The following is a 72,089-nucleotide window of genomic DNA, read 5'->3' on the forward strand; positions in this document are numbered from 1 at the left end:
TGTGGCATGCCATTTTTTCTGATGCCAACATGGAATTCCATTGTGTATATTGAAGAAAGTCTGGATAAATGGGATTGCATCAAATGGAAGAGTTTCTGCATGGCAAAGGACATAGATAACAAGATCAATAGAAAGCCCACAAAAATGGGAGAAGGTCTTTACTAGCTATGCATCAGCCAAGGGTCTCATACCTAAAATATACTTAGAGCTCAAAAATTATATCCCCAAGAAGTAAATTCTCAAAGAAACAACAACCTAATTAATAAGTGGGCTAAAGGCTTAAAGAGAGACTTCTTCAAAGAAGTAAGAATTGTCAATAGACACATGAAGAAATGTTCAACATCTCTGGTCATAAAAGAAATGCAAATCAAAACAATATTGAGATTCCATCTCACTCCAATTAGAATGACCGATATCAAGAAACCTAACAATAACAGATGCTGGGGACTTGACCAAAAGGGAAAGCTACTACACTTGGTGGAATGTAAACTTGTCAGCTACTCTGGAAAGCAGGATGGAGGGTCCTCAAAAGACTCAACATAGAAATTCCCTATGACACAGCAGTCCCACTGCTGGGCATTTATCCAAATGACCACAAATACTGCCACACTAAAGCTACCAGCACAACTATATTCATTGCAGCATATTTACCATAGCTAAGCTATGGAATCAACCCAGATACCCCTCAGTGGACAAGACTATATGGTACATACACATATACAATGCACTCACTCTTTTTTTCCTTTTATTTTTTAATTGTGAAAATACTGTATAGAGGGGTTACAATTACATTACAAGATAATGAATACATTTCTTTTTAATACATGTTTTTTTTATTTTGAAAATACTGTACAGAGGGGTTACAATTACATAGGCAAGATAATGGGTACATTTCTTCTTCTTCTTTTTTTTTTTGGCAGTCCGGTCGTGGGGCCTGAACTCTGGCCTGGATGCTATCCCTCAGCTCTTCAGCTCAAGGCTAGCGCTCTACAACTGAGCCACCATCCCAGCCCCAATGAGTACATTTCTTATTAAGCATTGTAACCTCCTTCTTTGTTTCCCCTTCCCATCCCTTCCCATCCTCCCCCCAGCCCCCCTACCCAGTCCTCTCCCCCCCCCACCAAAGTTGTAAAGTTCGTTTTTCCACGTAACGACTTGTACATCTCATTGTTGCAATGGATCCACCTGTATCCCTGTTTAAATGATTTGTTTTTTTCCCTTCCCCTCCACAAATTATACCAACCTCAATACAATGAAAGCAGGGGTTATACCATGGGGGAGGGACATACAAAGCAACAAAGAAATAATTTTATAAATGTGTTAGAAACAATCACCTGAAAGAAAAAAAAAACATTTGAATACATATCTTAGGGTTCATTTCTCTAACATCAGCTTATCTGACCTTTTCTGAAAATGCACTCACTCTTAAGGCCAGCTCTGCACCAAAAGGTGCTAAGAGGAAAGTGCATCTCTAATGCTGGATCCTAGAGGAGACAGTTGACTAATCACAGTTTGCACATCCCAGTTCAAGTTGTGCTTGAGTATTTTGCTTATCAGTACAATAAAGAAATAGGTGCTATAATCCTTCCTAGTTAGCATCTTAGGTCCAAATTAATGCTTAGGAGAACAGCAAGCAGAAAATGAAAGACATAATTTACTTAAATGAGTTTGTTTGAGAGCTAAGTGAAGACCAAATATCCTTTTTGTTGTTGCTTAACAGGAAAATAGCTTTTATTTCTCTATTTCTTTTTCGTTTGTTCTGGTCTGTGGCTTGAACTCAGGGCCTGAGTACTCAAATGTAGTGCTCAACCACTTGAGCCACAGCTTCATTTCCAGCTTTTTGGTGGTTAATTAGGAGATAAGAGTGTCATGGACTTTCTTGTCCAGGCTGGCTTAGAATCAAATCCTCAGTCTCAGCCTCCTGAGTAGCTAGGATTACAGGTGTGAGCCACCAGCGCTCAGATTCCACAAGGTATTTTTTCATACATAAAGTGTTTTATTTCTAACCTTATCTCCTTTTACTTATTTTTTAATGTAAAGTTGATGTAGAGAAGGGTTACAGTTACATAAGTCAGATATTGAGTACATTTCTTTTTGAACAATGCCATCTCTTCCTTCATTTTCTCTCAGTTTCCCTTACTCCAAATTGTATAGTTCATTTTCCACACATCATCTGGTGAGTTAATATTAATCTATTAAAACAGTTATTCCAATTTACAAATTGTGAAGGATTCATTCTTGTTTCATCTGGTTTGTTTAAAACTTGGGAATCCATTAAACTAAATAATCCATTCTACAGGGTTAGATTTTCCTTTTCCAATTATTCAAACCTTATTTAAATGTTCATCTATTGATTTGATATTATTTCTATTATAAACAAAATTTTAACACAGTTAGATATATTTTCCCTTTGTTTATTTTATCTTTAAGTAGCTGTGCAAAGGAGTTGCCATTTCACAAAGCAGTTTATGGAATACTGTACAAATACATCTTGATCAATGTCACTCCTTTTAACACTTTCACCCATTCTTCACAACCCACCCCTTCCCTTGCTTTTCTTAATTTTGTAGGCTATACACTGAATTCTTTTTCAAATTTAATTTTATCATCAAGGTGAAGTACAGAGGGGTTACAGTTACATATGTAAGGTAGTGAGTACATTTCTTGTCAAATATTATTACCCCTCCCACATTTTCTCCCACTTTCCCTTCTCCCCAATGCTCCCCCACTCAAGTTGTAAAGTTAATTTCCAACATGTCTTGTGAGTATTGCTGTTGAATTGGTTCGCCCTTTGCTTTTTGTCTCACTATTTTGTTGTTCCCTTCCCTTCTCTATTTGTCTGCATTATCCCTCCTCTTCTCCTCTCATTTCATCAATCTCCCTTTCGTGGACCTCACCTCACCCTTTTCCAGTTCCCATTTCCTGGTGTTTATTTTGCTGAACTTTGACTTTGCTTCTCTACGGGATTGCATTGAACTCCCCTGACTCTATTTTATTTCAGTTGATACATCTGTATACACTTGCATACCACCCAACATATTTACTTATTTGCTTTTCTCATATCTCAACACCAAAGTAGTTTTTTTTGTAATAGCTCAATATTGATAATGAGCAAATGTTCTCCAAAAGGGAGAATAGTTAAACTGTAGTACACATATACTATGAAAAGCCATTCATCATCACAAAAGGAGCCATGCAATTGATATAATTACTTGAATGGGTTTCAAAGCAATAATATCCTAAGTTACAAAGGCCATCCCTAAAGTTTGCACATTGTAGAGTCCATTTATATAAGCCTGTTGAGTTGAGGACAAATCTGTTTCTTGATTCTGCTGTTAGTTAACAAATCTATAGAGATTAATTGCAACACACGCAGAGAGAGACACACATACTGCTAAGTAACTTTGTAACTTGGTGAAATCTGAGTATGAAATGCTATATTGTACTAAAGTTGTTAATTTGTTGGTTTGGACACCATACTAAAATTGTGTAAGACATAAATCAGGAAATTTACCATGAAAAATGGGAGGAAAGGCACATGTATACTGATTTCTTGTGAATCTATAATTATTTCCAAGGTAAAGTTTGAAAAATTCTAGAATATTTGGAGAGATTATCATCAGAGATCGTGAACAAATTAAACCATCAGTGAAATGGTAGATGAATATAATTATATACAAGGGAAAACTTTTGCATTGTTACAAAAAGAAATTCAAGTAGAAAAAATGAAAATTGGAAAATTATTTGTAACTTGCATCAACAAGTAACATTTATAATATATAAAAGACATAAAAATAGAAATAAAGTTACAATATCCCCAATGACTAGTGAACTTACAATATTGAGTTTATAAGATCATGAACATAAAACTCAAAGAAAAATTATGAATCATGATGCATATGACTCATAATCCTTTGAAAATATGCTCACATCCACTCATAGCAAGAAAGATGAAAGGTAAAATTGTAACAAGATACTAGTTCTCATTTATTAAATTGGCACCAAAAGAAATGTTTGACAACATACTCTCCTGTCAAAGTCATAGAGAAAAGCAGACATTCTTTTGTGTCCTGTTGGGAATGCAAATTAATAAGCTCATGCGTGAGTATAGATGGTAATTTCTATGAAAATTACATATCCATTTACCCTTTGACCCAACAATTTTATTTCCAGGAGTTGATGCCAAAAATACACAGGTAAAAATATAAAAAGTCTTATGCTCTAGGCATTTTTATAGGAATATTCTACATATCGGGAAAGTAGAAACAACTCTGGTTGGCATCGGTAGGAGACTGTCAGTCCCAGAAAATAATGAGGAGCGTCTCTACATCTTCATTTGATGTTTTCCAGATTATTTTATCTAAACATAAAGAGAATAAAATATATATTATGCTATAGACAGAGGAAGATTCTGATGGTGTAATTCCTTTGAATAATTATCTGACAAATTAACAAAATGAATACCAGGAAGCTGAAACATGTTTAGCTTGTAAAGAGTGAGATTTAAGGGGTGGAGGGAGAAGAGGTGTGAAGAAAGTAGTGGGAAAATATAATCATAATGCTCAATTACATGTTTGAAAATAGAATCAGGTGACTTGAGGGGACAGGTTAGCTTGGAGGGGGAGAAAGATGGGAGGGAGGACACTGATTGAGATGCGTTGTACTCATGAACTGACATGTTGAAATTAAACCACTTTGTGTAATTACGTTAGTTATCTGCTTGAAGTAGATAATTTAAAAAATTATATATAATTTTAACCATATGTCTAAGAAAAGTGAGAATACAAAATTGTATGTGTGTGCATTTGTGTGTATGTGTGTGTGTGTGTGTGTGTGCATATGTGTGTGTTTAACTGTATTTGGGGAAGAAAATAGCAATAGACACATTTTAGACATATTTAATTATGCTATATTTAATAAACTTGATCCCTGAAAAATTCAAAGGCTTTATGGAAAAAGCAAAGCCCAGGTGTTTTTCTATTTGGTGACATGTTCTGAGTACAATTAGAGTAATTTCACTCTAAAACTTTGTTTGGCTTTGTATCCACAGCAATGTGTTCCCTCAAAGGGAGCCTCTATCACTAGAAGGGTGCTTGTGTGTGTGTGTGTGTGTGTGTGTGTGTGTGTGTGTGTGTGTCTGGGTCTGGGTCTGTGTCTGTGTCTGTGTGTCTAGGCACCAGTACTGGGACTTGAACTCAGGGCCTTGTGCTCTTGCTTAGCTTTTTCACTCAAGGTTGGCACTCTACCACTTGAGCTGCATCTCTACTTTTAGCTTTTTTTGCTGGGACTTGAACTCAGGGCCTTGCTCTCTTGCTTGGCTTTTTCACTCTACCACTTGAGACACACCTCTACTTTTAGCTTTTTTTCCCCTGGTTAATTGGAGATAAGAGTCTCACAGATTTGTCTGATGGGCTGACTTCAAGCCACAATCCTCAGATCTCAGCCTCTTTGGTAGTAAGGATTACAGGCATGATATACCAGCACCACTGATGAAGTGATTTCTGAGTGTACATCTGTGCCTTGTTTTAATCAGGATGATAACACTTGAGAAAATCAAGAAAGAAATAAGGAACTCCTCTAGTAGCATGTCTTTATTTGGACTTGAGCACAGCACGTGGAGCAGGATGGAATCGTCCCAGCCCCTCCTGTCATTCATTGCCTTCCTATCTCGGAGCCATCAGGTGGAGCAAGCAGTCCCTTTCCTCACGGGCCCCTGTTGCCCAGATCAGGGGCATTACCCTCATGGAGCCATTGTCTGTAATGAGAAATGAGCCATAGAAATATTTGGGGAAATGGGGGACATTGAACTGCCAAATTAACTCATGCTCTGGAGAAGGAGAAGCTTGGGCTTTGGGTGTTTTTTGTTATTTTGTTGGCTTCATTAGCTTTGCAGCACGGCCTAAATCCTGATGCAGAAAATCCACACACAGAGCTGGGACTCAGCAATTTTCTCTACTGTGTCAGCTTGTAACAAATGTGATGATATACCTAAAGCAGGCTACTTTAGAAAGAAAAAGAGGTTTGTTTTGACTCTCCCCCCTTTTTGCACATTTCTAACTTGATCTCATCAATAGTACTTATAATATCCTTAAATTACATATGTACCTATCAGTAGGAAGGGAGTCTCAGAAATATGTTGTTTGGCACCTTTACAAATGTGTTGTTGTACAAAAATGGTGTGTTTTAAAACAAATTTAAGAAGGCTACCTTTTTACTAGGAAATGGAGCCTATGTGACCCTTGTCATGAAGGCAGTGTACTTTAAAAAATAATTTTATTGTTATTAGTAAGGTATTATATGGAGGGCTACCATTTTATAAGTCAGATGAGTGCATTTTTTTTGGACAATGTCACCCCTTCCTTTACTTTCCTCATTTTCCCTTTCAATCCCTGCCCACAAGTTATATAGGTCATTTTCTACTTAGCATATACTGTGTAGCATGATTATATTTGTTCATCCTTCTTCCCTCCCTGTCTGCACACCCCTTTTGCCATCACCAAAGAAAAGAGCAAGAAAAAAAGTGAAAACAAATAACCATCATCACCACCACCACCACGCAACAACAACAAAAACTCCATGTTTCCATTTTTTAAAAAAAGTATTTCATTCTTTGATTTTGGAGGCTGAAGTTCTTCTAAGCAGCATTATCTCTGTCTCTTCATCATTTATTTATTTATTGAGGGGGAGGGACTGGTATTCTACCACTTGAGCTATGCCTCTAGTCTTGCTTTGGGGTGATTACTTTGGACTCACAGTTTCCCAGATCTCAGTCTGCTGAGTGCATAGGTCTATACCAGAGCCACAGAATCTTCTCTCATGACAGAATACATCTCTCTGTGTATCCTGTCATTGTGTCGGGGGACAAGGTCCACGTGCCAAGGTACTGCTCAGTATAATAGCAATGACTTAGGCAGGCAATGAGTGACAGGAGGCGTGGGGGAGATTCCCTCCCACTCCACTCTTCTTACAGAATCAGTCACCAGACCTCAGGCATGAGGACTCTAACTTAATGACCAAATCATAATTTAATCACTTCCCAGTGGCCTCTTCTCTAAACACACTTTAATCCATTTACACCATGCTATGAGAATTAAAGTTCTGCCTGAACTTCTGGAATAACATATTCAAGTCATGGAGTGTGCCAAAGCCTGCCTAGAGAAAGAAACTTTGTTTTAGAAACTCACTCCATTTCCCCTCCAGATCTGAAAAGGTTTTCTGAGGAAAGCTGTTAGCCCAGATCATTTGTATATGATTATATAATGATAAATAAAACATATTTCCATCCATGCAATCAGTGGTTCATGCCCATAATCCTAACTACTCAGGAAGCTGAGGTCTGAGGATGGTGGTTAAATCCAGCCATAGGTAGGAATGTCCAGGAGACTCTTTATTATTATTATTATTATTATTGTGGAAATACCATACAGAGGGGTTACAATTACATGGGCAAAATAGTGAGTACATTTCTTATCAAGCATTGTTGCCTCCTCCTTTGTTTCTCCTTCCCATCCCTTCGTCTCCCCACCCCTCCCCCCACAACCCTACCACCCGTCCTTCACTCCCCAAAAGTTGTAAAGTTCATTTTTTGACATAACGTCTTGTACATCTCATTGTTGTAATGGGTCCACCTGTAGCCCTATTTAAACAGTTTGTTTTTCCCTTCCCCTCCACAAATTATCAACATCAAATACAGTGAAAGCAGGGCTTATGTCTGAGACAAAACAGAAACTGTCAGACAAGTTGATGTTAGGTGAAATGAACACCAAGACAAAGATTCAAATGCTTTTTGTCTTTCTTGCAATTGTTTCCAACATATTTATAAGATGATTTCTTTGTTGCTTTGTATGTACCAGGAGACTCTTACATCCAATTAATCACCAAGAAGCCAGAAGAGGAGTTGTGATTCAAGTGGTAGAGTGGTAGCATTGAGCAAAAAAGCTTGAGGACAGCAGTTGGACCTGAGTTCAAGGCCCAGGACCGTACTCAAAAAAAAAGAAAAAGAAAAGAAAAATATTTTCTAACTTCAAGAAACTTAATGGTTATGGAATTCATACCAGATCAGTAAAGAAAAAGTTGTAATGATTTAAGAAAAAAAATACATGTTATGTACAAACTTTAATGGATGTAGAAAATATGCTTGTTCAAATACAGGGGTCTGGGATGGTCACAGGTTCTGCATTTGTAACCAGCTCTCACAGTATTTGAATGCTGCTGCTCTGGGCAACATCCTTTGATAAACTGGGATCTGGAAACATAGAGAACTGGCTATTTATCCCATCTGGCGGTATATGAAAATTACAGTCTTCCTAACAGACCCAAGGTGTGAACTGAATCTTGATAACAAGAAGCTATTCCATGCTGGTATAGCAGGATTACATTTATACTCGCTCTGAGCAAGTCTGCATGCCCACAACCCATTACCACAGCAGTGCCCGAAGGCTGAAGTAGAGCTGTGAAGAGTGACAACAAAGAATGACAGATATGACAAGCAAGGAGGGCAGACCAGATCCGGACTGTAGAGTAGGAAGCATATTCTGCCTTCTGTGGAGCCTGAGCAATCACAGAAAAGGCACAATAACTGGAAATACCTGTACCTATGATTTTTATGTGTGTATGTGTGCTGTTCCTGGGACTTGAACTCAAGGTTGGCACTCTACCACTTGACTCACTTCTGGCCTTTTGATGGTTAATTGGAGATGAGTCTGACTGACTTTTCTACATAGGCTGGCCTTTGAACTGTGGTCCTGAGATCTTAGCCTCCTGAGCTAGGATTACATCTTAGCCTGGCTTTCTTTGCCTATGTTTTACTTCGGATAAAATGCATAATGACTGTCTCATCCAAGTAATCTATGACTGGGATAAAGGAAAAGATATCAACCAACTGATTTTACACATAATCATATGTGATTATATAATTTTCAGATTATTTTATAGTTTTCAAAATATTTTAGTGTAAATTGGGCCAGAAATAACAATAACAATTAGTCTGTGACTTAGGAGAAAGTAGAAAAATGGTGGTTATTAATTGATATAATGAGTACAGCGTATGACTCTCACCATTTCATTTCATATCATTGTTACATCTACTATTAGCATCAGTTACCTGGACAAGGGGATTACATTTTGTCATGTCCATATATGCATACAGTGTATTATGATCAGATTCAAGAGCTCTGCCATTCCCCCTCATTCTACCTCTCCCCTTTGCAAACCAATTTCAACAAGATTTATGCTCCCTTTTCACTCACGTATGTAAAGTAGTTTGTACACATTCACCATCCTTCATTTCCTCCTTTGCCCTTCTCCCAATTCCATAGAAAAGACGGGTTTTTGTGTTTTTTGTCATTTATTTTTAGTATATGTTAATTGTTCAAAGGGATGGTGATATTTTATACATGATATAGAGTATTTTAATCAGATTGACCATCAACTAACTCTTTTCCCATGCCATTATTGCTGTTATCCAATTGATTTAAGTGAATTTGATTTTGCTATCTTCATTCATCAATGACTATATTTCAGAAGTGTTTATCCTCTGATATTGTCTCCCCATGCCTAACCTCAGAATTACAAATGTGATCACAATCACGTACATGTGTGTGTTAATGTATATATTTATCTTTTAGAGTATGTTAATATTTAAGTGTATCTTTCTGCAAAAGAAAGAAAACAACGGACATTTGTCCTTCTAAAGCTGGTTTACTTCACTTGGCAGGAAGGTCTCAAGATCCACCTGTTTCCCTCCAAATGACATAGTCTCATTTTTGCCTATGACTAATACTCTTGTGTATGTGTGTGTGTGGTGTGTGTCTGTGCGTGCGCGCGCACGCGCGTGTACGAGCGTATTACATTATCATGTCCATTCATCAGTTGTAAAGCATATGGGCTATTTGTATAGCTTAGCTATTGTGAATAGTGCTGTAATAAACTTGGGTAAACGAGTGATTCATTCAGGTATGTGCTTGAGAGTAATATAACTGCATCACAGTCGGATCTCCGTATGGAATCATGCAGTGGCCGCATTAATTTACATTCCTACCAGTGATTGATATGGCTTCCTGTGTCCCTGCAGCATCATTATGATTTGTTATGTCTTGTGTTCTGATGATGGCAATTCTGACAGGGGTCAGCTTAAACCTCAATGTGCTTTTGATTTTTATTTCCTTCATGGACATGGATGTTGAGCATTTATTTCTTTATTTTTCAAATAGCATGAATATTTACTCATTTGATCTATTCTGAGATTTCATTTAAGCTTTATTTCTTATAGTTAGGCCTTAGATCCTTTCTGTGTTAATTTTTGTGTAAATTATGAGGTAAGAGTCCCTCTTCCTTTTTTGGATGTTATTCTGATCATATTGTTAGAGATTCTATTCTTATCCCTATTGTTCATCTTGAATTTCATGTCAAAATTTAATTGGCCATAGATACATCCTTGTGCTGCTAGACTAACAGGGCATTGCATTAATGAATATAGTCATCCTGTTAACATTACCACACTGTTTGAGTTACTGTAGATTTGTACTATGTTTTAAAATTGGGATGTATGACTCTTACAAATTCATAGAAATATTTTACAATTTATCTGCTTATTTTCCAAGTAAAAGTAGACATCTGTGAAACACAATGGATTTTTAAAATTCAGGTAGCTCATTCTTAGTGTTTGATCAGAACTATTTGCTTTATAGTTACTGAAAAACAATCATGATATTGTAAGCTCCTTTATTGGAAAGGAAATCTGAACCAACATGACCCATGTCTTGTGATAATATGAAATAGAAGGAAAAAGAAGAACCAGTTGGTTCTCTCATTAAAATTGTCCACTTGAAATTCATTTAAAGAGGTAGGACTTGAAAGTCAAAACAATATATTTAGCCATGGTTGAGTAAATACTAGATGTACTCCATTTCCATAAACAAGTATGAAATAAGACCCCATGTAAAAGAGCTAATTTACTGCAGAAGAGCAGGACGGTAATATTTGGGGGAGAAGAAGCAAAGGTAATCAGCTTTGTGATCACCACAGCTTTCTGAGTTACTTTCTAGAAAATGGCTCTCCAGAGGGAGAGAGGGAGTAGTCAAGCATGGAACTGTGTTCTTAGACTGAGTTAAGAACTCAGAGATCATAGTTTGCTGAAGTTAAGCAGCTAGAATTTCTAGAAGAGATAGATGGAAGATGTTGGATAGAGAAAAAGAAGTTGTTGTTTGTACTATGTGATTTCTTTTTTTCTTTTGTGTTTTTTATTTCTTTCCTTTTTCCTATGGTTTATCCCCTGTTGTCACTGTATTTGATTTTGGTACCCTGGGTATTGTATAAACTTTTAACTGAATTAGGGAAGGGAAAGGGAACAAAAAAATGGTGAGACAAAAGACAAAGGGGGAACCAATGCAACAACAGTACTCACAAGACACTGTGTTGGAAATGAACTGTACAACTTGTAGGAGGGGTTGGGAGGCTGTAAAGTGGGATAAAAATGAGGAAGGGGTAACAAATTAGACAAGAAATGTACTCACTACCTTACTATGTAACTGTAACCCTTGTATACATCCCCTTGACAATAAAATTAACTTTAAAAAATTTTATGTTTCTCTTTGAATCTGTGTAATTGCATTTGTAGAGTGATTCTCACCTATGAAGGCCAGACTAAGAATTACCTGAAATCTGTAAGCCTAATATTATCACAACTCACACAGGGATGAGAGATTTCCTATTTTTAGCCAAGGAATTGAGAACTTCCATTAACTATCCAGGACATGAGGTAATTGAGCAGTAGGGAACTTAACCAGTAGAGCTAATATATTTAAATTTAAACCTTAAAATAAAATTCCCAACCTCTTCAACAGTTTTATTGGAATGTAATCTACATACCACATAATTCATTCATTTGGATTGTGTGATTTGGTTGTTACTCAAAAAGTTGATTGTAAGGTTACTTCCTATGAATCAATTCCACACTTAGATATACACTCAAGAGAAATGAAAATAGACTTCACACCTAAATTGAAACAAATATGTTCATATAAGCATTATTTCCAAAGAAAAGAAATTAAATATCTTTTGAGTCAATGAATGAAGTAAAACGTGTGGTATAACTACATAATAGAAAATTATTTGACAATATTAGGAACAAAATTCTGGTATTTGTTATCACATGAGCAACCTATGTAATCATTATGCTGAGAGTAGAGTGTCAAGCACAATCCACATAGCGTGTGATTTCATTTGCATGAAAAGTTACTAGGAAAATATCGGGAGACAAACATAGTCTAAATATGTGAGGAGAGAAATACTTGGGAAATAGAGAGTGATGGGTGATTTTCAGTGCAGCAAGAATTTTACAGAATTCAATTGCTATTATACATGCATGATTCTGTGAATATACTAAGAAACGAGGTTTGTCCTCTAAACATTTGAATTATACTGTATATGAGTTCTTGAAACAAAGCCGTTTTTCCTATGAATTGCATTAAGTCCTTTGGTGTGTGTGTGTGTGTGTGTGTGTGTGTGTGTGTGTGTGTGTGTGTGTGTGTTGGATGCTGAGGATTGAGCCCAGGGCATCATGCATGCTTAGCTGGTTCTCTACCACCTGCTGTGCCTACAGCTCCTTTCAGAAATTTATAAAAGTTATACAGTCTGGTCCTATATTGGATGCTTATAGGCAACCAAATGAGATGTTTAAATGGTTAGGAAATTTAGCTGAGTATTATGCCAATAAAAATATTGAATACTGACATGAAAACACAGAAAAGAAAAGGGTGCTCCTTCCAAATCATAAAATAAACTTAATAGCAATACCACAAAATCCCCTATATTCACAAAGCACCTATACATTACTTTGATTAAATAAGAGACAAAAATTCTGTGTGTGTCTACACATATTTAAACATAAACAGGAGCATACAAGAATATATACTCACCTACAGTAAATTCTGAATAGTAGGAATATGGTGTTTTTTTTGGTTTTTTGGTTTTGTTGGGGTCAGGTTGTGGGGCCTGGGCTCTGTCCCTCAGCTCTTCAGCTCAAGGCTAGCACTCTACCACTTGAGCCATAGCACCACTTCCAGCTTTTTTTTCTGCTTATGTGGTGCTGAGGAATCAAACCCAGGGCCTCATGCATGTAAGGCAAGCACTCTACCACTGAGCCACCTTTCCAGGCCCAAATATGGTGTTGTTATTGACTTATTTTATCTTTCCCATGTTTTTTAATTCCTTACATTGTACATTTACTTGCTTCATACTAAAATTTTATTTTATTTACTTTTTATTTTTATTTTTTTGTCTGTCATGGTTGAACTGGGTCTGGGTGCTATCCTTGAGCTTTTGTGCTAAAGGATAAACTCTGCTCTACCACATTGAGCCACAGCTCCACTTCTGGTTTTCTGGTAGTTAGCTGGAAATAAGTCTCACGGACTTTCCTGCCCAGGCTGGCTTTGAACTGCAATCTTCATATCTCAGCATCCTGAGCAGCTGGGATTACAGCATGAGCCACCAACACCCAGCTATATATATATAATTTTCTGAACTTAAAAGGCGTCTACAAGAGGCTTACAATTTAACATGTCCATTTCAGTGTCCAGGGCTTCTTGATCAGAATAACCCACTCATCATTCTCCCCTTCATCCTACCTATCCCTTCCCCAGGCTCATTTCCCATTTATGCATGTTCAGTCTGTCATACTGAGTGTCATCCAAGAATGGTGAGCAAGTACTGACAATCTCTGTGCATCCACCATGCCATCTCCCCCAGGTCACTGCAGTCATCCTGTTTCATCTGAACCCCATCAATTGCACCCCCTTACATTCTGTGGGTTTTTTTAAAGCGAGAGAAAAATGTTATTTTTAATTCAAAGACTATTAGCAACCTGGCACTTGACTAAATTTTCATAAATGCACAGAGGAAAGCTTGATAGGGAACACATCACGCTGCCATTGAGAATGAAGGAGGAGGGCGGTGGAGTGGGTGGCTCTTTTGTGATGAAAAAGTATTCATGTATTGCTTTTTGAAGTCTTAAAAACATGGAAAATAGATAAATTTTTACAAAAGAAACATCCTTCCTTATACACTAGCGACACAGTGTTTTCCCACATTAGTAAAGATCATGTAAAGTAGTAAAGAGACACAAGTTCTGCTTCTGAGTCACTGTTTAATTGCTTGTAAGGATAAGCATGCACTCATTACAGTAATTAACTCTGCACATCTATTTTATGCCTGCCATTGTCCTCATTGCTGGAGATTGAGCAGGAGCTCATTTCCATATTAGTCAGGAAGAGGAATGGTAACTCCTGCTCTAAGATAGAATGTACTGGCTCATATAACCATGGTATCTGGTGATGGGCCTGAGCCCAGATGTGTCTTGATTCAAGTGTGAGTGCATTCTCACAATTAATTGGTCTTCTTACCACGCTGCTTCACTCTCTGTTGCCTTCTCTTTTGTTCAGACTTTCATTATGACAACCCATGGCAGCTCTGTGATTTTCGTTGCATTTAGACCAAGCATTCTGGGTAATGCCTTTGCTTCTCTAGGTCCAATGAAATCTCAGTTGAATACTCTTTTGTATAAGATCCAATCAGGGTGTATAAGGTATAGATCACAATGTCTGGCAAAATAATCATGTCCTACCAGGTTTTAATTACAGGGATGCATTCATTATATTTGCCAGGTAAATAGCTTCTTTTATTTCTCACTTTAATAATATTTGTTTATATTTTTATTTTTATCCATCATGTTTTCTGAGACCACAGTTTGAGAAATATGTCTGTGGCCCATTTACTCATAGAAGATATTCTGGGCAGATTCCAATTCATCTTTATTGGATGTTTCCCCATTGTAGCCATCAAAGATACCTCATGAGGTTACTTTGCCAGCCAGCTCATATTATTCATGCTCAGCAAAACTGAGAGAAGCTATGCTTCTGTTTTCATAGTAACCATTCAGTGGAAAAACCTCCATAATTCCCCCTTCTCGTTCACAGAATGACTTGTAGTTTTTTTTATTATCCAATGAGAAATCATAACAATATTTTTCCAAAGGCAATGTAATTGTCTCCCCAACTCTTTTTTCTCCTTGGAGTCCTTGATGTATTTCAGAAAGAGAAGAACTTAAGAGAGACAGAAGTAATTTAACATTCCTTTCATTGTCTACTCATCAACGCCATTTGATCCTCTGAACATTCAGAGTCTCATGCCTATTAAATGGAGACAGTAGTAGACTTACCCTGCAATGCAGTTAACGAGATTGTGAAAAATAAGGTTTTAAGCTTTCAACAATGCAGTGGGACAAAGGGAATAACTTGGTAAATGTAAGTCACCTTTCCTTTTCCAATGGCAGTGTTTTTAGAAGTCTTTGTCTAGGTCTCACTTCATTGCTTGTGGTCATTATTCTTCTTATCTCTCCCAGTCATTTATAATCCCTCAAGCTTGTGAATCATGCATTGTTTCTATATTTTTATTTTAGTGCCCATGGAGCTGAACTCAATTTCTTTTCATGGCAAAGAGCTTTGACAAGTGATTTGTAGCTGAACAGTATATAATAACTTCTAATGATATTCCTATCCCCAAACTGGAGATAGACATACATGGATGATACCAACATCTTATTATTATCTATAAGACTTCTTATGAGATTTCCATTTACTCTTTCACTTGATTGAACATGATGAAAATAAGGACGGTGCCTTTGTTGTGTTATCAAGGAGAAACTAGAGAGTTAAAGATGCTAGGAACTCATAACCATTCAGCTGGTGTGTGGTAAGGCTGATGTTCAAGTCCAGGTACCGTCACTGAGACCCTACAATTCAATTGGACAAGTACACATCAGTTGTCTTCAGATAACTCAGTCCCAAGAAATATGCATCTCTCTCTTGGGACTGGGAAGGTGGCTCAGTGGTAGAGTGCTTGCCTTCATGCATGAGGCCCTAGGTTTGATTCCTCATCATCACATTAGAAAAAAAAAAAGCCAGAAGTGGCACTATGGCTCGAGTGGTAGTGCACTAGCCTTGAGCTGAAGAGGTGAGGGACAGTGCCTAGGCCCAGAGTTCAGACCCATGACAGGCCAAAACAAACAAACAAACAAAAAGAAATATGCATCTCTCAATCTGGTATCATTTTGACAGGATGAAAAGTACTGAACTGTGCAATCAGGGGATTTCAAGAACTTATACTTGAGGGAGAAGGTGTATGGTGCTGTGAAACTCTGATAAATATGAGCTGGAGACAAACCAGAGCTATCTTAGAGCCAGCCATCTCCGCCCAATCCCAGTTCTTTCTTCCTTTGAGAGTCCTCTCCATGTTATAGCCTCAGTTCTAATCCAGATTCTCTAGGGGAATTTTGCTTTGAGTTTTAGGTCTGTGCTTCAAAGGACACATTCTTGTCTATTCCACTATATTCTGGTGCCTAAAGAACTCTCCTCAACTCTTCTCTGGTCATGTGGCCTTATCAAGGTCAGAGCGTTTCTGAAAATCCAGGAGGATTATTCTTGTTTAACAAAGAGGCACAATGCTTCAGTGGTGAGACCTAAGACATAATAATATTCATATTCCTACAGAATGAAATATTTAGCTCTTCTGTTAGTTTCTTATTGCCTTAACCATTCATTCTTTCTCTTCTTAAAACAGAATGGGATTATTTAAATCCAAACCCATAGACAGGTGATTAGAGTCAGAGCTAAGAGTTGTAAAAGAAGAGTGAGCCCCCCGAAGTGTATGATAGAAACAGTGGAACTTCTAGGCACAAAAAAACACTGAGTTAGGCAAAGCAGGAAAAGCACACTTAGGGATAGACATGAGGAAAATGTATGGGATAAGATGAAGCCAGAGGGCTAGGAAGGTGGCTCAGTGGTAGAGCGCTTGCCTTGCATGCATGAGGCCCTGAGTTCAATTCCTCAGCACCACATAAGCAAAAAGAAAAAAAGCTGGAAGTGGCGCTGTGGCTCAAGTGGTAGAGCACTAGCCTTGAGCTGAAGAGCTGAGGGACAGTGTTCAGGCCCAGAGTTCAGACCCCACAACCGGACCCCCCCCAAAAAAAAGATGAAGCCAGAATGTGAGTGAACAACACAGGAAGAACATTGCAAGACTGGGAGACAGTGATGAAGAAACCTTATAGATGTAGTCAGGGGGGTTAGACTAGAAAGGTTTCTCATTTGCTCATAATATGAACAATAGTGTTTGCTAACATTTTATGTGCATTATAGACTTTCTTATGCCCATTGTAAAAGCGAGAAGCTTGAGATTCAAGGTTAGGCAATTTATCCAAATTCAAGAGTGAATGAATGACAAAGGTTTATAAATAGCTTCTGATTTCTGAACTCATTAATATTCCAGACATACTCAGACATCAGTGCCTCAGTATCTTTAGAAGTCTAGGTGGTCTTCAAACCTAAGAACCTGGTGAGACAGAAAGTTATTGATATATTGTCCATCAGATTGCTTTAAAGTGGTACTGCTTAGATGCCTGAAGTTTTGAATGGGCAAAGGAGAGGAGCTGAAAACTGCAGGCATTCACACAGAATAAAAGATTGCACTAGAAATCTTGACCCAAATTTACACATTATAGTCAGGATCTCTTGGTCCTCTCAAATAGCCCTCAACCTTCTTAACCCTCATGTCCAGGTATTTTACCCACCTTGCAAGATTTCTCTCTTGCAACCTCCAAACTTGTCTACAATGATTTATGAAGATTAGTGTACTTTTCCAGGTTTCTGAGTTTGTAATTCCATAGGGCCTGCTCTCTAGTGATTCTGTTCTAGGAAAGTTCATACACTCTGAACTTCCTTGCAGCCTTGGGCAGCTACTGACACAGTTATAGAGACTTGCCTCTATCTCCTATCAACACTGGGGTCTGCTTCTCTAACTTGGAAAGACTGAGCCCAGCTTTGGAACATCATATGGCTTGTGCAGGCTTTCTGACAAAATACAGATCAAGTGAGGATCAAAGAAGTTAATACTTGACGCTTTCCCAGGACCAAGGAAGGAGTGCTTTAGGATGGACAGCTGGAGGAAGAGAAGCTAAATGGGCCTGTCAGGCTAGAAACTGTGGGCAATCATTATGGAGAATTATATGCATCATATAAGGACATCAACACAGCCAGAGCTGTTAAAAGATGAAATGGACCATTTGCAGAAGGAATGAGTCTCTTGTTAGAGAATGTGAGGTTGGAGAAATGCTTAAGGTTGTTAGGGAATAGCTTTCTCCCTGAAAGCTGGCCCTTACACAGATTGAGATTTACGTGTCAGATGCAAGTGAGGACAGCCTTGTAAGAAGTTAGAAGTATGAGTGTTTCCATATGAAGACAGCTGGACATTAGCTTAATCCATTCTGGATGATGCTGAAGGTGCGTAGAATTCTCCAGTGGCAAGAATCTGAACATTGATATTCATCTAAAGCAGGTAGAAGAGGACCAAATAAAATAGGGCATTGGGTTACAACCAAAGGATTAGGACTACCTTTATTTTCTCAGCATGGCACTAAATCAAGTCACAGGCCCAGGCAAGGAGACTTTGAGGTCCATTCAAAAGCTGAGACTCTAGGGAAGCAGAATGGTGAGCTTTAGCTGCAAATGGTACACAGGGCATAGAAGAGCTAGTGTCAGGGTTAGAAGAACTCTTGCCAGGATGTCAAGGCCTAAGGATCCTATAGAAGGCCATGGAGACAATGAACAGGGAAGGAATTGTGCATTTGAGCCAAGTGCAGCACAGTGAATTAGGAAGAGGGGGCTGTTGACACTTAAGAGCCAGAAAATGAATTTGTGGGGAAAGTCATTCCTGGATATTGTCCTTAGGAGCCACAGAAAAATCAGGGGTAGCAATAGGATGTCCTGGTATTTTGTAAAAGCTAGCTCCCTTTATTAAACTGTGATGTGATGTGATGTGATGTGATGTGTGTGTGTGTGTGTGTGTGTGTATCTGTATCTGTGTGTGCGCATCTGTGTCAGTGCGTAGGGTATGTACCTAAAGTGTTGGAGTTTGAATTCAGGGCCTCAAACTCACTGGCTTGCTTGCTAAGCAGGCATTATACTAGTTGAGCCACATTTCCAACCAGGATTTTGTGATTTAGGAAAGGTAGCACCTGTATATCTCATTCTTTTCTTCTCACAGCACAAGGAAGGGGAGAATAAAAGCAGTTGAGGGGAGATGAACCAGGATAGAGCAGTATAGCTGATGGAATTATGATGAACACAAACAGAATACTGAGCATGGTGGAACACAGCTGTCATACCATCACTCAAAAAGCTGAGGAAGAAGGGTGGTGAGTTCTAGGCAGTCTGAGTTACAGAGGAAGATGCTAATTCAGTAGAAATGGAGAGAAAGAGAGGGAGGAGGGAGGGAGGAAGAGAAGGAAGGAGGGAGAGAGAGAAAGAAGGAAGGAACAAATGAAGGGAGGGAGGGAAGGAGGGAGGAAGGAAGGGAAGAAAGAAAGAAAAAAGAAAAGAAAGAAAGAAAGAAAAGAAGGAAGAAAGGAAGAAAGAAAGGGAAAGAAGAGAAAGGGAGAGAGGGAGGGAGAGAGGAAGGAAAGAAGGGAAGAAATGAAGGAGGGAAATCTGTTTAGAATGCAGCTTGTACATGGATGTGGACGGTTGAAAAGGCTTGGAATACAGAAGAATAGAGTATGCCTTTCACCTACTTCTTATCCAGGTATGTGCTGAGCAAGAAAGCCCACTGAGGCAGGCTTTGGAAAACCTGCTGTGGATGTTGGGCAGATGACTTTGCTGCCCCGTGCTTGTTTCTGCCAGACTGAATTTATTCCAGCCACATATAGAAGTGTATCCTGAGGACTGAGTCAAATGACAGGTATGAAAAGCACTTTGGAAATTGTAAAACATTTTTCAAATGCGATGTGCTATTTTTATTACCCTTGGTTTCCCTGTATAGAATATGACCCAATAACAGAAGGATGGTAGCTGGCTGGCCCCAGAGGGACTATCACAGGAGGAGATGGAAGGTCCCCAGGTTGCACCTGCCCTGGGCTCTGCAGAGGCCTAAGGAAGACTCCAAGGGGACCAGCCATCACAGCACTGCCCTTAACGGACCTCTTGTTTAGGATGATTTGCCAGGCAAGGCTGTGCACAGCGTCAGAGGGAGGGCCTCCTTGGATGATTCAGGGGGTGGAAGGAAATAATCCTGGTCGATTCTAATGGGGGCTCAGACAGCAATGAGATTACCATCCATTCTCCTATTATTAAGCTTCACAGGGCAGCTGTCCCCTGATGCCTGCAGCTGCTCCCAGCAGGGGTAGTCCCTGTGCAGTCCCTGTTCTTGTTAATACAAGAGCATAAGATCAATTCCTCTTCACTGAGTTTTGCAAATGAAAACCTATTTAGGTCTAAGCTGGGCATAAAGCATTGTAGAAGTCACTGAACTTTTAACCAATCTCCATCTTTCCTCTCTTTATTAACCCCTTTTACTTTTATATCCCTGTATTGTTCCAAATCTCAGCTTTTCCCATCTCCTATAAAACCAGAAATCAGTCCCTGAGCCACGCAAGCTGATACATTGGCATGTAACAATTCTTGCAGGAGGTGGGGGAGAGGTGGGTGGAGTGCTCAGAACCTGCTCTGCAGGTGTTGGCCTGCACCTGCTTCTGCTCCCTGTGTGTGAGCATGCAGGTTAATTCATGTCTCCTTCTGTTGACACAATAATGATGCATTTGTCTGCATGTGTGCACTATGGCCCAGCAAGGCCTCTCCCGTGTCCTTTTACTGCCACAAAGCCTCTGCAAGGACTTGTTCCAAATGCAGCAAATCTGGACACTAGGAGCCCCCTGGGTGCTAAAGGACCATACAAACATTGGCAAAGTCATTTGCTGTGAAGGACTTTTTACCCAGACTCTTATAAAAGCAAAATAGTTCCATCCTCAATTACATAAGCAGCCATGGATCTGGCCAATATCATCTTTGTTTCCTTCCATGTAGCAATGAGCAGTCTTGCTTGACCTAATCCTGCTCCTTGGAGCTCAGCTTTCATCTTGTCTCATACTGAAGCCTTGAACCCTGTAGAAATTTCAGGGTTTATAATGATCTACTCTAGGCCGACTCTTCACTTCTTGGAAGTGCTTTGCTCTTCTACCAGGGTCAGAATTCTATTGGATTACTTAGTTATCGTCCTTCCTTCCATCCTTCCTTCCTTCCTTCCTTCCTTCGTTCTTTTCTTCCTTTCCTTCCCTTCCTTCCCTCTTTCCTTCTTCCCTTCCCTTCCCTTCCTTCCTTCCTTCCTTCCTTCCTTCCTTCCTTTCTTTCTTTCTTTCTTTCTTTCTTTCTTTCTTTCTTTCTTTCTTTCTTTCTTTCTTTTCCTTCCCTCTTTCCTTCTTCCCTTCCCTTCCCTTCCTTCCTTCCTTCCTTCTTTCTTTCTTTCTTTCTTTCCCTCCCTCCCTCCCTTCTTTCCTTCCTTCCTTCCTTGCTTTCTCTTTCTTTCTCTTCTTCCTTCCTTCCATCCTTCCTTTATGTTTTTTGTATGTGTGTGTGAGTCAGTTCTGGAGCTTGAATTCAGGGCCCGTGTGCTGTCCTTTAGCTATTTGCTCAAAAATAGTGCTCTACCACTCGAGTCACAGCTTCACTTCTGGCTTTTTTGGTGGTTATTGGAGATAAGAGTTTCACAGGCCTTTCTGCCCAATCTGGCTTCAAAATATGCTCTGCAGATCTCAGCTTCTTGAAAAGCTAGGATTACAAGTGTGAGTCATTGTCAACTGGTTATTGTTACTTTTTCCCAGAGTTCATTTCCTTTCCATGGGAGGAAGATACTATCCAATCTAGGCTCGACTATTCCTGCAATAGCCACGCTCCTTGACCCAGTCTCCTTACACAACTGACATTTACAACAGTTTAATAAATTTTTGATTACTGATTTTTGGGATTGCAGTGTAAATTGGATACACCTGACTAGTCCAAAGAAGAGAGATGTAAACAAATAAACACATACACACAATTTTACTAGAGTAAATACTAGCCAAGCACTGGAAGTTCACACCTGTAATCCTAGCAACTTGGAAGCTGAGATCTAAGGATCATAGTTTGAATCCAGGCTAGGCTATACAGTCTGTAAGACTCTTATCTCCAATCAACCAGTAGAAAGCTAGAAATGGAGTTGTGGCTTAAGTGGTAGAACTGTAGCCTTCAGCAAAAGAGCTAAGGGACAGTGTTCAGGGCCTGAATTCAAGTCCCAGGACCAGCACAAATAAGACAATAAAGTAAAGATTACAGTATATTACTTTAAGCAACCTCCATATTTTAGAATGTTTGCATCTAATCCTATCCATCCATCTTTGGAGAAGCCAGGGAAGAACCGACCATTGGATACATAACTCTTGGAGCCTCAGATTATTAATGATATGATAGTAAATCACAATCTTTATCATGATCTTACAGTGCCCATAGGTGTTAACAAGTGAGGAGATTGAGGTACAAAGCAACAAATTGCTTTGCTCAAGGCTATACATTTAGAAGATGGCAGAGCTATTAATCAGATCTTTGTCTATCTGACTCCAAGAGTCTCATTCATTATTACCCTGCTCCAGTCCACCTCTCTCTGATGCCTTCCCCCTTTGGATTGGGTTTGCTGCCAGCAGGCAAAAGGGCAGAGAGCAACCCTTTTTAACTCATCACATGCAAAGCATTTCAATTTCTGAAATCAGGCCAGCATCAGATGTGTGACATGACAAGGGAACATTTCCCCATTCAGAGGGTCGTTAAAGGAAATGAAAGCCGACAGATCATCGTTATGCACGAGAAAACAACATAAATGGGAAAATCTATGAACATCACCTTCGTAACTCTCCGGGAAATTTGCAGTGGAAACAAATGGGCCAAAGTGTGAATGGGAAATGCTTCACCAATGGGAACCTGGGAACCAGGAGGCTAATCTCATGGGAAAAACAATCCGTTGTGCTGAGCACGAAAGGAAGGCTCTGGGAAAACAGAAGAAGGCAGATTTAACCACCTCCTCCTCACCTATATGATCTATGGAGCTGGATTTTAACTACTGGAAAGACCAATGGACATTTAAGGTAATTCCTCATGGCATATAAAGGTTCTGTTATGGATGGCAGCCCTTTGACTGTATACTTGCAAATTTGGCAGTGGTTGGAGATCAATCCCTAGTTGATTAAGGAAATCATTTGATTTCCAGAACATGTCCAACAGCATGCAGACTTTTCATTTTTCTTCTATTTGGGTATATTCATATTTCCCCCTTTCCAATCTCAGTATATGGGGAGGAGAGGAATTTTTTCTGCCTCTTCCAAGAAGAGTATCTTCTTTAAGCCCACTGCATGAATCTATTAGTGACCAACTAACAGGTCTACTTCCTTAGGATCTGGATCTATCTCTTGGGAAATATGAATGGTATGAAAAATGTACAGCTATCTGTTTTTTTTCCTGAGGCTAGCACACATCCTTCCATTGTATAACAGCACCTGTGAGTTTCCAAGAAGAATCCTTCAGAGAGATGTTTGCCTTCTTCATAGGATTCTGAGATTGTATAAGAGGCTCTGAACAGACAGTGTGAATCACAACAGTGGTATGATACCATCGCTTTCTAAAAGTATAAAGAAGAATGGGGCATCAGTGCCTCACACCTATAATCTTGGTTACCCAAGAGACTGAGATGCAGAGCATTGAGTTTCAAAGCTAGCCTGGTAAGAAAAGTCAGTTAGATTCCACTTCAACATAACAAGTAAAATGCTAGGGTTAGAGGTATGACTCAAGTGATAGATGACCAGTAAAACAAACAAGCTGAGCAAGTGGGAGGTCCTGAGCTCAAATCCCAGTATACTCATACAAAGCATACAAGACATACACACACAATCACATGTATACATATATATGTAGATATGTATATATGCACACAAGAAATGTTAACCTTAAATGTATACATGGTAAGCATGTTTCCTCTGTATTATCTCATTTAGTCCTCACATATACACCTGGAAGGAGGCACCAGTATACCCATATTGTACAGCTATCAAGAGGCCTTAAAGGGTACAGCCAGGTATTCCATTCCAGGTGTCATTGATCTCAAAGTCTTCACTCTTTTTTTTTTGCCAGTCCTGGGGCTTGAACTCGGGGCCTGCCTGGGTACTTCCACTTAAAGGTAGCGCTCTACCACTTGAGCCACACCTCTACTTCTGACTTTTTGGTGGATCACTATAGATAAGCATCTCATGGACTTTCCCGCCTGGGCTGGCTTTGAACTTCAGACTTCATAGCTCAGCCTCCCATGTAGTTAGGATGACAGGCATGAGCCACTGAAGCCTGGCTCACTGTCGGCCCTTTTGACTACTGTGTTCTTTGCTGACTCATGGTCCCCTTTTTGAGATTTACTGTGTAAATTAGAGAACCAAATGCTTCCAGAAGTACTCAGACCAGAAACCTGTTTAATGTGCTTAATCCCTTACAAAGCCCTTCCAGATAATAAGGGAACACTCAGCATTTTTACCCCATCCTTACCCACTCTGTCCGGAATAGGACACTGGAAAGGGAAAGAGTATTGGAAATGACAACCTTGATGCTGGTGATGCTGCTGCTGACATTGATTGAGAGATGATTATGTGTTTGGTACTTTCCATGTATTATTTCACCACATCTTTATGCAACAATCCTCAAAAGTGAGCACTATCATTGCCAGTATTCCCTAGAGAACACATCAGCATTGCGATATCTCTTGTCCAAAGTCACATTATTGGTAAACGGTAAGACAGAGATGTAAATCCAGACTTGCCTGTGTTCTCAGCTGCCTAGATGGTGTCTATTTGTTCTCTTAAGCATTTGAAAGAGGCTAATTTCATTCAGGGTTGGCTTCCATCACCTCCGTGCCCCCGCCCCCAAGCTGAACCCATTCTGATCACAATGATTAAAGGACCTGGTGATTTTCATTTGAAGTCTTAGCCACAGGAGAAAGAGCAGCTCCCTCTGCTCATCCCTGCCTTCTTAATATGCACAACTCCAGGAGCTTGTTTGAAGCATTACTGTTAGCCAGAAAGCTCTCCCATGAGAGTCTGGTAAGGAAGGGACGGTACCAGCCTCCTTGCATTCCTGTGGGCACTACTTCATGTAGAACCCTGTAGCCTAAGAGTAGACTATAGCTTCAAGAGAACACAAAATTCAACACTGGAGCAATAAAGCACATTTTTTCCCATCAGCTTGCAATTGCCCCTTAATTGGACCATGAATAGCAATCATACCATAAAGCCTAACAGGAATTGGTGGGTAATTAGACTATGTCTTGGGCAGTGAGTCTTAATGGAGGAATCCAGCTAATCATTGAGTGACTTTCATCCTCCACTAAGTGATAAAATCATCATGCAGTGCCTATCAATCACTTAGAGGGATTGCAAGTGTGATGTCGATTTCTGCTGGAACAGGATTAGGAAGCATGGGAAACTTCCCTCTGCCTGGAAGGCTCTGAATGTCCTGGAGGATGTGGGAGGAGAGAAGTAAAGGTGCCCTCATGACCCAGGAATTCAGTGTCTTGTCCTTAGCCATTTTGTGATCAAACCAATGTCCCTCCTCACCATGGCTTTATGTGAAGAACATCTTTATGTCTGCTGCACAAATGAAAGCTTTGAAACTCAGAATAATATACCTGAGCCCTTTATTTCTGCTCCTCTCTCCTCCACTCTCCTCTCCTCTTTTCTGCTATTCTCTTTCCTTCCTCTCTCTTCCTTCTTTTTCTTTCCATTTCCTCCCTTATACTTTCCTCTCATTTACCCACCCTTCTTTCTTCCTTCTCTCCCTCCCTCCTTCCCTTCCTCCTCTTTCCCTTCCTTCCTTCCTTCCTTCCTACCTTCCTTCATTCCTCTTTCCCTCCTTCCTTCCTTTTTTCCTTCCTTCTTTCTTTCCTTCTTTCCTTCCTTCCCCATATGTATTCATTATGATGCCAAAAAACAAACCCAAGGCTGTGAGTACATTAGGAAAACACCTATCTCTGAGATAAGCCAGAAGCCATTATCTAAATGTTTTAATTTTCGAATATATAATCCAATATTTATTGAAAGCTTATTATTGGTGAGTAGCTTTACATACGTTAATTATTTAATATTTTCAATAGCCATCTGAAGTAGTTTTTCTTTTTGAAAAATACTTTACAATGAAAGTCAAATTCAGACAGTAATAGTATTTCTTATATTAGACTGTCATCTTCATTCACTTCACTCTTTCTATCTCATACACACACACACATATACACACATACATAGCATCTCTTTGATTCAATCTATTTTCAGAAAGCTGAAGCCACATAACTGTTCTCTCAATAATAGATTCAATAGGAGAGATATTCTGAAAAACACCACTATAGTCACCTACTTAGCAAATGCAAAATCCTGGGCTCAGTCTCCCACACTGCATAAATAATAGATAGATAGATAGATAGATAGATAGATAGACAGACAGACAGACAGGTAGTACTACCAAGGGAATAGAGAAATAACACAATAGAAGTGAAACAAAAGAGTTTTTGTTTTGTTTTTGTTTTTCATAAACAAGCAACCAAACTCAAAGCCAGGGGGTCCTGAGCAACGGAGAAACTGAGGAACAGTTACCTGCAACATTGCATCCTCACTACTTTAGTTTGGACCTAGAGTGTCCACCATTGGTCTCTATGCTAACATCTTAGCCCTCAGTGCAAATCAACAAGCAATGTTAAGTAACTACATTTTGTGCCTGAAGTCTATTGTTGTATCATTTTGTGTCTTTTTGACTCAGCTAGTAAACCCTTTGCTCATTTCTGAGAAACTAAACTGATCCAACAATACCACTCTTGGGCATTTATCCAAAAAACTACAAGTTAGGGTACAGTAAAGACAATGAATAGCCATGTCCATTGCCACATTATTCACCATAGCCAAGTGATATAAAGAGACTAGATGCCCTTCAATGGACGAATGGATCAAGAAAAAAATGGATGTATCATATATGTACAAACATACATGTATATATGAAACATACACATAAGAATATAAAACACACAGATACATATACATAAAAATGTACATATGTAGACACGTGTGTTTTTGTGTGTGCTAATTTTACTCTTCCATCAGGAAGAATGAAATTAAGTCTTTTACAAAGAAGTGGAAGATCCTGGAAAAATTGATAAGTGAAGTCAGGCCCAGAGAGACACGGAACATGTTTTCCCTCATATGTGGAAGTTAGATTTATATTTATACATATATACATGTATATATGTATACACACACACACACATATATATATGTAGATATATATACAGGGTTAAAAGCATATATGCACAAATGTTCTAACTAATATATGGCATATACAGAGGGAAATACCAATGATGTAACTTTGAACAACCTTAATTATAGTCTAACAACATGAATACAGGAAGCTGTACCTGAGGTGGTGGGGAAGTAGATAAAATCAGGGAGATGGGGTAGACAAATGCAGAGAGGAAAGATGGAAGAATGCAGTCATAATAATCGCGTTATATATGTGAGAAAGGAACTAGGGAAATTAAGGGAATGAGCAGGGTTGGGAAAGATGGAGTGCCATAAAAGGGGTGACATTAATCAAGATGTATTATACTCCAACTCTCATGCTGCACTGAATCTCCTTTGTACAACTATTTAAAGATAAATAACATTACAATAATAATGAAGAAATAGTACCACATGAGTGTAATACAGTTGTTTTCCTACCTTTTATAATCAAATCCCTGTATATTGTTGCCTAAGATTTCTCTATCAAGCATCATAGGTCAGAATTACAGAGCACTGGGACCCTTCACTTACTTGACATTGCTTGGTGTCCTCATTTTCTCCTTGTTTTACTCCCTCTTGTAATAATCTGGGACACACAAAGCTGTTCTGAACCTTTTCTGAACTCCTCAGATGAGAAGCCCTGCTATTTCTATTTGAGCCAAGAGGCTCTTCCATGTAACAATAGACCATGCTCCACTTGGACTCTGAGTGACCAAAGTGGGACCATTTAAACCACAAGTTTATGGTAGAGCACTACCCCTGCTGGGCTCCTTCCCCTAGAAGAGAAATCTGCTACCATCTGTGTGTGACAAGAGCAAGTGGCTAGGGGCTGGTTTAAGTCACTGGATGAAGATTTATTCTGCCTTCCGAGATGAAAAAAAAAGATGCATTTTATGTCTTTTCCAAGTATTCCTTGTTCCTTTCTTACCTTCATTTGTCCTCGATAAAGCAGATAGTTATGAACAAGCCTCTCAAATGTCATGCAACAAGGGAACAAAATAGAGGTGTAAGAATAGTGGATAAGTACCAACCATTCCTGGCTCACACTCTCTAGTCTTTCATCTGTCTACCTAGAGCTGGGAATATTGTAGAGCCATGATAATGTAGAATAGAAAACATGGGAGATATGAGAAAGAGAACAGAGTCTCTGTTCTCAAGTTGTGTGACCCAGATAAATCCTTCTCTGTGTGTCTGATTTTATCACATTAGCAATGTCTGACTCAAACCTGTCTTGGTTGTAGTGAAAGTGCCTAGCAGATGCATGGACACATGCCCCACTACTTTGAGTTCTAGATTCTATATTAGCTTATTCAAGTCACAGTTTAAAATATAAACACATGCATACAAACACATACATACAGAGCCCATAAAAATAGAGACACAGCTAGGTGTCAGTGGCTCACTGAAATCCTAGCTACTCAGGAGGCTCAAATTTGAGGATCATGGTTCAAAGTCAGCCCAGGCAGGAAACACCATGAAAATCTTATCTCCATGAAACTACAAAAATGCTAGAAAGTAGAGCTGTAGTTCAAGTGGATAGAGCTCTAGCCTTGACCAAAACCCAGCTCTAGGACATTACCTTGCTCCCTAGTTCAAGCCCTGGGACCAGCAACAAAAATTATATAAATAATCAAACAAATAAATAAATAAGAGATGCCTCTTTCAAAAGAATATGTGACCGTAGGAAACATACTTGGTATCTGTATATTGCACCCTGCTGTAACCCATGATAGAGTTGTCAGTTAAAACACAAGCAATCTAGTTAAATATGTTCAAATACTGCACAAGAGAAACATACAAAATAACAATTTATTGCTTACCTGAACTGCAAGCAATTTTTATTCACAAAGTCCAGGAGCCTAAATATGCAGGATCAGTATCTCAGAACTCCAAGTTTCTATACCTGGTTAAAGAGTAAAAGCCTAAGGGCACTGGTCAAATTCGATTGTCCTAATTTAGAGCCCAAGTCATGATGGCTGTCCTGTATAATCTTAATCAAGTTTAAGGCAAGTTTGCAAAGATATTAACAAGCTTCAGGCAAGCCGACACAAATACCCCTTTATAATATGTAGATTTGCCAAAAGCAATACAATAGCAAAATGAAAACAGAGCAGCTAGAACCAGATAAATAAACCATGCTACCTGTTCATTCGGAGGCATCAATCTATAAAGGAAATTTAAAATTTTTTGTTATAAGAGTACAGAGATATACTTTTATGATATGAAGATTTGCCAGGGGCAATATAAAAGCAAAATGAAAATAGAGTGGCTAGGACTCATGGAAGTCTTGTTACTTCTCTATCCAGGAACATCAATCTCCAAAGGGAAATTTTATATACACTTTTTTTCTTTTTTAGTTTGAAGAATATTTTGTTTTGTCTGTGCTAACATAAGAGCCTGGAAAAAGAATGCTTCTATAAAGCCATATAATAGCTGTTAAGATAGAAGATTCAATGTGCCTTTCTCAATGCCTGAATTTTGATATTTAGAGGTGGTTCTTTGGAAATGGGTGAAGGCAAGTAGATGCTGATAAAGATGTGCAGTGGGAAAGCTGGAGGTCATAGGCTACAATTTAGCTTAATTTTAATGCATCCATTGAGTTCTCTATTGTCTTCTTTCAGTTTGTTATTACTATGTAGCGATGTGGCTTGGAAGTAATGATTGCTAGGCTGGTGCCAGTGGTTCAAACCAAGCACTGGTGACTCAAGCCTGTAATACTAGCTATTCATGAAACTGATATCTGAGTGTCCACAGATTGAAGCCAGCCCAGGCCAGAAAGTCTGTGGGACTATCATTGCCAATTAACTACCAAAAAACCAGAAGTAGAGTTGTGGTTCAAGTGGTAGGGTGCTAGCTCTGAACAAAATATCACAGGGACAGCACCTAGGCCCTGAATCCAAGCGCTAAGACTAGCACACACATGCACACATGCACATTCATGTGCATGAACACACATGCATGCAAGCACACACACACACACACTAATTACTATTTATTACCATTTATATCTTTCTTAATTCTGAAGCTCACTAGGGTGGGTGCTTCTATTCCTCATTGTTTGGTTGGGACTGAAATTATCATTTGGGGGCAAAGGCTGAGCAAAAAAGATAACTTAGACAAATGTCCTGCTATGGTCCAGGATAGCTGTCAGTTGACAACACTCATACTTAGATGAGTTTTCCAGGAAGCAGGAGCCCATCACAGCACAATGCCTGAGCAACAACAGAGTTGTTGTGACCAAAAGCTTCACCTTTCCTAAGGCCTAGACTTTGCAGTTACTCAGGATCTCTTCTACCACACAAAGCAGGTTACCGTCCCGCTCACATCCAAAGGGAGAAAAACAGGTCACACCTCTAAATGAGAAAGAGAGGGACAGGAATGGTTAATTGTACCCAGTTCATGTGGACAATTAATGAATGATTTATCCTCTTCCCATGAGCAGCATATCCTCTACCCCCACCCACCCCCAGAATCACAAGAAAACCATGATGATTCAAGTCCAGGGTATTTTTATTTAATCAGGTCCAATAGCTTGTGAGAAATTTACCCTGAACTGTCTTTCTTTAGGGTATAGCTTTTTTGCTCTGATGAGTTGTTGATTAAAGTGATAGTATCTAATTTACAATGATGACAAGGGCCAGCTGTGACAGATTCATGTTCAAAATGGAAGGACAAGGAAATGCAAAGGCATGACTGCTCTCCAGCAATTTGAGTGTGTCACAGCTCCCCTTGTATTTGGGCTGAGGAGATCTAGCAATTAGTACGGAGTGTCCCCCAGTTATGGTTCTCCTCAGATCTTCATTTCGTTGTCTGGTCTCTCAGTTGTACTTTCTGAATCATCTCTCCTTTATTGACTTTGTGCTGTTATTGGCTATATTCTTGATGCTGTGGCCTTTGCAGCCTTGATCCTGGAGAGAATGTCTCTCATAAGACCAGCTAATTTCTAGAGGTGCCAAATTACTTTTCTGGGATTGTGAATTGGACGTAGAGACTACCAAGTGATCTCCCATATCAAACTCTCACACAACAATCTAACATTCTCCTAGCTTCAAATTACCCTAGGGCTAGAGCATAGGCAATTAGGTATTGTTTCTATAACCCAGAGCCTGCCCTAATATTTAAAACTGTCCAGTCCTAATGTCACTCAGTGTGCATACTCTATCTTAGCTAGTCTTTCCTGTGAAAGCCAGATAAAGGTTGCAAGTAACATTCTCCCTTTCTAGTTCTCTGTACCTCTAACCATTTCTCCTAGCTTCTTTCCCCTGAGGCACTGTCTCTGGGGACCTGTGAGTATAAAATTTTTCCTTTATGGCCACCATTTTCTTGTTTTAACACACCTAATTTTGAAAATTTAATAGGTTCATTTGAATATGTATCCTTTTTTATAAGAAGTAGTTCAGGTTTACAGTGAAAGGGACTTGCCAGGCTGTCTCCTAATCTAAAGAAGATGAATAGATAGGGGCCTCTTCATTTCCCATTGGCCAGAGTTCAAACAGGGCAGGAGATCCTCTACAGATAGCAAGAACTAGAGCTTCCATGGCTATGAGGCCTAGGAGATGAGTGAAGGCTTTGAACAAGTTAGATGACCAGAGGAGAGTCATAAATTGGATGGAAAGAGAAATCTCTCTGCTGATTTACCATGGCTGTTGTCCTTCAAACAAGGTTCTAATGGTGGCTGAGATCCACTACAGGACAACAGAACCAGCATTTGAAAGAAGTGCTAGATATGGCATAGAGGACCTTGGGACCTCTTAGAAGCCTTTGGGTCCTTCTATCAGCTTTTGCCTTTTGCCAAGCCTTTGGCTCACTTGCTTTTACATCATATGTTTGTTTCTTCTTTTTTTGCTGTGGACATGGAATCCCATTACTTGTGATATCTTCATGTTTTTCTTTTACTTGAGTGTTTGCTGCCAAGGGTGATTGACAGCATCTGAATCACTCTTGGTCTCTCAGCATTATATAGTCACAACTTTGCCATGTCATTTAAGAGAGAAAAATAAGTTGAGAGGATTATAATTTAAACCCCAACTTTATTTAAGATCATGTCTCCCTTTACCATTTCTCCATCTTTCCCCCTCTTCATCATACCGTCCTGCCTTCTATCCTTTCTATTTTATTGTGTGTGTGTATGTGTGTGTGTGTGTGTGCACGCGTGTGCATGCACACTTTTCCATGTTGGGGCTTGAATACAGGGCCTTAAACTCTTGCTTTGCTTTTTTGCTCAAGGCTGGCCAAATGAGCCACAGCCACATTTCCAGCTTTTTATTTTATTTTTTTTTTGGGTGCTGGTCTTGAGGCTTGAACTTCTTCCTTAAGGATAGCACTCTACTATTTGAGCTACAACTCTGCTTCTGGCTTTTTTGGTGTTGAAGATAAAAGTCTCATGGACTATTCTGCCCAGATTGGCCTCAAATTGTGATCCTTAGATCTCTGTCTCCTGAATAGCTAGAATTAAATGTGTGAGCCACCAATGCATGTCTATCCTTTCCTTTAATTCAATGCATTAGTAGGCATTTTCTCTCTGTGAGCCACAGAGATACAGAGGTAGATTACTGTATGTGTGGTTGAATAAATTTACTTATCTGTGTCATTCTACTTTATCCATACATCAGGCAATTATAATTTGTGATCGTTCTTTTTTTTTTGATAGGTGCTATTTGTAGAACACTGTGTTGCAAATACATGTGGCGTTCCGCTCAATCTCTTCATAAGTGCATGAGACATAGCAATAAGCAAAGTGGATATGGTAAAGGCCATAGGAGAGTTGAAGAGAAAGTATTGTAATATAGTTGAACAGATACATTCAAGTGAGGTTATCAGGAGTCCATAAAGCTTATCTATAAAGTTGAGTTTTCCTGGTCCTAACAGAAAGCCATTAAAGATTTTTGAACTGGGGAAGGTTATGGATAGAGACAAACGTTAGGAAAGTGTATCAGGCCAATGCATGAAGGAATAAAAATGGAACTGACTAGATTAGATTTGTCAGTTACCCCTTGGGAGTTGAGGAAGGCAGAGCTGTCGTTGAGACCTTCATTACATAAACCTGAGACTGTGGCCATTCCTAGTCCTAGGCCAAATGCTGAGATCTCAGATTTCACAGATCTGTCTGTGCAGGGAACCTTGCTATTCTAGAGCAAGTCTGCTGGTATTTAAGGCCCAGTGGAAGGAGGGAGGGCTGGAGGAATAAAGAGCAGGTGACACAAGACAGTTCCTTGGTCATACAAGGGCAGCAAATTCTTGGGCATGTCCTCCTTGACAATTGAATCTTTGGCTCATGCCTATAATCCTGACTTCTAACTATTCAGGAGGCTGAGATCTAAGGATGGTAGTTTGAAGCCAGACCAAGCAAGAAAATCCATGAGACCCTTATCTCCAATTAACTAGCATGAAAGCTGTAAGTGGAGGTATGGATCAAGTGGTGGAGTGCTAGCTTGAGCAATAAAAAAGAAAAATTAAAAAGCTCAGGGATAGCACCAGGCTCTGAGTCCAAGAATTATGGCTGGCAAAAAAATAATTGAAGATAATTTTTAAGTTAGTGGAGGTTTTTTCCAATAAATCATATAAATCACACTCACATTTACATTTATTTTTTCACAAATATTGGTTAAGCAAATACTGGGTACCTTGAAGGTGGCTGAGGTGGAGTGTGCCAGGAAGTAACAGGTTTCATGCTAGTATGGCACCAAGGATTATAGAAAAGGTCTTTTTTGATGGAGTGGGTGAATCAGAGTACCAAATAGCAGGCAGAGCCCACATGCCAGTCTAGGACAAAATGATGAAAATTAGAATTTTTTGAGCTTTGAACACAAATACACAATATGGTTAAATAAAGACTTTTTCCTTCTAAAATTATGTCTTCCTTATTTTTAAACATTATTCTTCTATAAAATGATTGCAATATTAAGTAATACTCCTTCTTTTCTCCTATTCTCTCCTTTCTTTCTTCCTTTCTTCCTTTCAGCTCTCATTCTTTGCTCTCTCCCTCCTTCTTTCTTCACTTTTTTCCTTCCTTCCCTTTCTTCCTTCTTTTCTTTTTTTCCCTTTCTCTTCAACTCAATTTTTTTCTTCTCTATTTTATTTCCCTTTTTCCTTCTTTCCTTCCTTCCTTCCTTCCTTCCTTCCTTCCTTCCTTCCTTCCTTTCTTTCTTTCTTCCTTCCTTCCTTCCTTCCTTCCTTCCTTCCTTCCTTCATTCCTGCCTGCCTGCTTGCCTGCTTGCCTGCCTTCCTTCCTTCCTGCCTTCCTTCCTTCCTACCTTCCTTCCTCTTTTCTCTCTTAATAAAATTTCTTTAACAAAATGAAAATATTTTTAACTTTATACTAATGCTTCCATTCCCAGCCCATGACAGAGCAGAAATCCCTTTCTGGAGAAAGAGAGTACACATGGATGAGGCCTGGTTCAGGTGTTCATTTCAGACCTATGAAGGCAATGATGGCATTCCTGCCAAATTTCTTCATGACAGAAATAAGAAAGGGTATCTAAAATGTAAGTGTCTTACATGTAGAACAGAACAAGACTCGGTTGTTTTATTTCAAAAGAGAATACATGGAGGAAGAAAGAGAGAATAGTCAAAGAATGTTTGTAAGCATGTTATATGATAAAAAAAGAAAGACAGGTATGAATTTGTGTGTGGGTTCCATTGTGGCCAGAACTAAACATAGTGGACATAGACTATAAGGAACTGAGTTTAGCCTCACGATCAGAAAACAAACAAGCGAACTATCCCAGGTATTAGGATTCTATTTTTCCAGATGGAATATATTTGATGGTTTTTCTACTCTTCCTTAAATTTGTCATTTCCCAGGGGTGAGACTCCCCAAATCCTGGAGCTCTTGGTGCATGATCAAATCTTTATCAGGTTTAGTATCTGGCTTCTAGAATGGGACACAGATATATGTGGAATTGAAGTAAAATGATTTTACTTCATTAGTGTTGGTGTGCGTGTAACATGGAAGCTTCTCCTCAAATTCTTTTTAGCTCACTGAATATAGTCGATCAACATATGAAAACTGCCCAGTACAGTAAGACATTGACTTCCTGTGTTAGTCAGCTTTCTGTTACTATAAGAAAATACTATGGAGTTTGTTTTTATTTTTGTCAGACATGGGGCTTGAACTCTGGGCCTGGGCACTGTCCCGGAGCTCTTCAGCTCAAAGCTAGTACTCTATTACTTGAGCTACATTTGTTAGGAAATGGAAAGACTCAGAAAAAATTATATTAAGTGAAGTAAGCCAGGCCCAAAGAAACATAAATCCCATGGTTTCCCTTATTTGCAATAACTAGCATATGTCTGAGACAAGCAGAAACGGTCAGAGAAGTTGATGTTAGGCAAAATGAACCCCAAGATAAGGATTCAAATGTTTTTTCTTTCTTGCTATTGTTTCTAACATATTTATAGGATGATATCTTTGTTGCTTTGTATGTCCCTCCCCCATGGTATAACCCCTGTTTTCACTGTATTTGAATTTGGTATAATTTGGGGAGGGGAAGGGAAAAAAAACAAATTGTTTAACTAGGGATACAGGTGGACCCATTGCAACAATGAGATGTACAAGATGTTATGTCGAAAAACGAACTTTACAATTTTGGCACTGAGGGGAGGGAGGTTTGGGGTGGGGGAGAGGGGGAGGAGATGGGAAGGGATGGTAAGGGGAAACAAAGGAGGAGGCAACAATGATTGATAAGAAACGTACTCATTACCTTGCTCATGTAACTGAACCCCTCTGTATGCTATTCTTTAACAATAAAAAATAAATAAATAAAAGGCAAAAAAGAGAGAAAATACCCAAGAAAATCAACCTAAAAAGAAGAAGGGTTTGTTTCTGTAGTTTCCATCCATGATCTTTTGACTCAGGTGCTTCTGGGCCCATGATGAGGTAGCACATTGTGTGGGGGAGGGGGCATGTAGATGAGCAAAGCTTTTCCATCTCCTGGTGGAGAGGTGACAGGCAGGAGCCAAGCCTTTAACACGTAAGCTATGGGGGACATCCCATGTCCAGTTGTAGCACTTACATTACCTGAGGCAAACTGCTTTTAGAAGTTCTATCAGCTCTCTTCCTCAGTTTCCCTATATGAAGAAACAGAAATCATCATGATTCCATGAGCTTGAATGTTAAGCACGAAGAGCTATCTAAAGATAGGATGATTTTTGACATTTCTCCCCTGCCACCTGTTAACATTGACTGTGATAATTAATGTTGTATGGAGCGGGCAGAAGCAGCAGGAAGGCCATAAGGCAGCTTGTGAGGCTTAGAAAAGTGTTAAGGCAGGAGGTGGTATCTATACTAAATTTGTTAAATGGGTAGAAGATAGGTCCAGAAGTTGGGAGTAAGGAGTGTGGTAGAGCTAATCTGGTAGTGCTAGAGAAGAGGAAGATCGTTTGGGGAGCTGAAGATGTAACTCAGTATCATGTGAGCAAAGTTTTTGAGAGGCAATGGGTGGAAGTGACAGGAAGCAAGGAGACAGCATGAGTACATGAGAGGTTAATGACAACCCCAGGAGGAACTAGGTGTCTCCTCGGAGTTACCTTTTCTGTGGCGGGCACTTTTAATGTGTAACTTTCACATCTGTAAACTCCACTTCCACCTGAATAACCTTCAAAGTTTGTGTCTCCAAGACCCTGCCAAATAACGACTTCGATTTCTGCTGTGTTGTCTCTCTGCCCTCTAGGAAGATGAAGCACTGGAAGTTATGTTAGGAAAGAAAAGATCTTTATTTTTTGTCCTTTGAAGAAAACTTCTTTCCTCCTTTCTGTTCCGCCTTTGTCTCTCGTTTTGTTGAAAATGGAATTGCAGGTATGACAGATGAATAGGTAAGCTGCCATTAGCATAATCACAAAGACAGTTTTCTTTTATATATATCCATATAACATATGCATATATTATGTATGAATATAATATGTATATGTATAAAGTATGTATATATGCACACAGATGCATGCACATGGTATGTATGTACATGCATGTGCATATGCACATATTATGTGTGTGCATACACACATGATGGTATGTGCATACATATGTATATATGGATATATATGGATATATGGATATATACATATGTATGCATATATTAAAGGCAGGTTTTTTTTTTTTTTGCTAGTCTTGGGGCTTGAACTCAGGGTCTGGGCACTGCCCTTTTGCTAAAGACTAGCACTCTATCACTTGAACCACAGCACCACTTCTGGCTTTTCTGTTTATGTGGTACTGAGGAATTGAACCCAGGGCTTCATGCATGCTAGACAAGTGCTCTACCACTAAGCCATATTCCCAGTCCCCACAGCGTTTCCTTTTATACATATATATATATATATATATATATATATGAAAACTCTCTCTCCAATATATATATAATATATAAGTCCACTTGCATTTTAAATCCATGGGCCCTCACTGGGGGGAGGAAACACAACCCATCACAGTCCTTCTTGTAGTCTCTAAAAGCAGAGCCTTTTAGCATTTGAGAACAGTGTTTTGATATGATTAATACTTCTTTTCAAAACTAAGATTCTTTTTACCCCAAACTTATCAGCATGTATTAATTTCAATGAGAATTGACATCGTGGAATGGGAAGAGAGTTTCAGGGCTACCAATCCAACAGGACCTCAAGTGGTTTTAATGAATTAATTGGAAGCCACAGGCTAAGTTTAAGACTAGACTCCTTCCTCTCCTTTTCTTTTTCAGTAGAAACCACAAGAGAACTAATGAGTCTTGAAGCCATTGGAGCAAGAAAGGATTGTCCAGAACAAGATGAAAAGATTGGGAGGAAAGAGAAGATCATGCCAAGCAGAAAATTTGCCATTTATCTGGTCTATCCCTACTGCACATGCTGGAGTGGAGGAGTAGGCTGGCCACTCAGAAGATGGTGCAGAATCCTGATAAAGCAGAAAAGAAAAATAGGGTCTTTTAGTCAGCCAAGTCCTCTCTGAACCATGTATAAGTCCTGCCAGACATAGGCTTTGCATCTCATAAGAAAATGACCTTGTACCTTGGCTTAGTCTCTTTTCTGCTGTGATAACAGAATATTACAGAATGAGTACATTACAATGAACAGAAAAATCACTGGCTCTAGTTCTGGAAGCAAAAGCATTGGCATTTGGTAAGGACATTTTTGCTGTGTCATAACCAATTAAGCCAAGTGCTGGTGGCTTGTGCCTATAAGTTTAGCTACTCAGGAGGTTAAGAACTGAGGATCTTGGTTTGAAGCTATCCCAGGTAGATAAGTCTATGAGACCATAATCCTCAATTAAGCAGCAAAAAAGCCACAATGGAGGTATAGCTCAAGTGTGAAAATGCCAGCCTTAAGGGAAAAGCCAGACAAGACCATAAGGCCCTGAGTTCAGGCTCCCGTACTGGTAGAAAAAGAACCCCAAACAAATTAAAAAATCAATAAAACCCATAGATGAAATGGTTGCATGATGGAAGGACTAAAGGAAGCAAGCTAGTGAGAAAGAGAGAAGAAGAAAGCATTTGGGGTGAATCAACCTCATTCAATTCTGAACCCACTTTATAATAATAATGTTGTATTAAGGGCTGAGATCTCTTAAAGATTCCACTTCTTAGTCACAATGGCATTAATTCCAATGAAAGTTTTGGAAGGAGTAACCACTCAGTTCATAGCACAGATAAGACATTTCTTTTACCAATCACTACTGTCCTAAACAACAGGACTGTTCTCACCAATTTTGTGGCTATTTCTCCTTTGGGGCCCTGTACCTCATTTTGAAGATGATCCTGGTTGCTTAGTTGTCTCTCATGTGCATACAATCCCATCAATTTTCCTGTTCTTTACTTCCTGATCATTTCCTTCCCTTCTTATTACTACTTTCCTCTTATTCAAAATTATTCCAAATAGTGTGATGGTACAGCATAAACTGCTAAGATAGCGATGGTTCTCAGTGCTGTTTATTCAAACTCAAGTCCAAGTGCAAGCACACAACAAACAGGATTGTAGATATTTTTCAAACAGTCTTTTTGTGTATATATATGTGCTAGTTCTGGGGCTTGAATTTAGGGCCTGAACACTGTCCCTGTGCTAGTCTTGTGCTCAAGACTAGCTCTTGAACCACTGGAGCCACAGCTCCACTTCTGGCTTATTGGTGAGTAATGAGAGATAAGGACTCTCATAACCTCTGTACGTCACCTTTATAATAACCATTTAAAAATTTTAAAAGAGTCTCATAGATTTTCTTTCTGAGCTGTTTTCACACTTTGATTCTTAGATCTCAGTCTCCTGAGTAGCTAGAATTACGAGTATGAGCCACTGGCACCTGGGTAAAGACTCTTTTTATGCTTCTAAGAAACCTGAAAGGAGGTAAGCTCTTATAAGTTCTCACCCTCAGTTAGTTCATAGTTAAGAGACAGAGAAGTCTAGAACATGCCTGAGGTCACAGGAACACTGAACTCCAGTCAGATTTGAGCCCCAGTCTCTGATTCTAAGCCCAATCTACATTGTCACTCTTGAATCACTCGACAGAGAGCAGGTACCAACTTGATTCCCTACAGATCACAGAGCTTAGAGCCCAGGAGGCTTTTCCCATGTCCTTTGACATGACCTCAATCACTCTGCCACGTCTAACTTTCTTCGGTGTGTGCCAGAACTTGGCTTGAACACATGGCCTTGTGACCCCATTTGGCTTTTTCACTCAAGGCTGGTGCTCTACCACTTGAGCCACATCTTCACTTACAGCTCTTTTGCTGGTTAATTGGAGGTAAGAGTCTCACAGGTTTTTCTGCCCTTGCTGGCTTCAAATCAGGGTCTTCATATCTCAACCTCCTGATTAGCTAGGATTACAGGTGTGAGCCACCAGTGCTCAGCCAAGTTGAATTCCTGTTTCTGCAAGACCTTTTCAGAACCATCCAGGCTCCCCAGGTAGGAACATGCACTAAGCAGGGACTTGAATCTGTTTCCTCAGAGAAGCTATTCACAAGCAGGTAAACGTTATGAGCTTCTGTGTTCTCACATGCAGAAATATACCTTTGTCATTCAGCGTGGTGAGAATTAAACAACATCTCATCTATAAAAGTCTGAACAAGTACAGAAGGGAATTCCCACTCAAGATGTGACCCCAGCTCTACCCCTTGTCTTTAGCCACTTGCTCAACCATACCAGGCGGGCCATGTAGAGCAGGGATGGTGGGAGAACATTTTTCTGAGGCATGGCTGGTGAGAAATGCCTGCTGTACAGGGATATCTTTGCCCAGTAATTGCTCTTGGGGTAGTCTACTGTGATTTAACTGGTTGTCATCTATTCCTCTAGTCAACTTCAAGACTCCCATTCCATGAGGGCTGGAGGTTTCTATCTCATAGATAATACCTGGGGAGTATTTGATATGTGCCTGGTGAAGAAGAAAGAGTTAATGCTTGCCACCAGTGGGGCCTCTCTGTCTTTATGCCCCTGGAGTCATTGTCATGTTTGGATTCAGGCATTTGCAAAGGAGTCCAGTCCAGCCTAAAGGATTTGGAAGATGAACAAAACGAGACCTGACTGCAGTCAGATCTAGAACTCTGTCCAGGTGAGAGGCGAGGGTAAATGTTGCCCTCTGGCACGGAGGAAGCAGCATGAAGGATGAGCTGGCGGAGGGTGAGGTCAGAGAGGTGGAAAATCAAGCTCACCAGGAGCCATTCCTCATTTGCTGCAAAGGAATCTGGAAGGATCATCTTCAATCAGTGTCATTCCCAGGGGGAAATAAAGAGAGAAAAGAAAAGAAGCCACTTTATAGGTTCAGGCTGATTTCACACAAAGGGAAACTTCCATGTGACTGTCCTATGTATCCCTCATTCACACATGCCCCCATCCCCACCTGCACCACCTTTCAGCTCCTTCTACCCAGCTCCGAGCTTAGCCTGCACATTGTGCCAACCCATTTCTGATTAGCTTGTTGGGCGTGGCTCCTTCTGCCTGATACACTCTCTCTCCCCTGGAGTTCCTTGTTGTTCTGCCTCTCACAGCACATGGACTCTCCAGGGAATCTGACGGCCACAGCCGCAGCAGTTAGTACGGATGGCCTGGATTCTGAGGACTATACCTTGTGTTTTCGAGCTTCCTCAGGCCTTCTGTGCCTTTCTTTTAGGGCTGCAGGAATTAATTATCTTTCCAACCATGAACATGTATGTACTCTTCTGTCAACAATGTGGAATTTGGTCAATTACTTTGACCGCAGAATCTATCAGTGTCATTAATGTCTTTAGAAGACTACAGGACTTGCTTTAGGCCAGACCATACATAAACTCAAATCTTTTTGTTTCCCCCCCACCTCTGGCTAGCCATCTGATGGGCCAATTGCATTTTAGTCACCACTTACCTTGTGGATTTTCTGTGAGTTTGAAGTCTAACCTGCCAGCATTAGCAGCAGAAGGGCTCATCAAATGTAGGAAGATTGCTCAAACCCTTCTGATAATTTTCCTTCTCTTTTACTTTTTGAACTGGGAGGAGTAGTATTTTTGTGTTGTATTTCCTACTCACCCCACCTTTCCCTCCTACTCTCTGACCTCATTTCCTGTCTCATTGCCTGATTATATTTCACTGGGACAAACAGGCCTAACATACTTCTATTTCAGGGAGTTTCAGTCTTCAAGAAACACACACAAATTTTATTTTTCTTCCCCTAATTTTCCCCCTCCACCACCACCCTTTGGTGGATGTCTGTAGCAAATATCTTGTTTTAAATTACAATCATTAATTTCTGCCTGCTGACCTCCTTCATTCCCTTCCTTGATGGATTGTTTTCTTCATGGCACTTCCTTATGTGTCTCCTCCCAATAGATTTAAAGCTTCACAATGATGGTGCTTTTTATCCATATTCCAAGACCTAAAGCACTTCCTAGCATACAGTGGACACTCAGTGAGTACCTATTGAAAACATGGTCTCTAATAACAACGTGAGACCTCGTTGTCTCTCCATCTTTTCTTTGCTACTTGCTTCCTCAAGGCAGTACATATAGTTTTGTAACTGGCTTTATAGGATGCGTGTAGGCAAAAGATGATAAGGGCACAACCTCTTTCTTAGGAAACAATCCTACCTGACTTTTTCCAGTCATTGTTTATGCTCTAACTCTAACTAGACTTTTGTTTTTTTACTACCATATGTCACTGGCTTTAAAGGTCTCTGCAGAGGGCTGATGACCTTGTATACTCCTGTCCTGTACTCAAGGGCCATGTTCCATACACTGACACGCAGCTCTCATGGTGATGAAAGATGGCCCTGTTATTATTACAGCTTGTCAGGAAACCTCATTGGCTTGATCAATCCAGGCAACCTTTACTTAGAGGGAAGAGAAAAATCAGTGAAAGCAGTTATTTGACAAGCTGTCAGAGACATGATCAGTTATTTGACTGAAGTGAAATTTTCTATCAAGTGGGTGGGTTTTGTTTAGATATTTGTCCTCCTTTTATGACTCTATAAAATATGTATAGACTCAGTTTGGGAAGCTTTAGCAAACTTGCTTCTTTTACTTCTTTTAAAATCAGAAATTACTATTTGTGGCTGGACCTAGAAAAAAGATTTCTAAAAACTTCCCAGTGTCAATATTTGTCAGGCTCCGTTAACATAGTCATTGGCTGTAGCCAGCTTGCAATTAGGATCCAGTCCTTACAGAGTGGCTTACTCTGGATGAGCAATGGACATGAATAGTTCTACTTGTTTTTCAGAATAGCCTATGAAATGGATTTTATCATCATATCGTACTGATGAGAAACATGGGGGCAGAGAGTGCATTCTCAGAGTCATTTGATTATCTACTGATAAAGCTGAGATTTGAACTGAGCACTAGCTAATTACATGTTTAATTCTTTAGTGTTTTCTTTTGTATCTGTAGTCCTTCCTGCTCAACTAAGCTAGCTCTGTGGTCAACAGCTGGGATGTCAGAAGGAAAAGCAGATGAAAATTCAGTTCCTTCCCTTGCACGATCCTGGGACTATGTTGGCTCTCCACCTGTACATATAAGCATTGAGAGTTAATAATAGACAAGGCCAACGATTATATATTTAATGGATATTAAGACTCACCCAATTGTTAGAAATCTACTTTAAATGGTTTATTATTACTGTTGGTATTAAGTAGTTGTACAAAGATGTTACAATTCCTTAAGTCAGGTGATGAATACAATGCTTCTTAGACAATGTCACCTCTTCCTTCATTCTCCCTCATTTTCTCCCTCTAGTCTCTATCCTCAAGTTAGGGAGTTCATTTTTTATATAATGTACATTGACTATAATGACTACAGTTGTTCACCCTTCCTACCTCCATTCCTGTGTTCCCCTTTGCCCTCCGTCCCAAAACATGTTTCCAATTCCGGGTATTTGTTTTGATAAACAGTATTTTAATTGTTCAGGAAAGTTATGCCTTTGGATTCCTTAGCTAAGTACATCCTCCTCTCATCAGTTTGTGTATAAATGCTTTGAGTCCTGTATATGTCATTGTGCATAGTTGCATTTTAGGTCTAGCTTCCATATATGAGAGGAAACATGTGCCATTGGTCTTTCTGAGGCAGGCTCACCTCACTTTCCATGATTTATTCTAGTGAAGGAAATGTATTGACTCCGTAAAAATACCTTTTGAGGGGAAGAAATGTACTCATTATCTTACTGTTGTAACTCACCCCTTGTTCGTCACCTTTATAATAACTTTAAAATAGGCAAATAAATAAATAAGAAATTTTTGAAACTAAAACTAGAAAAAGAAGAAAATGGAAAGTTTCTTGAATGACAATTCATCTGTTATTGACATACCGATTTCTTTTGTATGATCCTTTCACAAATGAAAATCTAATGCCATGACTGAATATTTCATTTCCTAAAGCTACATGCTCATTTAAAGATACATGCTAACGCATTTCTCACATCATTGAACTCTTCCTAAAGATCTCATAAGTTATTGTATATTTTGCATATAGAAAATGTGCCCTAATTAATTTAGCTGTTAATAAATCATTTTAAACAGAAAAAAAAGAATCTGCTTTGAACTCACTTCAGCAGTTGTGAAATACAGATGCTCCAACTATGACCTTAGGAGCCTGGTGCCATGCCAGTGGATCATGCCTCTAATCCGAATCCTGAAGTTAGGGATCCAAAACCAGCCCAGGCAGATAAATCTGCAAAATTCTTACCTATAAATAATGAATCAGCTTTGAGCAAGAAGTGATAGGACTCAAGTGATAGAGTGATAGAGTGCCAGCCTTGAATGAAAAAACTGAGTGAGAACACTCAAGGTCAGTACTGGTGTGTGCGCAAACACACACACACACAAACTCACATATAACCTATGAATGAAAGGGTGTATCTTTCTTTATGTCACATCTCTACTTTCTATAATCTTACATTTTTGTCATGAAGCTCTCTCTTTGAGGTGGAAAGTCTGTCCCAATTGGCTATACTTAACACTATTGCAGCCATTTTAAGGATCATTTCTTTCCCATCATTTCCAGAAAAAAAAAAATCCAAGAGCTGAGTCTCACTTGCTTGATTTGGACCATGTGTACACATACTTGAACTCATCCAATGAACAGAAACATCTCACAGACTGATTATCCAGAAATGGATTGTGGAATGGAATGGCCATATTCAAAATACATGCACTGAAAGACAGGCAAAGTGATTCCCAAAGGCTAAGCAAAGTACTATCACCAAAAGTATTGTAAATGAGTGGGGTGGATCAAAGAAAGACAATAAATATCTGTTAATGAATGGTTTACTGCTTGTCCTTTATGTATCTTGGCCACCTTATATTCACACAATCATATTCATTGCACAGTATTTTTGAAAAGTCCTAGGAGATAATGCTGAAAATTGTTGAGCACAGGGCTTGGTTGTTTTAAATGTGCTTCAAAAAAAAGGTTAATATTTCATATATTGTGATGTACCAGAGCTTGTAATTCTTATGCATTCCTAGGTGCAACAGGATTACCTGATTTTCCTCCTGCCTCTGGCTCGTTATTTAAATGGGCTGGCATTTGTCAGACAGTCCTTGGGACTTTTGATGGCCAGAAGGTCCACAGGAAGCTGGAACATTCAAAACAGGCTGCTACAATAGCTGCTGGTAGCCCTCATTTTCAGCGGGGCCTGTGGGTTACGATTTGTGCAGACACAGTGTGAAAGCAGAGGTACACATCTCATTATCCTATTAATCCTCTAAACTTGTCGCTATTTGGCTATAATCTTCTTTCCCCCAAGACTAGGAGAGAGAAGGAGACAATGTCAGTAACATACATAACAGATTGTGCTTTGATGCACATGAAAGATCTTGGGAGAAACGGGGTATAACAGGGGAAATAACTTCATCTGTAGAAAATACTTTTTCATTTTTTTCTTAAAATTCAGTCCCACTAGCAATTAACTGATTGGGGAATATCTTTGGGGGAAAGTCATATTAAATAAGCTACAGAGATAAGCTGCCAGGGACAGCTTTTTTCCCCTTCTTGTTTTCAAATCTTCTCTGCAAATTTTTCAGGATAAGCATTGAAAGCTGACTGACTCCCTGGTGGCAGAGATCATTGTTTTAGGAAACAGTTTAGAAGCAAGAAGCTTCCAAATGATTTTTATCCTTTTTATGTATTAGATTTTGTTGAATATTGTTATTATCTTTAAGTAGTTGTACAAAGGAGTTGCCATTCACCAAAGCAGTTTATGAATACAGTACATCTTGATCACTGTCTCCACTTTCAACATTCTCATCATTCCCAAACCTCCCTTTCTTTTACTTCTCTAAATTTTAGGTTATGTACTGAAATTTTTGTCATTTAACAAAGCAGTTTATGTGTAAAATGCATTTTGTTCTTGTCATTACTTCAAAATTTTCACCCCCCACCCCTTCAACCCATTCTTTCCCTTGTATTTCCCAATCCTGTGGTATACACAATTAATTCTTGCCTACATTCCTCCCTTTTCCTCCTCTTCATTCTTTTTCCCTTGGCCCAACCCACCCCTCTTGCAAGTACTCATTTCCTGGTACTTCTTTTGCTGGGCTTTGACTTAATCTTTGAAAAACCAGTTGATTTTCCACTGATGGAAAATAAAACTGGCACAAAAAAGAAAGCATTACTTAGGACCAAGTGACAGATCACAAGGACAATCCTGTCTTGCCTTTTTGCTTTGGAGCTGTTTTTCATCTGCACATGAACTGTTTTGCTTTCACACTGGGAAGGTGAGGGACAATCCTCAATCTTTGGTTGAACCAGCATTTGTTCTGAAGTCTAGAAGTATAACAGTGAAACAATTTGAAGCCAGGTGCTGGTCATGGCTCATCCTTGTAATTGTAGCTAATCAGGAGGCTGAGATTCGAGGATCCAAGTTTGAAGTTAGCACAAGCAGATATGCTCAGACACTCATCTCCAATGAACCAGTAAGAAGTCAGAAATGGAGGTGGGTCTCAAGCTGTAAGAGTATAAGCCTTGCATGGACAAAGCTAAGTGAGAGCAAAAGGCCCTAAGTTCAGACCCCAGTAATGGTTAAAAAAAAAGAAAAGAAAAACATTGACCTTTACTCTTAGGATCTTTGACTCTAGTCAGAGTTATTGAAAACTCAACAAAGAAGCAAGAAAAATGACATGGAAGAATAAGGATAAAATAGAGAGTTAAAATGCCTATACATGAGAGTGTATAGATGGTTAACCCTGGGCCAGATGGCTGTGCTGGTGAGACAATGCCTGCTAGATCCTACTTAATGATTGACACATTCATCTTGCAGCAGTTGGAGTATAAGCCTTTGCCCAGCAGCTTAAACAACTGCCACCATTTTCCAAATTCTCCTTGGTTGATATATGGCTGTGTAGCAAAGACCAATTAATTGATAAAGCTGCACCCATTCCTTTAGGTCAGACTATCCTATAAGATAGAGTTTACTCTCCAGGTCCACCATCACACCAAAGATTCTATCTTGCTCTATTTCCTTTCCCTTTCCCTTTCTTCTTTTGCCTTCCTTTGCCTCCATTTCTAGAAATCCCAATCAAGTCAAGAAAAGCATTTCTGTTAGTGTGTCAGTCCTGCAGCTAACATTCTGAGTATAGTATAAAAGCTAAAAAATGAGTGAGAAGAAGTAACTAGGAGATGGGCTCTGCTAGCTCTCATCTGTAATCCTGGCTACTCAGGAGGCTGAGATCTGAGGATCACAGTTCCAGCCAGCACAGGCAGAAAAGTCCCTAAGACCCTTGTCTCTAATTAACCAGCACAAAGCCAGAAATGAAAATATAGTTCAAATGGCAGAGCATCAGCCTTGAGCAGAAGGGCCAAGAAGAAGTGAAAAGCCATGAATTCAAGCCCCAATACAGACATACAATCAACCAGAGGTGAGTGAACTTGACATACTAAAAGACCAAGAACGAATAGTCCTGAAGGATATTTAAAAAGGAAGAGTTATTGGAGAGGGTAATAAAAGATGTCTAAGAGTGGACAATCTAAGCATACATTTTATAAGGTCCCCCTGTATTGTAGAAAAAATGTAATGGGGAACTGTTGGGAAGTTTCAAGGAGATGCATATTCTGATATGTGGAATTCTCTTGACAATTCCTCTAGAGAAGGACAAACCTTAGCATCAGAAAAGAATCAGAGATACTTGTGAGAAAACTTTGCAAGCACTGGTCTTGATTCAGATTGGTTCTGTGTCTGTGTCTATTATAGAGGGACCATTTATATACTTCCTAAGTTCTAGTAGCAACTCTGTAGGGGATAGGTTTTTTCCAGCTATTTTAGAATTGAAGAAACAGTAATAGTTTTCTTAAATGGCTAATGTGAAGTCATACAGTTTTATGTGTAATATCTAAGGTTTACACCAGATTATATGGTCCTAAAGCTTGTTTTTCTTATTATACTGCCTTCCTCCTCTGATATCTTTGTAGAAAGTTTCTCTTAAAGTATCTCAATTACTTTGACTTGTCATGTTGAGGTTTCAGAGGTATAAAAGTATTTCTCATTGGGTGCCAGCAACACAGGCCTTTAACCCTAGCTACTCAGGAGTCTGAGGATTTTGGTTTAAAGACAGTTCAAAGTCCATGAGATTCTTATCCCCAATTAACTTCCATTAAAAAAAAAAAGTTAGCAGTGAAGATAAGTGGCTCAAATGGTAGAGTGCCAGCCTTAGTTGAAATTGCTAAGGAACAACACCCAGGCCCTGAGTTCAAGTCCTGGTACTAACAACTCCTCCCCCCCCCACGCACACACAAACACACAGAGAAAAGTATTTCTTCCCTATTTTCTGCTGTAGCATCAGTCTGTCAGGCCCCTGAAAAAGTAGCTGCCATTACTCACATCCATCTGTTTGTAATTACAGGGTGCCCTTACACTTCCCCTTCTTGTCAACATAATTACTCTCAATCATGTCAACACTCTGCCCTGCCCAGCCCAGATACCCACTCCCCTGCCAACTGCAATAGCTGGGTTCCAAAGCCCCTGCCACTCTCCTCCAACCATATGGACTCTCTCCTCAGCTCCAAGAACAAGGAAGTTGGGGTCCAAAAGCAATATAAATGGAAGTTACTTCTTGCTTTACCTTTGTCACTATGACAATGCAAGAATGGTTAAATTACCTAGGGCCATGTTTGCACTGGTAACAAAAACAATGACATTTCAGTCAAAGAGAAAATTTTAGTGGGATATTTAATTTGGAAGTAGTCCTCTTGTCATGAAAAGCAATCTCCAAACTCCTCCTCCCATCATAAAGCTGTTATTAAAAGAGAAGCTAACTCCACATCCAATCATTAAGTTTTAGAATTAGGAAGGCAGGAAGTTCCCAAACTCCTAGTAGGGGACTTGTCTGAAAGGCATTCAATCAGAAGCAGCAGTTGCTAGCATTTTCATACAGATAAGAAAAATGCTGGGGGGGAAAATTAAAGTCCAAATGTTGAGAGAGAAGAAGTTGAAAAGTTCGCCACAGTTAATATAAGATTTAAACAAGGTCAGAGGTGCCAGTGGCTCATGATTTGTAATTGTAGCTTCTCAGGAAGCTGAGATCTAAGGATCTAGGTTTAAACCCAGCCCAGACAGACAAATCTGAGATACTCTTACCTCCAGTTAACTAGAAAAAAAGCCAGAAGTAGCTCAAGTGATCCAACTCTAGCCCTGAGCAAATCTGCTATATATATATATATATATATATATATATATATATATATATATTCACACACACACACAAACACGAGTCTAGACTGTCCTAGAGTTGGGAAGGAAACAAAAAGAAGGCTGGGCTGGGTAGGTGGCTCAGTGTTAGAATGCTTGCCTTGCATGCCTGAGGCCCTGGGTTCGATTCCTCAGCACCACATAAGCAAAAAGAAAAAAGCCGGAAGTGGCGCTGTGGCTCAAGTGGTAGAGTGCTAGCCTTCAGCTGAAAAGCTGAGGGATAGTGCCCAGGCCCAGAGTTCAGGCCCCACGACCAGAACCCCAACACCCCCCCCCGTCAAAAAAAAAAGAAGGCATTTATTGAGGCTCTTTCTTGCCAGTCATGATTTAAGGTGGTGGCCTTTAACCTCTATACCTGCTCTTATGATGTTGATTACTGTCATTCAACCTCTCTGGTAGAGGAAAGGGTTTCAGAGTTTAACAAGTTGTTGGAGGTTGTACACGTGGTAAATAGCACAGGAAGATCCAAGTTCTGTCACTGTGGGTTCAAGGGCAGAGTTATTTTTCCAATTTTCAAAGTGAAATGAACCTCAAGCAAACAAACTGGGTGCAGGTGGCTCATGCCTGTAATCCTAGCTACACAGCAGATTCAGATAGGAGGATTACATTTGAAGCCAGCCCGGGACATAAAGTCCATGAGACTCTTATGTCCAATTAAACACCCCAAATCCAGAAATGGAGCTGTGGCTCAAGTGCTAGAGCACTAGCCTTGAGCAAAATTAAAGCATAAGCACAGTACATGGGTCCAGAGTTCAAGCCTCAGGACTAACACCAAAACGAAAGAAGGAAAAAAAGGAAGGAAGAAAGAAGGAAGAAAGGAAGGAAGAGGGAAAGTGGGAGGGATGGGAGGGAGGGAGGGAGTGGTAAGGAGGGAAGGAAGGAAGGAGAGAGAAAGAAAAGAAGGGAAGGAAGGAAGGGAAAATGAAGGAAGGAAGAGAAAAGAAAGAAAGAGAAAAGAAAAGAAAGAGAGAAAGAAAGAAGAAAGAGAAAGAAAGAAAGAGAGAAAATAGAAAGAGAAAAAAAGAAAGAAAGAGAGAAAAAAGAAAGAAACAAAGAAGAGAGAGCCCAACGCCAGTGGCTCATAATCCTAGCTACTAAGGAGGCTGAGGTCTGAGGATCACAGTTCAAAGCCAGTCCAGGCAGGAAAGTTTAGGAAACTCTTATCTCCAATAAACAACATTGAGGTTCCACCTCTGTTGGGTCTTTGTCCATCCCACGAAAGATGGGAGGGGTCCGAGGAAAGGTAAGTGCAGAGCTGGCCCATTCCCCAGCCTCCCTCAGCCCCGGAGACAATCAGACACAGCGGGGAACCACATCCAGCAGGTAGAAAACTCCTTTATTAACAGAGAGCAGCCCTTTTTAAAGCCAAAAAGGGCGGGTGGCATGGCAAGGGAGGAAGAGGAACCAATCACTGTCAAGGTCACACCCTATCATGTACCTAAGCCTTCGCGGACTGGTTACACACTGATGGTAAGGCAAATTGGGCTCTGCCCACTCTACTCTCTCTCAGCGCCATCTTTGCTGCCCATGTGCTGTACAGTAAGTTGGGCTCTGCCCACTCAACTCCCTCTCAGCGCCATCTTTGCTGCCCATGTGCTCTGCACACCTCACCCCAGTTAGAATGGCTATAATCAAGACATCTAATAACAACAGATGCTGGAGGGGATGTGGCCAAAAGGGAACCCTACTACATTGTTGGTGGGAGTATAAATTTGTTCAACCACTTTGGAAAGCAGTATGGAGGTTCCTCAAAAGACTCCACATAGAGCTCCCCTATGACCCAGAAATCCCACTTTTGTGCATTTACCTAAATGATCACAAACAAAACCATACTAACGCTAACAGCACAACTATGTTTATTGTAGCATTATTCACCTTAGCTAAGATATGGAACCAACCCAGATGCCCCTCAGTAGATGAATGCATAATATATATATATATATATATATATATATGTATGTATGTATGTGTATATAAAATGGATTTCTATGCCTCCCTCAGAAAGAATGAAGAATGGCATTGTCCCGTTTGTTAGGAATGGAAAGACCTGGAAAAAATTGTATTAAGTGAAGTAAGCCAGGCCAAAAGAAACATAGGTCTCATGGTTTCCCTTATCTACAATAGTAATATATGTCTAAGACAAGCAGAAGAGGTCAAAAGCTATTTACATATGACCCTATAAGCTGATGCTAAATGAAATGAATCCCAGGATAGAGACACAAGAGGTTTTATCTTTGCTGCTGTTGTTTTTAATGTACTTATGATGTACTATGTGTTTTTTTTTTGTTGCTTTTGTATGTTCTTCTTCCATGGTATAATCCTTGTTTTCACTGTAGTTGAATCTGGTGCCCTACATCTTGTATATACATTTTCCTAATTTGGGGAGGGGAAGGGAAATAACAAAACCCTGAAATAAGGATACAGGTTAACCCATTGTAACAATGAGATATACAAGACACTATGTTGAAAAGGAACTTTACAACTTTGGTGGGGGAGGAGGAGTTGGGGAGGTGGGAAGGAAAGGGATGGTAGGGGAAAAACAAAGGAGGGGGTAACAATGCTGGATAGGAGATGTACTCATTACCTTACTCATGTAACTGTAACCCCTCTGTACAGTATCTTTACAATAAAAAATATAAAAAACAACTGGAAGTGGCATTGTGACTCAAGTGGTAGAGCATTTGCCTTGAGCTGAAGAGCTGAGGGACAGTGTGCAAACCCAGAGTTCAAGCCCCACAACCAACAAAAAGCCAAAGGAAACAGAAAGAAAGAAAGAAAGAAAGAAAGAAAGAAAGAAAGAAAGAAAGAAAGAAAGAAAGGAAGGAAGGAAGGAAGGAAGGAAGAAAAGAAGGAAGGAAGAAAAGAAAGAAGGAAGGAAGGAAGGAAGGAAAAAAAGAAGGAAGGAAGGAAGGAAAGAAAGAGGATGGAAGGAAGGAAAGAAAGAAGGAAGGAAGAAGGGAAGGAAGGAAGGAAAGAAGGAAGGAAGAAGGGAAGGGAAGGGAAGAAAATAGAAGGAGAAAAATCAAACAGGAGAGATATTAAAAAAAAGGAAATAAAATAGAAAGAAGATGTTTTTTCTTTAGGTATACTTAGCTAAAAGTACCAATCAGCTCTGTAATTGGGTACATTAAGGGTAATAAAAAAATCCTTAATTAATCATGCTTAATGAGTAGATATGTGTACCCCGAGTAATGCCTATATTTTCTTATCATTCTTTCCATTGTATATGCTTCTGTTGCTTTCAAATATTTCTCTGTGACCCTAAAAACACTGATGAGCCATTGAAGTCTTGGGAAGCCCCTGTCATTGAGCTAAAGGAACTTGTACCAGCAGCTGGCAGAGAAGTTACTAATTCTCCAAACAACATACAAGCACAGCAAGTGCCGTGTCAACAAGGATAGACTAGAGCTTAAAACTATACTGCTCAAAGGGGGTTGTTAATTTTCCTCATTCCAATTCCAGGCCTGTAGTGATGATTTGAACTTAAATCCATATGGAGGGCTGAGCTATTGCTTGGAGTCTTTCCATTGTGTTTGCAGAGAGAACTACACAGCCCCTCCCTGTTCTGTCCTACATTTTCTGTTAGAGTTTCTTTAAGCAATTCTCCTTGTTCTGGCAAGATGTGTAAGCATACAGCTAACTTGCAGGCTGATTCAGCAGATCCTCTGCCTGAGGATAAGGACTTGCCGTGGGGCTCCCCAAATGGAGTTTCTGGTTCCTTTTTGTGATGTCCTATTTGGAGAAAATCTTGACTTTAACATGGACTCCTCTCCCTGCCTTTGTTAAGACGATCTGGCTCCTAATTAAGTAATCAGAAACTGCCTACCTCTGACTACAACCTGTTTTTGTCCTTCTTTCTTCCTGGCTTCCTTCCCTCCTTTTTTCTCCCTCTCTTCCTCCTTCTCTCCCTCTCTGTCTCTTTCCTTCCTTCTTTCTTCCTCTCTTTCATTCTCTTCTTGTTTTTCTTTGTTCTTCAACTTGGTTCATTCCTTGCAATTTTCCTCCCTGTCCAACTAGAACTCAAGTAGGTCTCCACCAAACTTTTCTTCTGAGTAATACACAGTCAACTACAATAGATAGAATTTTCTTTTATTCTCTGGGATGTCTTTTGAGAATTGAAAAAATGTAACTGCCAATCTTATCAGGACTCAAAGAGAGCTGCATTCAGAAAGGATAAGTGGAAACATGATCAAGTGAACATTTTAAAATCTCAGTAAAATGCATTTTGCTGAACTGACAAGACTGAGAAACTAACTCAGAAAAGGCAATCTTCTAACCAAAGCATTATGGGGATGCTTCCCTTGCTATCAAAACCTCTCTCCTGGCTAGGGGGATGCTCATATAGCTAGTTCAGCTACACAGGATCCTGATAGAATGTTAGAGTGTGGAAAATTCTAAATCATTTACCATATATTCCTTTTCCATGTAGATCTAATGGATGCCCTGTGAGAAATACATAAGAACAATCAGTCCCTGACTAGCATGTCAGAGATTGTACTAAGCATATGTACTAAGGGTTTGTGAATGATAACTCTATGAGATATGCATGGTTTAAAATTACCACTTTAAAGTGAAGCTTAAGAGGCATAAAGTATTAGCATAGTGACTCTAGGGATTTTACATCAAGCTCAAATTTTGTTTTCTTTTTCTATTTTTTTCTCAGTCCTGGGATTTGAATTCAGGGCCTCATGCTTGGTCAATGTTGTTTACTCATATCTGGTGATCTACCACTTGCACAATACCTCCAGCTCTGCTTTTTAAGTTATTTAGGAAATAAATTCCACAGGCTTTTATACCCCTATGGTCTTTGAAACCATGACTCTCCAGATTTCAGCCTCCTGAGTAGCTGGGATCATAGGCAGGCATGAGCCACCTGCACTCTGGCATCAACAAGTAAATTCTTTCAGAACTCTTCTTGCAAGGCAGACCAGAGATTAGAGCCCTAGGCAGGAGGGAAGAGACTCACCACTCTTGGGCATTCAGAAGTAGTTATAAAAACTAAAGTATATAAAGGTAGTGGGTGACATCTTGTGCTTTAGGTGACTGGGACATGGAAACCAATTTTAGGTGCTTTTATAACACATTGCTCATCCAGATTACAGACAGATTACTCTTCATATCCCTACCATGCCTCAGTAGTGTTCATGTATCCTTAGGGATGCATTCCAAAAAGTCCAATGGATGCCTGACACCAGGGGTAGAACTGAATCACATTGATACTATTTTTTCCTATGCATACATATCTATGGCAAGGTTTACTTTATAAATAAGGAACAATAGGACACTAATGATAACTAACAATGAGTTCATTAACTAACGGAAGTCTTACTTTGTAAAGTATCTGGTACAGCTTGATGTGAAAAGTCCCCCAAAGTTAACTCTAGGATAGCTTGTTTGCCAACCTGTGATGATACTTAAAGTAGTAGAACTTCCTTCTCCTTTCTTTCCCTACTCTTCCCTTCATCTCTCAGCTCTCTTCCTCTATGATAAGGAAATGATGTTATTGAGAATATGCTCTTGAAAAATCTTATGATACTGACCTCTTCCTCTGCCTTTCTTTTCTTGTTTCCCTGCTGCCACTAGAAGATCTGAGACCATCAACCACAAGAACTCATTGCCTCTTTATAAGTTGTTTATCTCATGCATTTTGTCACGGTGATGGAAAGGTAATTAGAAGTCTCCTTTTGGTTTCCCCAGTAGTACAGCTCAAATCCAGGACCTTGTACATATTAAACTCAGAATCTTCACCTGACTTACCTTCCCAACCGCCAACACAACCTTTTAAATCCCTTTCTTCGATGTTACCAGAAGTGGGAGTAGCCTCTCCTTGGCCAACACTGGCTCCCAAGTGATTTTTTAAAAAATATTTTTCAGAACATCTCATATTTAAATTTCTTACAGGCTCAGTGCTTTCTAGGGCAAACATGTTACTGTCAATTGGAACACATTTTCTGTTTATGTCTTCCACTTGCCAATTTAATGCCTTTTATAATCTTACGTTAGCACTTACAACACATTGTAACTGTAACTTTTGCATTTGAGATGCAACAGCAAAATGAGCACACATTTCTTTTCCTTTCTTTACAATTTCATGGATAGAAGATTCATTCTTACTGTAGATCCTAGCAACACAGTGTGCTGCACAATAGCCCGTGTTCATACTTATTGTCACAGGGCTGCAGTGTGCGATTGCTGCCTGACACCACAAAGGACAAGCCCCTTTGCACAATTAACAAACCCTAAAGAAACATGAATGACAGGAAAGTTAAAACAGGCTGTGTTGGGGGTAGGTGCCACTCTGACTGGTGAATCAACAGAGAAGGCTTAATGCTGGTGAATAGAGTATAAGTACCTTATTTACATGCGTGAAAATGAAACAAAGATCTGCTAGAATTATTTTAAGAAGGGGAGAGTAAGGTAAGAAAGAAGAATAATACAAGAGATTGATTGAGGTACATTGAATGTATGGAACAGTCACAATAAAATTCCCTGTACAATATATATATATATAATATATAATATTATTTATATAGTACATGACATATAAAACATATATTATATATGTACTATATATAATACTATATAGTAATATAGTATAATATATATACTATATATATTTATATAGTATGAAATATATGTTATTTATTATATACTATATATAAATATATATATTTCTCTATAAGTATATATAAATATGTATACTATATTTACATAGTATATAATATATAATACATGTGTAATATATTTACATATAATTATATTACACATATGTAATACATAATTATGTAACATAACTATATATACTATATATTATGTATATATACTATATATAATTATATACCATATATAACTATATATAATTATATATAACTATATATAACATATATAATTATATATTATTTAATATATGTGATATAATATATGTTATTATATGTATATAATGCATATATATGTATTATATATACATATACATATATATGTATATGTATATATATGTATTATATGTATATAATATGTAATATAAGATATATGTAATATAAGATAAATATATAATATGTGTTGTATATATTTATCATATATATTCTAAGAAAAATATTTTCTTTTTTTATTGTGAAAATATATACAGAGGAATTACAATTACATGGGCAAGATAATGAGTACATTTCTTATCAAGCATGTTGCCTCCTCCTTTGTTTCCCCTTCCCATCCCTTCCCATCCCCTCCTCCCCCAAAAAAAGTTGTAAAGTTTGTTTTTCACCATAAAGATTTGTACATGCCATTGTTGCAATGGGTCCACCTGTATCCCTATTTAAACGATTTGTTTTTTTCCCTTCCTCTCCACAAATTATACCAACATCAACTACCGTGAAAGCAGGGGTTATACTGTGGGGGATGGACATACAAAGCAACAAAGAAATCATCTTATAAATATGTTAGAAACAATTGCATGAAAGCAAAAACATTTGAATACTTATCTTGGGGTTCATTTCACCTAACATCAACTTATCTGACCTTTTCTGCTTGTCTCAGACATATACTAGTTATTGCAAATAACGTAAACCATGGAACCTATGTTTCTTTGGCCTGGCTAAGAGAGTGTATCATAGCCTGGGAAAAGTGCAAAATCCAAACCTCGAAATATTTGTTCTACTGCATATATGTCACTTTTGCACCACTATAAAAGTTGTTCTTCAGTTGAGCTGTTGTAATTTGGTATCACCCATATCTGAAAATCATAGTGGTGGCTATGTGCCCAGGCTATCAGTGTGTTCACCAAAACACTCATTTATTTGAAGTGTTCAACAGCTTTTCACTAGAGAGCTAAGAAATATGACATTCTGTGTTGAGTGGTATAGTGAACAAAATTATGAACTTATAGTTCAGGGAATGAATGGATATTAATTTTTGAAGGTCAAAAAAGAAAATAGGATCAGAAGTATTAGAAAAACCAGTCTGTGGTGAGAGGTACACTGGGTGGAGGGTAGGGAAAGATTTCCTAAGAAAGTGTCAACTGGACTGCCAAAGGACAATAAATGAGAACAATATGGTTAGAGATCTTAACTGGCTTTATTTTTCAGTTGTACAATTGAACAACTGTTCATTCTCTAACAATAGAATACACATATTGTTCTACTAAGCCAAAGAAGTTGACTTTATAGATAGAGAAGGGTAGATAAAAGCAGACACAAAGAATAAAACATTGACTGATCATTTCAAAGTCATTTCCTTTATAAAGTTGAGCCAGGGTAAAAGAACAGAAAACACCCCCCCCCACACACACATGCAAAATGATTGGTTACCTTCAGTTTACATCAGATAACCTTTTAAAAATAGATATTAAGTCAGAGACAACTTGACTATCATGCCAACTGCAACTTTCTGGGCCCTGGCGGCATAGCCCTGTAATTGCAGCTACTCATGAAGCTGAGATCTGAGAGTCTTGGTTTGTGGCAGAGAAATCCAAGAGACTCTCCAATTAACCAGCAAAAGGGCAGATGTGTAGGTGAGACTCAGGTGGTAGAGCACAACTTTGAACAAAAATGCCAAGGGAGAGAAGAAGGCCCTGAGTTTAAGCTTCAGTACCATAACCAAGTGAAAGAAACTCCCATTTGGAAATTTTGGGTGCTATCTGTCTGTCTCTCCTGATTTCTTGGGTAGAGAAGATAACATATGATTTTCAATTCAGTGACTCCACCATAATTGACTCTATTTTGCTCTTTAGTCTCATTTGTTGGGAGTCTAATGTAGTAGCTTAATGCAAAGAAATAAGAATCTACAATGTTTACGTAACAGTGTTGAAATCTAAAGCGTAAACAGGAGGTACCTGAGGAAGGGGAGAGGGAAGATGCTTTTAGGCTGATAGAGAAGCAAGTGTTAAGATCCTGTAGAAGAAGGGATGCGACACACTTGAGGAGCCCAAAGACAACAGAGAGTTTAAGAGTTCCAGGAGGCCATGGGGTTAACTGAAGGCAAGAAGTGTGAGCAGGAGCAGGATGCGGCCAACTCCTGGCACCACAGGAAAGCAAGAGGCTCCTGGCTCCCTTGATTGATTTGAGCTTTTCTTTACCTTAAGGCTGTAGGGTTTGCACATGATCTGCAATCTACTCCAGCATTTGCAGGGAGGCTGAGAAAAAGAGCAAGCCCTGTATCGACAGAGGTTTGGTTTAATAGAAGAGACACAAGTTGCTTTTACCAAACCTGGAGGGAAAGATTGGTTAAGATAAACCAAAAAAAAACCCAAAACAGTGTTCCCATAAGAGGCAAGTACTCATCGTGGCATGATGGCCCCATTCCAAATATTCCCATGGCAGCAGATATGCCCGTACATGGGGTGATGTTATGGAGACAGTACTTGGTTGGATTTCTTTTACTATTCCTCTTACTATTGAGTATAGCCAATCTGGACTGAAATGGGTCAGAAGACATGGATTGCCCATTGTTACCCCACAGGACTTTTTGAGCCTTGGATTGGGCAGTGTCTTGTGATCCCAAATTTTGATTGGGGCCTGTACAAGATCTTCTTGACTATGGTGTGTGCAGTAATCTTCCTTTATCTGTCGTCTTACATTCTGCAGTTTCAGTGACTCATAGTCAAACACGCAATGGAAATTTCTAAAAAGAAATAATTCATACATTTTAAATATATGTTTTTATTGTAAAGATACCATACAGAGGGGATACAGTTACATGAGTAAGGTAATGAGTGCATTGCCTATCCAGCATTATTATCCCTTTCTTTGTTTTTCCTCTACCATCTCTTCCCTCCTCCTCTCCCCAACTCCTTCCCCTACCCCAAGTTGTAAAGTTCATTTTCAACACTATCTTGTACATCTCATTGTTACTATGAGTGAACCTATATCCTTATTTCAGCATTTGGTTATTTCCCTTCCCCTCCCCAAATTAGAAAAAAATGTATATATAAGATGTAGGGCACCAGAATCAGCTACAGTGAAAACAAGGGTTATACCATGGAAGAAGAACATACAAAAGAAACAAAAAAAATCACATAGTACATCATAAGTACACTAAAACAACAGCAGCAAATATAAACCCTCTTGTGTCCCTATCTTGGGGCACATTTCGCATAGCATCAGTTTATATAGTCATATGTAAATAGCTTTTGACCTCTTTTGCTTGTCCAAGGCATATACCAGTAATTGCAGATAAGGGAAAACATGGGACTTACGTTTCTTTGGGCCTGGCTTACTTCACTTAATATAATTTTTCCAGGTCTTTCCATTTCCTAACAAATGGGGTGGTGTCATTCTTTCTGATGGAGGCATAAAATTCCATTGTATGTATATATGTATATATATATACATATGTATGCATATATAAAGCCATATTTTCATGATCCCTTCATCTACTGAGGGATGTCTGGGTTGGTTCCATATCTTAGCTAAGGTGAATAATGCTGCAATAAACATGGTTGCTGGAGGAATATCAATACCAAACTTCAAACTCTACTACAAAGCCATAGTAATCAAAACAACTTGGTACAAGAACAGACCTGAGGACCAAGGGAATACAACTGAAGACCCAGAAATGAACCCACAGACCTATAGCCACCTAATCTTTGATAAGGGAGATAAAAAATTAAAATGGAAGAAAGACAGCCTTTTCAGTAAATGGTGCTGGCAAAATTGGTTAAACACCTGTAGAAAACTAAAACTAGATCCTTATATATCACCCTGCACCAGAATCAACTCTGAATGGATCAAAGACCTTGAAGTCAAAACAGACAATCTGAAAGCCTTACAGAAAGGAATAGGAGAAACTCTAGGCTCAGGCCAAAACTTTCTTAATAAAGACCCAGAAATACAACAAATTAAAGAAAGGCTGGGCAAATGGGATTGCATGAAACTGCAGAGCTTCTGCATGGCAAAAAGACATAGCTAGCAAGATCAATAGAAAGCCCACAGATTAGAAGATCTTCACTAGCCATACAACAGACAAGGGTCTAATATCTAAAATATACTTAGAACTAAAAAAAGTAAATCTCCCAACAAAAAATCCTCAAAGAAACAACTGCCCAATTAATAAGTGGGCTAAAGACTTAAGAGAAAATTCTCTGAAGAGGAAATAGGAATGGCCAATAGACACAGGAAGAAATGCTCAACTTCTCTAGCCATAAAAGAAATGCAAATCAAAATAACATTGAGATTCTACCTCTAATAACAACAGATGCTGGATGGGATGTGGCCAAAGGGGAACCCTACTGCATTGTTGGTGGGAGTATAAATTCGTTCAACCACTTTGGAAAGCAGTATGAAGTTTCCTCAAAAGACTCCACATAGAGCTCCCCTATGACCCAGCAATCCCACTTTTGGGCATTTACCCAAATATTTACAAGCAAGACCACACTAAAGCTACCAGCACAACTATGTTTATTGCAGCATTCTTTACTATAGCTAAGATATGGAAACAACCCAGATACCCCTCAGTAGATGAATGGATCAAGAAAATGTGGAATATATACACAATGGAATTCTATGCCTCCACCAGAAAGAATGACATTGCCCCATTTGTTAGGAAATGGAAAGGCTTGGAAAAAATTATATTAAGTGAAGTAAGCCAGGCCCAAAGAAACATAGGTCCCATGATTTCCCTTATTTGCAATATCTAGTGTATGTCTGAGTCAAGCAGAAAAGGTCAGATAAGATGATGTTAGGAAAATGAACCCTAAGATATGTATTCAAATTTTTTTTCTTTCATGCGATTGTTTCTAACACATTTATAAGATTATTTCTTTGTTGCTTTGTATGCCCCTCCCCACAGTATAACCCCTGCTTTCACTGTATTTGATGTAGGTATAATTTGTGGAGGGGAAGGGGAAAAACAAATCGTTTAAATAGAGATACAGGTGGACCCATTGCAACAATGAGATGTGCAAGTCATTATGTTGAAAACGAACTTTACAACTTTGGTGTGGAGGGGACAGGGAGGATTGGGGGGGCAGAGGGAGGATGGGAAGGGATAGGAAGGGGAAACAAAGGAGGAGGCAACATGCTTGATAAGAAATGTACTCATTATCTTGCCCATGTAATTGTAACCCGTCTTTACAGTATTTCCACAAAAAAGGACTCCACATAGAGCTCCCTTATGGCCCAGCAATCCCGTTTTTGGGCATTTACCCAAAGATCACAAACAAGGCCATACAAAAGCTAATTCATAATTTTTTAACAAAGCACTCTCTGAGTAGCATGATGAAATCTCTCACTCTCCTGCTTCATCCTAACAGAGGCAAGAATCATTTTTTCTGTCCTAAATGTCCATCTTCTCTATGTTACTCATTCATAAATCTCCTGATCATTTTCTCAATTGTGAGCTCAACTGTCATGGTACTAGGTTCACGTAAGCCAATTAATTGGAGCCAAAGTGCAAGAATAGTGATGTTAACAATTTTATTACAGTATGTTGTTATAATTTTTCTATTTCATTAATGTTATTATTGTTCATCTCTTACTGTGCCTCAATGATAAAGTTTACTGTGTGCATATATGTACAATATAGGATGAAGTAAAGAATGTATGAGATTTGATATATTCTGTGGTTTTTACATATCAAGCTGGACTCTTAGAATGTCTCTCTGCAAAGAAGCAGGACTCTTTAAGTTACTTTCCACCATGTTGGGACCAACATGGGCTTTGTGGGGTTTCTTACAGCATGGGAAACAGATGTTCAGGAAATTAGATCCTTAAGTCACTATAATAACAATGATTAAGACATTATAGCCCTGCCCATTGGGCTTAGACTCTTTGAGCCAAGGTTGTATAAGATTTATTTGGGAATCCAGTATTCACTAGCCTGGCATCCTTGCCCTCCTTAGTCATTCCAATTTCAGAATAATCTATTTCATGAAACATGGTGTCCATAAGATGGTATCCCCCATGCAAGAATCACCACTCATCCAATGCTTGAGTTTGAATAGCAGAGAATGTAAGGCCACAAAAGATACCCAGACTTGTGTGATCGCTAAAAGAGAACCTGAATGCCAGTTACTCTGGGATGTGAACCCAGTCCTCCATGAGTCGGTGTCTCTGCTGATCTCTGACTTCATCCCTGAGTTACCTGGACCTCATGAAAATCATAGGCAGTGGTTCCCAGCTGGACTTCTACTTCTAGTTCTGCAATGAGCAGATACCAGCTGGCTGCCCTGTGGTACTCTAGACCCCTGATGCCACCCACCTGCCAATTATCTGCTCACCCTTTGGCTGAATAGCCCCTTTAGATACTGGATTTCATCTCTATCTCTTGCTGAAGCTGGGGTAGGATCAGTTGCCTGCCCTTGTTCTTCTCTCTCAGGAACAGATGACTTGTATTTGTGCCTACCTTGGCATTTTATGTATATGTGTGTTGGCTTCTGACCTAGCAATACTGTTCACCCAAAGACCATGAGAGCTTGAACTTTACACTCAGACCACTCAGGCCTTGAGAAAAGCTGGCTGCATTTCATCAGACGAGTCCATTTGCATAAAGGGATTGGATTAGCTGTGCTGTCTTAATGCTAGACACCTGTTTATCCCCAGAGGACTGTACACTTGCCCGGATTCCCTCCTACACAGCAATATTGTCACAAAGTACAATATACTAGTCTTCCTCTCTCATTCCCTTCTTCGCTTTTGGATCTCTACACTGAAATCCTGCGCATCATTACTTCATTGTTCTTCCTAGGGAAAGTCTTTGGCTTTATAAATCCAGTCTCCAGCATGACTTTTTTGGTTTTGTTTTCCCAAAACAATGGGCTGCCTAGAACCGTAAGTGCCTGCATCTGCCTGTGAGTGGTCTATTACCTGAGGATTCCTCTCCAGAGACATCTGGTTACAGTATTTGTTCAATAGTATCTACCACAGTCGGCTCAACATCCTTCAAATGATGGGATCTCAGAAGCTCATCTTACCTAGGGATCCAATGTAATATTGAAGGTAGAGTTTAGCTTGGGAACCAATCAGAATTCAAGTCGTATCTATGCCTTTTATCAGCAAAGTACCTTTACACAATTTTAGCCTTTCTGGTCTTCAGGTTTCTTATTTGCACTTGCTAATATTTGTAGGATTATTGTGAAAAGATGTAAAGACTAACACGTGAGCATTTGGAGTAGCACTTGGCCGGAAGGACACTCTGAACCAATGCTACTTATTATTTCTGTTTTTCCATCTTTCCCCACAAGTTTGCTGTGAGTGCTTGTGCAGTATGGGATAATACTTCAGACCTGGAGTAGTTAGCAAGAATAGTTTAGTAAAATCATGGAGAATCCTCACCCCGTTACCAAATCATAGACCCTTACAAGAATCTAAATGTGAAAATAAGGCTAGACATTATGGCTTATGTCTGTAATCCCAGCTACTCAGAAAGAGGTGATTAGGAGGCAATTAAGAGGCAATTAGGGCAAAAATTTAGTAAGATCCCCAAAGCACCTAGGTTCCAAGGTCTCAACAAATACGTGGGAGATATAAGTAGGAGGATCAATTTCTGAGGTTGGCCTTGGGCTAAAGCCAGAAGGTCAATTTGAAAAATAACTAAATCTAAAAAGATAGAGATTCTAGTAATAGAGCACTGCCCTGACAAGCAAAAGCACTGTGTTCAAATTTCAGTTAAGACCATTCATAAAAAAATGTGGAAAGGGAATAAATATGCAGCCATTCATTGGTTTATTCATTTCAGAAATACGTATGAAGACCCTCACCTATGCAAGGCATTAGACCCCGTATTTTACATGTTTTCTGTCCTATAAACTCTGTTTGAACTATTCACATATGGAAAGCTGAATACACATTTCTTGCTCCCAATGAATTCTGCATGTGCCACTACTGGGCTTGAACTCAGAGCCTGGTTACTGTCTATGTCATAGCTTTTTCCACTCAAGGTTGATGCTCTACCCCTTATGTCATTTCTCTTTTTCTGGTTGAGCAAAAATAGGATTCTCACAGACTTTAATGCCAAGGCTAACTTGTTGAAGCACTGGGATTCTAGGTGTGAGTCACAGTTAGCCAGTACATTCTGCTTTTAGAGTCCATTGATTCTCTGTGACATAACATGGTCTCAGCCAACAGAAGCAAGCGTGATCCTCAGGCACACAAGCTCCCCCTTCCTGTTCAAGTAACCACATTGGAAGAGAGTGTGAAACGTCCCCACAAAGTCAGCTCTGCCTTTGGTTTCCAGGTTCTATGAAGGCCCTGTTCAACCCCAGTTTTCCCCAGACCTCCCCACCCAGCTTGACCCATCCTTTGATTTTCTAGATCCATTCCTTTGTCCATATATGTCTCTAAGTCCTTCAGGACAAAGTCTTCATCTGTCTGAATTAACAAGGCAGTTTGCCAATCGCAAGTTCTTGTTAAGCAAGTACTCTGGGTAACTGGGAGTATAATTTTTTTCTTTCCCCTTCTTGGAATAAAACCCAATACCACAGTCCAATATATCTTGAGTACTCTGATTGCGTTTGGAAAAATGTCCATAATTAAAACTGCCAAATTGAATGCTAGTTCTAAAAATTGGTTTTATTACTAATGGAAAAACTATTTCAATGCATTAGATTATAGATAGTTTTGCAGCATTTTTAAAAATGGGAATGAATTTTAACTGAAAGGACAGAATAAGAAGCTAGAAAAATAACCTGTCTTGGGCAATAAGGAAGTTTCTCTGAAGATTCTTATGCTGTCTTCTCCCTGCTTCTTTAAAAAATAATAGTTGTCATATGTCCACTAAAAGAAATGATTGCTAAAAGAAATGATTGGGAGAGAAGTATAGCCTTTGGAATTATTATCTTTGTTTACTAATTTATAAAAGTTAATTGATTGCTTGATTGATTTGTATAAGTGTTGATGGAGCCTGGCTAAAGCAGGTGAAGGACTCTTCTTCATGGCCTGCCAGCTGGTGTGAATTGGCAAGTGTCCATACTTAAGTGGATACTCATCTAGACCATATCTAAGCCTAGCCAAACAGATCAGGCACATGGTGGTTGCCATCAGAAGCTTGGAGAGGCAGGTGGTGAGTTCTCTTCTAAATGTGGACTTCGTTACAGGCTCACTAGGAGTCAAGGTCAAATTGCTTCACCTCCCTTGGTCTTGCTAACTTGGATAGAAAATGGAGTTGGAAGCAGATCACAGACATGGGGAATGGCTATGGCTATGCAGGACAGCTTTTATAGGGCCATGCGAGGGGTCTCTGAGGGACAGAGAGTGAAGGCATATGCGTAGAAAGAAACAGGGAAGTGGTGAGGCTCCATGGACAGTCAAAACCTCTACTACCCTCAGCAGACATTGTATTGAAAAAAAAAGGCTTCACCATGTAACCAGGCTTGCCTTGAATTCAAAGATATCTCAGGCTGTCTTTGAACTCACTATGTAGCCCACATTGGCCTTAAACTTATGATCTTCCTGACCCTCCCTCCCAAGAGCTGGGATTACAGGGATAAAGCACCATGTGCAGTAGTCTACTACCACTTCTTGCCTAAGTTCTTGCCTCCTGTCATATCCACAGGGAGGATTATTACCCAAACTTGGGTAGGAATCTTTGTGGACTGTTAGTAATGAAGAAGCTATTCTGGTAATGAGCAGAACTCTTGGGGTGAATGCCACTCATTATAACCCTGCTGCTGAGAATAAACAAGAACCATACTTCATCTTTCCTCTGTGCTTTTAGCTCCCGCTCAAAGCACTGTCCCTTGGTGCAACAACTCCGGGTATCTCAGGTTAATTTTTGCTAAAATCGGGCTTGTGCCCTGAGAGTCTCACAACCCACATGCGCAACCAACCGAGTGACTGGCTTTGGCTCAGCATTGATTTACTCCTTACTGTGATCATTTCTATTCAGATCTCTTCTCTCAACCCAAACCTGAACAAACTGACCATCAAAACTTCCTGCAGAAAGCAAACACAGATGGCTTTTTTTCCTAAGGTGAATTTATCAAATCCCTTTCTGGACAGAGAGTGATGAAAGAATGCAAGTTAGGTGTGCTCTATCTCTACACCTCCAGTCAAGCGTAGCCTCTGAAAAGAGAGATAAATCGGTATTCTCCACTCATGTTATAAAATGAAAATTTCTGCTGGGTACCCAGAGTTGGACAGGAAACCATTGATCATCCTGAATAAACATTCTTCAATAAATCTTTATCTCTTCTAAAGATAATTGGGAGGACAGAGGCTTCTGAGTTTACTTTCTTTTAGCAGTGGCCTCTCTTTTCACTCTTCTGGGTATATTTGTTTTTAAAGCCCAAATGTACCACATGGCCCCCATCCATCAAGGTGAAGGAAGCTCAAATGATTTGCTATTTCAGATCTGATAAGTCACGCTGGAGAATCCTCTTAATCCACTGGCTTTGCAAGGTACCTGGTATCTCCTATCACAAGGGGCATGTCCTCTTTTCTCTTTCCCTGGAAAAATGTGCCCACACTGCTAATCTCCTTGCTCTGTTTGGACTCGCGACATCCACTCATTCCTCTTTTTGTCCTCAATTTATTCATTGCACAGGAGAGTACTCATGCTATGAGAAGGTGCTATGGTGAAAGGAAATCTGTTTACCTATTCTAATATATATATATATATATATATATATATATATATATATATATATATCTGAGCATAGCTTCCCTGACATCCTGGATTTCTGGTCAGTATTTCTGAAATAGACAATTAAAGCAATGGAGATGTACATTCATAACCAAATGCATACATTTTTAACTGTTAAAAATTATTTGAAATAACCAGGCACCAGTGGCTTATGCTTGTAATCCTAGCTTCCCAAGAGGCTGCAATCTGAGGATCATAGTTCAATGTCAGCCTGTGCAGAAAAGCCAATGAGAGTCTTACCTCCAACTAAACACAAAAAAGGTGACTTCTCCTATTGCAGTTCAAGTGACAGAACACTAGCCTTGAGCAAAACCACTCAGGGACAGTGCCCAGGCCCCAATTTCTAGCACCAGGATTAGTGCGTGCACACACACACACACACACACACACACACACACACACACATCTGAAATAGTCACACTCTTCAATTTAATATTTTTCTTTTGCTTCTTTTGAACTTTTAATTAGCTGTGTAGTTGGAACATCAATTTGTTAAACCTCATATTCATTTTTTAAAAATCTAGGCTATTAGAATGTATCACTTTTAATAAAAACTTCCAACTACAATACTGTAATGCAAATCATGGAAGCCCTGAAAAGGGCCATGAATCAAAGCCACACCTCAGGCCCAGCAGTGTTAGAGTACTTGGTATTCTCACAATAACCTTTAAATAGAAGAGTGTGTTCTTAAACATATTGGGCCTCTGCAAGGGGTCCGCCCACATGATTAAGAGGCCCAGTCTCTGTGTTGCACTTGTTATGTGCAAATATAATGGAAAGAATTTTCAGCGTGGCAGAAACAAACGCAGCCTCTTACAAGAAGATTGCACCAGGACCTACTGAGTTTAAAGGTTAGCAATACAATGTAGCTGGTTCTTTTCTGAAAGTGTATCAAATGTTAAAGATAGAACCTATGAACATAGAAAGATGGCAGATCACAGTATAAAGGCTGTTGAAGGGAATTTGGAAATAATAAATTGAGAATGATGAAGCAAATTTTCCTTAAAATGGTAAACTCAAGAACACCTACGTTTTTTCAATTGATCAGTACTAACCTCACCAATAATTGATAATTTGGTATTGTGTATCTCCTGATAGAAGACACTGAGTGGGGCAGAGCATGACAACCACAGTGCTCCTATACCAAACATGTAGCCTGTGTCTAGACAAAGTGAACAAGATTCTTTTTTCTTGGGGGGGGGGTGAACCGGTCGTGGGGCCTGAACTCTGGGCTTGGGCGCTGTCCCTCAGCTCTTCAGTTCAAGACTAGCACTCTACCACTTGAGCCACAGCACCACCTCCGGCTTTTTTCATTTTGCTTATGTGGTGATGAGGAATCAAAGCCAGGGCCTCATGCATGCAAGGCAAGCACTTTACCACTGAGTCACTTTCCCAGCCCCAAGACAAAGTGAACAATATTCTATTTAAATAAAAAGCTTGACTGAGCTGATGTCCCATACCTGTAATCCTAGCTACTCAGGATCTAAGGATCACAGTGTTTGAAGCCAGCCTGGGCAGGAAAGTCTGTGGGACTCTTATCTCCAAGAAAATACTCAGAAAAAGCCAGAAGTGGTGCTGTGGCTCAAGTGGTAGAGTGGTAGCCTTGAGCAAATAAGCTCAGGAATAATGCTCAGGCCCTGAGTTCATGCCCCAGGACCAGCAAAAAAAACAAAAAAACAAAACAACAACAACAAAAAACTTGGGTGATACATGTGTTTGAAGGGGGCAGAGAAATGGAAATAGGAAGGATGGGTGAATACAATCATAACATTGTGTGTGTGTGTGTGTGTGTGTGTGTGTGTGTGTGTGTGTATGTGTGTGTGAAATAGAACCAGGAAATTTGAGGGGATCAGTAGGATTAGGAAAGATGAGGGAGAATGATGAAAGGGATGACATTGATCAAGCTGCATTACACCCATAAAATATGATGTGTTGAATCAAAGCCCCTTTTCACAACTACTTAAAGATAATTTACAAATATTTGAAAAATAAGTCTATGGGCAGAAAATAGCTTAGATGCATCTAAGCCCAATTCCCACCCTATGCTACTAAGGTCCTAAGATGCAGCTCACAGGTTGTATCTGCCGTTCTCAAGATTTTACTTAAGCTACAGCAAAGCAGAGTTGCTAAGAACAGAGCTTTTTCATTGTTCCCCATGAATTTCTCCCAAAGGACTGGTCTGACACTCAGCCTTTCTTCCTTTGTGGATATTAAAGTTCCTCATAAGTACAATATGGTGATAGGAAGTAGTATTGGTTGTCTGGTATCCTTACTTGGGGAAATTAAAAGTTAGCAATGTCAAAAAAAAGACAAATAAAAAGCTTGAACCTTTAAAAAATTTAAAGCCATGAATGATAAATAAAAGAGTAAAAGTGGAGGATATGGAATGAAAAGTATGTCCTTGGATTAGTGCACAGATCCACAAAGAGAAAAAAAACCAGAGCAAAAGGTATAATTCATCCACTATCTGTTTATCATCTATCTATCTACCTGTCTCTCTATCAACATCTACCTACCTACTTATCATCTATCTCCTTATCAATCACTTATCTCTGCATTATCTATCATCCATGTATTCTCTATCATTTATCTACCTACTCAATCTTACCTCTTTAGTCACTTTTTCTGTATATATGTTCTGAATAACGTTATTGTCTTACAAGACCAGAACAAAATTATTAAGCACTTTAAACACTTAGAAAGAAAAATATAAATTCTCTGTCCCTATTCAACAGTCGATTTTTCCCAATAATGCCCTCTAGAGCAGTAGTCTGTGAACTATATTTGGTATACTCACAGTCTGCTTTCATAGTACTGAAGTTGTATGGTAAAAAAAATAAAATGTTCGTTTGTTTACATGTTGTCTGTGGCTGCTTTCACACTACAACTACAGAGTTGAGAAGTTGCAATAGAGACCATATGGTAGCTAAAGCTAAAATACTCTCTGGCTCTTTACAGAAATAGCTTGCCAACCTCTGCTTTAGAGCTAAACTCTGCACCCAATTGTCAGGTCTTTTAATTCTCTTTGATCTAGATTAGTTCCTCAGACTTTCTTTGTGTTTCTTAGCATTGACATTTTTGAACAGTGAACAAGTTATTTTGTAGCAATTCATTTTTTTTAACGTGTTAGTGGATGCCAGTACTGGGGTTTGAATTCAAGGCCTCACAATCTCATCTATCATGTTTGCTCACAACTTGCTCTACTGCTAGAGCCATTCCTCTGCTTCTGTTTTATGAATGGTTAATTGGATGTAAATATCTTTTAGATTTGTCTTCTCTAGGATGGCTACCAATCATGATCCTCAGATCTCAGCCTTCTAAGTCGTGAGGATTACAGGTTTGAGACACCAGGGCTTGACCTGATTTATCTTGAGTGTGATGTTTATTCATGATTCCATTCACATTATTCATTTTCAATGGGACATCACTGAAATGATGAAAGATCCCTTTCAATACATTGTATCAAAAGGTATAAAACAGAATTTTGAGTAGATACTCATGATGCTAGTTTTGATTGGTTTTCTAAGGTGGGATGCCCAACAGGTGAAAATTGACTACGCTTTCTTCTAAAGAACATTACTGGAATGATTAATAACTAATACATCAATATTATTTTCCAACACTGATAGTTGTACAGTGTTTTATCTAGAGGTATCTGTGTCTAGAGTTGAAGCATTTTCATAATTAATACCTGTTATCACATAATTCAGCACAGCTCCACACAATGCTACCATTTGGCCACTTCTGGCAAAGAATATGAGTGTTTATAGTGTGTGTGTGTGTGTGTGTGTGTGTGTGTGTGTGTTTGTGTGTATGTGCACATGTGGGTATATCTTTCACTGGAGCTTGAACTCAGGACCTCATGCTTCACTTGTTTGTTTTCTCTCAAAGCTAGTGTTCTACCATTTGAGCCAGATCTCCACTTCTGGTTTTTTGTTGGTTAACTGAAGATATATGTCTGTCAAACTTTTCTGCTTGGGCTAGCTTCAAACCATGATCTTTATATCTCAGATTCCTGATTACCTACAATTACAAGCATGAGTCACCAGTGTCTGGCTTACTATGCCATTCTTAAAAATAAACTTTTGGGTACATTTATTCTTTTAAAGAAGGACTTAAAATAAAAAATGAGACCAGGCTCTGGTGGCTCACACCTGTAATCTTAGCTACTCAGGAGGCTGAAATTTGAGGATCATGATTCAAAGCCAGCCAGGGCAAGAAAGTCCATAAGACTCTTATCTCCAATTAACCACAAGAAAACTGGAAGTGGAGCTGTGGCTCAAGCGATAGAGCACATGCCTTGAGCTGAAGAGCTGAGGGACAGTGTCCAGGCCCAGAGTTCAAGCCCAATGACTGACCAAAAAAAAAAGTCAACATCATTTCCCATTAAGGACAAGAGAGGGCAGAATGAGAGTAAAATAGTAAGAGTGATCATGGATGCCCTGACTTTCTTGCTACCACATGGAACTGTGCAGTGACTAAGGATAGAGGATGATAAAGGAGCTTGTAGCAGGAAGAATTGGGTCATTTTCACAATCCCAGCCCATGGCATTCAACCACTGACTGCAGAAAATTGATTTTTATTTAATTGAATTGAATGCCTCAGCAGCGTTTTTAATTTCCCCATGAAAGTACAACTTCCAAATCACGTAGGGGAAAAAAAAACACTCAGGAAAAAAAAGGAAAAGAAGCACAGCCAGGACTTATAAGTGAACAGAAGAAAAAAGTGAAAACATCAGCTATAAAAACAAAAGAAATTATTAGCATGAAATCTTATTTTAGGTAAAAGCTCAAAAGCAAATCTAGAATAAAAGCTATTTACAAATGGACAGCCCTGAATCAAAAACTACAGAAGAGAAGGACAGCAAAATATCAGACAAATGAAAATATGTAAGAAGTGATTCAGGAAATTAATGCCAGACAAAAGAGAATGTAAGGAAAGAAACATAAGAAATACTGAGGAGATTACTGATTTATTTTTTTCGGGGTGGGGGAGTTAGGGGCGGTTGTCATGCTGGAGGTTGATTCAGGACCCTCACACATGCTACCAAGGACTAAACCACAGAACTACACCAACAGCCTATATTTTAGAAGGAATAATCCATTTTGAAGGTCTAATGTGCATAAACTAAGTAGTAAATCATTGAATAATATAAAGGAAAAAAAAAACAGTTAGATACCTAGCCTGGGAGAAATTGACAATAATTGTAGT

Source organism: Dipodomys ordii, unplaced genomic scaffold, assembly GCF_000151885.1.
Source record: "Dipodomys ordii isolate 6190 unplaced genomic scaffold, Dord_2.0 Scaffold148, whole genome shotgun sequence".
In the NCBI taxonomy this organism is placed as follows: Eukaryota; Metazoa; Chordata; class Mammalia; order Rodentia; family Heteromyidae; genus Dipodomys; species Dipodomys ordii.